Consider the following 72,089-nt stretch of genomic DNA (forward strand, 5'->3'; position numbering starts at 1 on the left):
TCCCTTTGATCCACAGCTCACCTTGTTTTCTTGGATAGTGTGCTCTCCATCCTGCTTTCAGTGCAGGGGCGTGTTGATTGATGCGGGCTCGTTGCTGCCTAGTTACTTCACTGGCAAGAGTCCGACAGGTAAGTATAATGAGTCTTTTGAACAGTTCTCTAAGTTCTGGCTGGCGTCCGGGGATGGCGGCATGCTGCTGAGATGAGTAGCGCTGAAGGTGAGTGAGAGCGCGATGCGCGATGCACCCCTTTCGTATTTGCATTGAACTGAGTTATTTTTCTGCTTCTTTTAGGTGCTGCAACGTTTTCAGCGTGGATGCCGGTTATGAAGAACAAATGTGGTGGGTAAGCACGATATGCGGCACCTCTAGATGTTTCCTCTTGCAGATGGATGAGAAGTTCCAGAGACAGAGTTCCCCCTGAGCGGCTGGGATTCAGGTAAGCGTTTGAAGCTCGTACAGTATTTAAAAATAAGCGAAGATTTGCAGAATGCTTACTAATGCCTTTTTTCTGTTCTGTTCTTTTCCCTTTTCCTTAGGAAGCAGCGTGCCGGGATGGGAATGACACCGCCAAAGATGCCCGCAGAACAGAAGGAGCGATGAATGATGGGCAGAAGCGCCGCAAGGTAAGGCTGTTCCTAACGGTGTTCTTGCAGGAGCTGAGCGCAGAAGAAAGATGCAGGCCTACTGGAGACCGATCCGAACACGGTGAGTGTCACACTGCAGGTGCAGAAAACGCAAAGCATGCTTCTCAGCCTGGGTGTGGCTTAAATAGTCTCTGGGTATCCCAGGTGTCTCTGGGCTGAACCACACCCAAAAGACTAGACCGCACATGCAGTTGTGGGAACCGAAATATGTGGGGGCATCCATCTTGTCCCCATCAATGCACTACAAGTCCAATCCCCAATGTTATCCTATGGGAGTGAGTGAGTCTGGTGCCACAAGTGCCAAGTCTGACTCCAAGTTGATCTTTGGAGGGAAGGAGAGGCCCTTGAGGGCCATGTAGGTTTTTGTGGCCTGGCTCCAGCCTGACATCTTGGAGGGCTGGGGACATGAGGGGCAGGAATCATGACAATTGGATCCATTTTGATTAATCCACAATGTAGTCCAATGACCGCCTCTGATATTATGTAATCTATATGCGAACAGGAATGGCCATTTGACCACGTGTAGGTGGCAATATCTTTGTCTGGCAGATAAAAGGGCAGACATTCCAGATCGTACATATTTATACATTGTTTCCTGCACTCTTCTGATTTAAATGAAGATGTTTTACATTCAAATATTCGGCAATCATTATATGCCCTTTATGGTGTTTTTCCTACCACAATAGGATTGTCTCACCAATCACTTTATGTATGCTTTTTATGTGTGCACCAGAGGGAGAATCGTATATATTAAGAATCAATATTCTGATTTTGTAGCTCTTAGGAATGTGTAAGATCGCACAGAGGACGTAAGGGCAGCGTGCCTACCCTGAAAAAGGTTTCAGGTGATATATAGATCTCACTCCAATCACTAGACCCTCACTGGGGCACCCTCACTGCAAGGTTATCGCTGTGTTGTGTATAATGGGATAACCATCTATGTTAAATGGGCTTGCCAACCAAATTTTCTGTAAAATAGACAGGTCTGTGTTCAGGATAGGGACAAGCCCAGTAGGATGTATGAAAAAGACCTGGAACCCCTTGTGTTCCAGATGATCCATTGCATTGGAAGATCAATAGAGGTTAGTCAATTTGCCTCATTATATACCCTTTCTAGCACCTACTATACAACTTCTTGGTCATGTTCACCCTTTGTCCCAATAGGTGGTTAGCAAACACGTATAGTGGCATGTTCAGAGGCCTGGGAAGCAAGGTCCTGTACCTCTAATGTATTTGATTGGGTATGGCCAAGACTTGTAGCTGTTTTTTAACCTTCCTACAAATGGTCTGGGAAAAACCAGTTTGTTCCAATATGAAGAGGTTTGATCTTAAAAGAGCTACCATTAGTGGAGAGGTGATTTGAATAGGAGCCCAGTTTGAGGAGCTATACATTCGTGGCAGTTTGTTTTGTAAAATATAACCAGAAGAAATTACATTAAGTTGCTCCGCCCCCCTAAACAAGTCTATAAATGAGTATGATTTTTAAAGTAACTATATGAGGTAGGGTAATTCTCCTCCAAAATTACCCATTTCGCCAGTTCCTGCATGTTGTGAATGACCATATAGTCTTTACATGCCTGGCTAGTTGTGGTCCTAAATCCTGCCAGAGTTGCTGTTCTTGAGGAACTGTCAAGAGGGTTTTTGGAAATGCATCTGTAGTCGGTGCATCTATATTCACGGGGCAGTGTGGAACTTCAGGTTTCTGAAAAGGAAATTGTGTTTCCGCAACATGAGAGTTTAGGAGGCCCAGATCTTGCGTTTGCCAATCAGATGGATGCGTCAGGTCTACTGGCCTTGAAAGATTTACCCATTGGTCTAAAGTGCTGGAAAGTTGGACCTTTCTTTTAGAACAATCAGAAGGAGTGTTTGTGTCCAATGTGTTAGGACATAAGCTGGTCTTGCAGGGGCATTTAGACTTTGTTATATTACCGACAAGGTCACATTTCCTGTGTTTTTTGTTTTTATTATATTTCAATTTCTTTTTTCCATTTTTTAAGTTTGTTGTTGACTTTGAATCGGCAGTTTAGCGCTCTTAAATCTAACTTGAGTCGCCATAGCTGTGGGAGAGATGGAAATCTCCTTGTAGTCCCATTCTTAATAGGTTGCAGAGCAATGGTGTCTTCGATGAGGAGTATTATTTGTTAGGCAATGTGATATTTCACTTGTGTCTGCCCGTAATAGATTGTACAGGCAGCGATTTTGAAAACTTTCTTTTAAGGATTGTACAGCCGATGATAAAGAGCTTTCGATTCTCTGTGTCGATGAATTTGTCTATACTAGATTGACAATTTTCGCAAGACTTACTTTGAAATCCGCCTGTTCTTAGCAAGGGACGCAGTTAGTACAAATAGTGCATCATTCTTGGCAACAATTGAATTTGCGATATCGGTGGATAACTTCACCTCAGACAAACTTAAGGGTCTTGATTGAACCACAGATATAGTGTCACTTTCTTTGTCGGAATCCGAGTAGTTGGAAGTGTCTGATGATGAGACTAGGGCCGCTAAATCCAGAGTATTAGGAAGATTTGTACCAATTCCGTTTACATTTTCATTATTGTGTGGAACGCAATCTGCCCCTCCTAGTGATGCTCTCTGTAGGCCAATAAACATATTTAACAGTAAGTTGTTGTTGTCAATTGTGGGTGAGGGGATTTGTTCCCCAATCCACACTTTGATTGGTCTGCAGGCAATTCAATACATGCGTCGGATGATGGTGGTGTAACCAAAAAATAAAACGGTGATTGGTGGCTGCATGTCAATGTTCTTAACCAGCTTATCTGTTTTACTGCAGGAAGGCTTATCAGTGATTGCATAAGTCAATGTTGGATTGTGAGATCTGTTACCCGTATGGGCAATGGTGCTCCGTAGCCCATATTTTCTAGATGGACGTTTCATCCTAGAACAGTGAAGAGAGTAGGTATGTTTCCTAATGCTGTTGGCTTAATGGCTAGTCTCTTAGCCTTGATGTCAATAGTACCATTAGTTTGTAAAAATAGGATCATAGCTCAAAGGACAGGGCATGGTCTCTGCCCTGCAGTCACCCTGTTCAGCAAATATGAGGGATCGCTACACATCCTGTAGAGGAGGTTCCAAGCTCGATTCCACTCCAACTGCCCATTATGAAGTACCAGGAACGTTCACGCCGAAATATGTGATGTATGATGAGCAAATAAACCAGCAGAGAGCCGCAGTGGGGCTCTGTCCAGTACCTATCAGAAGAACAGCAAGTATTGAAGTACAGACACCTAAGAAAACCTGGACAGTGAGCTACCCATTGAGAAAACCATACCGACAAATGAGACAGAATGGAGATTGTCAAAATGCAATACCTGAGGAAGCCAAGAAGATACTAAAAGAAGACGAATGGTGATGTCGTGAGAACCCGGATTGACTCACATATAGAAGATACAACGACCTGAGAATGATGAAAAGAGACGAAACACCATGGATAAGTGACATCCCGAGTCTAAAGTGAAATAATTGATGTCAAATGTCAGAAACGTATGCCATGAGCGTGATGGAGATATTCAGCCAGTTTAAATGTGTACATATGCACAGTAACCACACGAAGCATAGAAAATTGTGAGGCTTTCTTATGCTTAGTAGTAAAATAGATTGCGGCAAGCGCCACCTATACAAATCTAGCTCAAAAGGAGCACTTTATATAAGAATACTTCCACTGTGCACAAGAGCAGAATCGACAAAAGGTTACTAAAGGTCTCAAGAGGAGAGCCTTGCAGCAAACAAATCGAGAATTAAAATGGAGAGAAACTCAGACGAAGACAACCATGCCAAGAAGCCAAGGTCGTATCGGCTGAAATAGATCAACAGTGAATACAATTAATGAGAAGAAGAACAGGGTATCCTGTTCAGAAAGGTCAAGATACGCCACAGATGGCAGACGAATGGCAGAATTAAATGAAATTGCATGGAGAATAAGACGATTTCAAGGTGTCGAAATCACGTGACCGAGCAAGCAGAAGGGATGTCAGTCCATTCTATTCTTTAATTATTCTCTTGTGCTTTCTTCAGAGCTTGCAAAAGGGGTCTTGTGTATGAACTATAATCAAATACGCAAGCTCCAACATAGTTGCATAATCCCAAAAACTGCTGCATTTGTTTTATCGTGTGTAGTTTTACTGTTTTCATAATCGCCTCAGCTCTTTCAGGTGTGACTCTCTTCCCTTCATGTGAGATTAACTGACCTATCTATAAAACCACTTCTTGACAATATTGCAACTTCTCCTTATCCACTTTATATCCCTTGTCTGCTAGAATAATCATGAACTGAACGTGCACTCATCTTCTGTAGTATTACAAATTAAAATGTCATCTATGTATTGCAGCACAACACTTTTCAAATCCATATTGCCTAAGTCCATCTGCAGGACCTTATTAAAGATCGATGGAGATTCACAGTACCCTTGGGGCAAATGAGTGCTCTTCAGTTTAGTTTGGCAAAACGTAAATGACGTAAGGTCTTGGGAATCCTTATGCAACCGGATTGAGAAAAACACATTTTTCAAGTCAATCACAGTGAAATATCGTGCCTCTGTGGGGGTACTACATAGTATTGTCACCGGATTACGATCTAAGGAAACTCTGCCTCTACAATCTGCTTAATTGGTCTCATCTCCTGAATTAGTCTCCACAACCCTCCTTTAGATCTTTTCACAGGGCACACTGCTGTATTACACAGTGACTCTGACTGTGTATAGGCGCTATACAAATTGTGTATATGTGCTATACAAATAAACTATCAATCAATCAATCGTTCACTAAGATACCCTGGTCCATTAGTGCTAAAATAGTCTTAAAAATACCCTCATTCGCCTCCCCAGACATGTGGCATTTTCTTGCTCGAGGTAAAATTGCTCCTGGCTTCAGCTTAATCCTAACCTCCCCTGCCCCCCTTCAATAGGCCTACATCATAGGGGCATGTAGTCCATAAAGAGTTTGGCACTTTTTGCAAATCTTCATCAAAAAATTCTGTGGGATTTCAATTTTCTCTATTCTGATCCAATATGTAATACTCATCTCGAATGTTACTTCATCATCTGCTGGATCATCTCTAAACATGTCCTCATCAGTGAAATCAGTCAATCTATACCCTTCTTCAATGGCAATCACTGTTCTCCATGGCCTGCTCTCATCAGCAGTTCCTTCGAGCATGGCCATTCCCCTCGTACTATGGCTACATTTAATTCTAGGGGAATAGTCTGTCCCCCCTCTTCGTCCATAGGTATCTGTGGTCTGAACAAAAACTCTCATAATCTTTCCCACTAGGCCGGGTAGCCACATCAACAAAATGTGTATCCCATAAAGAAAGACTTCTGACTCTAATGGCATTCCTCACAGAGCCATTTGCTCTGTAAACGCCAATATAAATTAACCCACATTCATATCATGTATCCCTGGGGTAGAACAAACTATGCCTTCATCAGTAAAAGAAATCGTCATATTAAGCTTCGTCATTAAATCTCGGCCTAGAATATAAACTGGTGTCTGCCTTGAATACAGTAATGGAACATACATGTCACACTCTCCTATGGAGACTGGTAATTCATCAGTAAAAGGAACTCTACTTGTAGCTCCAGAGAAAACGTGCGCATTCACGGCATTTCCCAACATTGGATATTTTACCTCTCATATACATGAATGAGTAGCCCAAGTATCTACTAAAAAAGAAAAGATTTGCCTCCCATTGTCACATCAACCCTTGGTTCCTTTTGAGGGTCTGGTGTCACCGATAGTACTAAACACATCAAGTTGCCCTGTGAGCTGTCCTGTTGTCAGTACATACCTATCCATGTACCTGTAAAAGGACTTCCTCCCACCACAGTAAAACCCCCTACTCTAGGTTTCAATTAATGTCCCGTGTTCGCATTCTGCTTTATCTGCATGGGTGCGTGCTGTGACTGTCCTTGAGGTGGATTCAATGGTGCTTGCTGTGTTTGCAATGTCTGTTGCATTTGCAGCGCTTGTGCTTGATACACTGTCTGATCTTGGGCAAACCTGTATCTATTTTGTGACCTGTATGCAGGAGGATAGCTGTCCCCCCTCTTGAGAATGGCCCATTCTGTACATACCCTTGGCTTCCACATGTGCGCGCAAAGTGCCCAGTTATTCCGCATGTCCAACATATAGGAGGAGTTCTTCTGACTAGCCCCCCTTGCACATTCTCATTATCATTCTGCATATTTTGAAAACCACTCTTTCTCTGTAGCCCATTCCTCCGCTTTGTGGCATGAACCCATTCCCTCATTGGTCCATCTGGCGTTGATTATTCACCTGCGTTACACCCACTGCTTGCTGCATTCCCAGTCCCTCTCTGCTTGTCAATACCGCTCCTTCTATGGCATATTTTGACAATCTCCTCTAAATTACCTTGGCTTCCTCAAGTTTTCTAGCATCTTCCTTGTTCTTGTTTTTTTCTTGTAACAGCCGGCAGTGATGAGCTATAGTCAACTGTATCTCTGCCCATGGCTTTGCTTCCATTCCCACTCATGTTTTGAGTTGTCTCTGCACCTGTTCTGGTAATACCTGACATATAATGTGGTAAAATACTGATTTTTTTGCCAAGGGTCCAGTTTTCCTGAATGCTTTGAATGTAAGCAAGCGAATCCTCGTCATCTTTCATCTTACGTGCCATAATTGCCACATCTGACATATCAGGATACTGTACCCTGAGTGCCCTCCAGACATCTGCTCTACAATTATTAAATGGCGCTCCATCGTGCGCTGTGTTCTGTGCCGTGACACTTGAGTAGCCTGCTCTCGTCCAAATGTCATCAGCCCTTTGCCCAAAAATGGCTTCTGGGAGACCCTTAATGTCCCCTATTGCCAGAGTATTTCCTTCTGTCATCTTTTCTAGCTCATAAATCAATTTCCCCACACCTGCCATTAAACTGGGGAGTTTGCATCTTAAATCATCCTTTTCTATTTATGGCCAGGGAATATACTGCAGTCTGGCCCCTCCTTTCTCCAATAAGGGGAAATGTGTGAACCCAAATCCGCAATCAGATCCCATTGTCTGTCTATTCGTAGTGGGGACAATGGTTGCTGATCACCTCTGCCTGGCAATGACCTCAGTCTGCACACATATGGTGGTGACTCTCCCTTCTGCGTATACAATCATCCTTTAGGCCACCCTGGATATGCTATAGGCTCTGGCACCCTATCCTTAGGCTGCTCTAGTTCAGACCATGTCACTTCCTTGTCTGTCTGCAGACATCCCTCAGGACCACATGCACTTTCTCCCTCCTCCCCATGAAGGTTTCTCTCTCTTCATCTGACATATCTAGTCCCCAGCTAGTATGGCTTTCGTCTCCATCACCCTTGTTTAAAGTTAGCCTGTCTAAGGACAAGGCTCTATGCTCGAGACTGAACAGGTCTCCTTCTTCTCTTCGTGATTGGATGGCCAGGGATTGTTCTTCTTTCCCTCAGCTTCCCAATTTGCAGCTTTCTCTTAAGTCTTGATAGGCCTTATTGATCCTATCCCTGATGCTCCCTATGTTGAAATTCTCTGCTAGGTTAGCCTAGATGGTCCTGATGTTGCTTCCTGCCACGAGAGGAACTCCTCTATATTACCCCACGGCATTACTGGACTTGGGTTCCATTAACTCTTTCTGAATGCGATCAATGTCCCTTCTTTTTCGCTCAGTTTCTTTGTGTAATTCTCTTTGCTTTTTTGCTTCCCATCTAACCCTTTCCTTTTCTTGTCTTTTCTCTTTCCTTCTTTCATTCGCTCTATTCTTCCCTTATTCTTGTATCCCTTAATATATGTGCTTCCTTCTCTTCTCTCTTCTTTTCTTGTTCTTCAATTTTTCTCTGCCTGTTGTCATATTTCCTTTGCTCCTCTGCCCTTTCTTCCTTTCTCTGCTGTTCTTCCTGATACATGTATTCTCGTTTTTGTCTATTCTTTCTCTTATGCTCATATTCTTTCAATCTTTTCTTTCATTCCTTGTCTTTTCTATCCTGTTCATCTTGATCTTCCCTTTGCCTAACTTCTTCAATACTTTTCACATCAAGCTTGAGTAATTGAGTAATATCTGTCCACCCATCCATTTGTTCTGCACGAGCGTTACCTCGTCTGATTTATCCTTTTCTCCTTTCCATCTCTTAACCTCTCATTCTATGTCTGTGGATATATCCGGTCCTTCACTTTTCTCCTCCTTGTCCTGTAAGACCTTTAAGATCTCCTCCTTTCTTTTAGTCTCTTCTGGACTATCGTCACTGCTATAAGCAGGTGGTTCATATAACAGATTTCTATATCCCATTGCCGCTTTTAGTTCCTTTAACGGATACTATCCTACATCTTTTGTACTATCGCTGTTTACTTCGGGCGAGGTAAGGGGAGCAAAAGGCACAACACCTTCCTTCCAACACTAATTAAGCATTCAATCCTCAGGAGGTGGATTTTCCCGTTCCTCCTGGTACTTTTTCCAGAGCTCTAAAATAGCTAACCTCTTCTCCAATTTCTTCCCTGTGTACGCAGCATGGAAGTATGTGGTGATGTGTTGCAACATCGCCTTTGACAGTGATCTCCTTTGTGGCCATAGCATGATCATTTTATCTGCTGTGCCCTTTACCCACTCTGCAATATACTGTCTGAGCTTAGGTGCATGTTTTGGCAGCTTCATGCACAGATGCATTAGTCCCCCATTTTGAAAAGTCTCAATTCACTGTCAATAATTACCATTAGTTACACAGATACGTTTCAGAAAAACAACAAATATGAGTGCACTCCAATCATTGCCGCTCAAAGCCTCTACTTATCAGTTATCTCAATTTATATATTCAGTCGGTGCCGACAATGACCTAGGGTAGATAACTACTTTTTATCTCTTCTTTAACCTCACAATTTATTCTCGTTGCTCTTTGACACCTTTTTTCAATTACAAATACACAAACAGACAGAGTAGTCGACTTTACAAAGTTTCACCATGGTACTCCTTTTCTCCTAGCCCCTAAAATACCCTGATTGGAGTTTGAGTCATTCCCATCATAAACCCGTTTATGCACCGCCTATTTACCCACTTGGGTTTCGGAATTACTTCTTCTAGACCTGCCTTGAGATAGGAAACCCGGCTCTATAAAACGCTGCTCGTTTAAACTGTATAGGAGGTAGACCCCAGCCCCCTCAAACGAAATATATAGGAGTTAAACACCACCCCCCCTCAAACTGAATGCCGATAACTTGTCGGGTTGATCAATAGTTCCAGTAGTGCGAAAATCAGAAATGTAGTGCCTTGTAGGCCAAACAAGCACATTATAGGGTGACATACATTTTTGGGGTCAGAATGCCTTACATAGTGAAGGGTATCTTAGGTAGCACACAATATGGATACTAAAAATCTAGGCTGAAAAGCGAACAAGAAAGAAGTTCAGATTAAAAACAGATTGGTCAGTCATTTTGTAAATCCAGCATTTTGATTGGGACAAGGTCAGGCAGATCCTAAGATGGTTGCCGGAACACAAAATGGTTGCGTTTTACAAAGTCATGATGATATAATTAAATAATTCCCTTATAGCAGTTCATGGAAAGTTCAGTAGAGGAGAACTGTCACGGCTGGGACAATTGGCAGTGTTTTGGGAGGAGGTAAAAGGGCCCTGGGGAGTCCCATCACCTTGTCCAGGCGTGTTCTCCTTCCGTTTTGCAGGACAAAGGCCTTTTCGGGAAGGAGAACCGCCCAGGGACTACATTACCCAGCAGGCCGAGCACATCACGGGCCTGCTGGGAGGAAAAGGATCACACGCGCGGTAATGCGCATGCGCGAGCCGCGCGCAGGGAGCAGCGCTCGCAATCCTGGCCATCGGCGTGAGAGGACGTGTTTCCCTCGAGCTCCTGCAGGCACGCCTACGTGGAGCACCGCCCGCCAGCTCTACCCCCGGCCCCGCGTACATGAAAGAGCTAAGTACAAGTCTTTTACTTAGACAGCTGATTTCTCCCGTGGGGAGTGAACGTGTTGCACGCTGAGGAATTATACTGTTGACGTTTTCGGAAGCACGACATTATTCCATGCAAAGCATGATACTAACCCAGAGTTGAAGTTAGCTTGGCGGTGAAGCAACCGCACCGTTAACAAATCTTTAACCCTTTAGGGAACGTTCCGTTGGAACGGCAATTTCGCACGCACGTGCACTGACTTTGTTTTGCTATTTTCAGCTCATTTGTTTGATCGGATCGGTGAGACATATCACGCCTATCAACCCGAAAAGGCCGAAGGACCTAGAACTCCACAGAACATTGAGCTAAGTGCTTAGCACCTCGTGTGCATGTTATTTGTTTGTTGCTACTTTTGTACAGGGCGTGGTGGGGAACACGTAATCTGCATATTTGTGGGGAGGTAACCACAATATGATGTGGGTTGATAGGGTCTGCCTTCATGAAGGAATGAGGGCATAGTTCATGTTTGAGAAGGAAGTGTGATAATCAGTCAACACTAGAGAACACTGTTCTAGGTGCAAGCTGGTCTGAGGCTCCAGTACAAAGGCCTCCAAGGAGAATTTCTGTGAGAGTGATGTGAGTGAGAAAGTGTGTGTGCGAAGTCAACGCCTACAACCATCCGCAAGAGGAGCCTTGGAGCCGAGGAGCATGTTTCCCTGAAACCCCCTTTCCCATCCATTGTCATTCCCTAAACCTCTCTCCGGTTATCCTGAACTTCCTCTACCCATCCATTCTACGAACCCTAACCCTCTTTCCCCAGAGGGTTGCGGTGGCCTGCGGTTTTCATTTCCCAGGTGCCAAGACCCAATGGGGAGGGAGGAGTTTGTGCTGCCTCTGCGCCTGTCAAGAGGAGTGAGGATCTGACAGAATTGCGAGCCCACGTATTCTTTCGGCGCCTAGGCAGCACAATCATGGCAGATGTAGTAGCCCTTCTCCAGGACCTCAAGGCTGAATTGGCAGCAACCAGGCAGGACTATCAGAACTTAGCAGGTCAAGTCCATACCCTGACTATCCAGACTCAGGCCAAAGCAACGCCCTTGCCCAGACAACCCCCACCAGTGCCAGTACAAGTGCAGGTAGCCACGGAACCATCCCTGCCCCTTGCTGCACCCGAAAGATACCATGGGGACCCACAGAAATTTAGCCAGTTCATCATGCAGTGTCAGTTGCATTTTTTGACCAAGCCAGGAATTTTTAGAACCGCACAAGCCCGTACAGCATTCGTAATATCCTATCTCACGGGGGATGCAGCTTCTTGGGCAACACCACTGGTTCGCAAAGACGATGCCTTATTGTACAACTGGGATACCTTTGTAGATGAATTCGGTAAAATATTCAACCGTAGGGCTGCAACGTTGATTAAAGATCGAGAATTGCTGACACTGAGGCAAGGAAGCAGAGACCTGGTTTCGTATGTCACGGCTTTCAATCGATTGGCTGTGGAAACTGATTGGCCCCAGGAAAAGAGAATGGCCCTGTTCTATCAAGGTCTAAGGGAGGACCTGAAGGATTTAATCGCACAAGTAGACCCCCAACCAGAAGACTGTTCCATCATGATTGATCTGGCATTACGACTAGATCAGAGACAAAGTGAACGTCGCCAAGACCGTCGTAGATGGGACAGTAAGCCTTTGGTTCGGCTAGACCAACAGAAAAACTCCAAGTTATCCGAGAAGAGAACCGAGGAACCGATGCAGATTGGAACCATACGAGGCCCCTTAACCAAGGAGGAGAAAGAGAGAAGAAGGAGAGAAAAATTATGTCTTTACTGCGGAAAGTCGGGCCACTTCGTCCGAGAATGCACCAATAAACCATCCACCAAAGGAACCCAGTTAGGAAACGCCCCAGCTCGTCCGTGAGGGGGGTGAGGGCGAGCGAATCTGAAGATACCCCAAAGATGCTAGCAAATGTTCATCACACTCCGTCAGCTCACATTATGCTGGCTGGCCATCTGGAAGTACAAGGAAGGCGCATACCAGTGTCACTGATGGTCGACTCAGGGGCCACTGGTAATTTTGTAGACGATCAAGTAGCTAAGAAACTAGGACTTTCATTGGTAACTAAAGAACAGCCAGAACTAGTGAAATCAGTGGATGGATCACCGTTGGTTTCAGGCCCAATCACTCAGCATACACAGCCCATGCAATTGAAGTGTGGGAAGGGACATCAAGAAAGTATTGAGTTTGATGTGATTTCTGCACCACAATTTGGATTCATTTTGGGCCTAACTTGGCTAAGACTCCACAATCCAGCCGTGGATTGGGTCGCAGGAACTCTGCAGTTCTCGTCAATGCATTGCCAGGCTAATTGCAGTGTGGGGAAGTATCGTCCCCACTACGTAGGAGGCAGCACAGAAGTGGTTTTACCTGAGGAGTATGTGGAGTATTTGGATGTCTTCAGGAAGGTGGCCGCCGAGACTTTACCACAACACAGGCCATTTGACTGTCGCATAGACCTAGAAGCGTGCGCTGTGCTACCTTGTAGCAGAATATACGCACTCACAGAAGCCGAGAATGAACATCTGAAGGAATACATCGAAACCAATTTAGCAAACGGCTTCATACGACATTCTACGTCCCCGGTATCCTCCCCTTTGTTTTTCATACCAAAAAAGATGGGAGACCTGAGGACGTGCATCGATTATAGAGCGATAAATCGCATTACCATCAAAAACCGTTACCCGTTGCCCTTAATCCCAGTGTTGTTGGACCAAGTACGAGGATCCACCGTATACACGAAGTTAGATCTGCGAGGCGCGTATCATCTGGTGCGCGTCAGAGAGGGCGACGAATGGAAAACGGCCTTTCGGACCAAGTTTGGTCTGTACGAATATCAGGTCATGCCCTTCGGGCTGTGTAACGCCCCAGCAGCATTCCAGCACTTTTTAGACGAGGTGTTACGTGGTTACTTAGATGTCTTTGCCATTGTGTACATCGATGATATCTTAATCTATTCTCGCAACGCTGCTGAACATCAGGGCTATGTGAAGGCTGTTTTACAGAGGCTACGGGAACATACATTATATGCCAAGCTTGAGAAGTGCCAATTTCACCAAACCACAGTTGAATTTCTAGGATTTATCCTGTCACCTCAAGGCATCACAATGGATCAAAAGAAAGTGCAGGCCATTGCCAACTGGCCCTCTCCGAGTTCAGTGAAGGACATTCAAACGGTGTTAGGATTTGCTAATTTCTACCGCCGGTTTATTGACGGTTTTGCCAAGAAGGTCCAACCCATTACACAACTACTACAAAAAGGAGTTCCGTTTCAATGGAACGAAAAGGCTGAAGCAAGTTTTCGCACTTTGAAAGAAGCGTTCGTGACAGCACCGGTGTTGCAGCATCCGGACCCTGCTAAGCCTTACGTCATAGAGACCGATCCATCTAGTAATGCGGTGGGTGCTATTTTGTCGCAGCGTGACAACAATGGGCAATTACACCCAGTCGCTTACTATTCGCGAACATTGTTACCGGCAGAACAAAATTATGTCATTGCGGACAAGGAATTGTTGGCTATTAAGGTGGCCTTCGATGAGTGGCGTCATCACCTCATGGGAGCCCATCATCCCATTACCATCTATACCGACCATCGCAATTTACAATTCTTGAAATCCGCCAGGGCGCTTAGTCCAAGACAACTCAAGTGGGCCATGCAGTTCTCAGAATACGACTTCGTCGTCACATATCGACCTGGAGTAGAAAATCGAAAAGCAGATATACTCTCTAGGTATCCGGAGGCAAATTCGGCTCTATCAAAGACCATAGAAGAACCCAAACCAATTGTGGACCCGGCACGAATAATTGGAAGTGTGGTGGTAGACGCCATATTTGAAAAAATCCGAAAAGCCATGTCTGCGCAAAATCTGGTGCACTGGGCTAGCAGGAATCAAGAGCAAACTATCAAGGAAGGGCTACCATTTCACAAATCAGCGCTATACTTACCTACTATACCTCTTCGACAACAAGCCATCAGGTGGTGCCACGACTCCCCTTTCGTGGGTCATCCTGGAACACTGAAAACCAAGGAGCTAATCATGCGTCATTTTTGGTGGCCTAGTGTACAAAAAGATGTGAAGCAATATATCTCAAACTGTGAAACCTGTTTAAGGAACAAAACTGAGCACAGAAAACCTGCAGGTCTGTTGCAACCCCTTCCAACTCCTCCGGCACCATGGCACACGGTATCATTGGACTTAATTGTCGAACTACCACCAAGTCAGGGGTTTTCAGCTATACTGGTAGTTGTGGACTACTTAACTAAAATGGCTCATTTTGTACCGTGCAAAGGCACACCAACAGCCAGCATGCTAGCAAACTTGTTTTTACAAAACGTGGTACGGCTTCATGGAATTCCGTATGGGATAGTTTCAGATCGAGGACCTCAATTTACTTCACGATTCTGGCAGGCTTTTTGCAAAACAGCAGGGATTGAGATTCGGTTGTCCACCAGTTACCATCCTGCAACAGATGGTCAAACCGAGAGACTTAATCAGACCTTGGAACAATATTTGCGTTGTCTGACTCAAGGAAAAGAACACGAATGGGCAGAAGTGATTTGGCTGGCCGAACTGGCTTACAACAATGCCATACATGCATCAACTAAGGTCACCCCATTTTATTGTGCTTATGGCTATCACCCACGATTCCAGCCTGTGGCACATGAACCAGTGCCCGAAGTCCCGGCAGTCAGGGAGAGACAGAAACATTTGGAGAGCATCTGGCGAGCTGCGCAATACAGTCTAAACCTCGCTAAAGCAGCTTACAAACACCATGCTGACAAGAAGAGGAGACCAAGTCCTCCATACCAGGTGGGGGATCAAGTGTGGCTTTCGACACGAAATCTTCAGCTACAGGGCTCCCGCAAATTTAGCCCTCGATACATTGGCCCATTTCCAATTAAAGCTCTGGTTGGTCCTGTAGCAGCAAAGTTACTCTTACCCCCATCCATGAAAATACACCCGGTGTTTCACATCTCATTACTCAAACCAGCCCCAGTTTCCATAACATCCAAGAAACCCCCACCGGTCTTAAAAGATGGCATCCTTGAATATAAAGTCCACAAAATCCTAGACTCACGTCGTAAACAGGGATCACTCTGGTATTTGGTGGACTGGAAGGGGTATGGCCCTGAAGACCGCTCATGGGAGCCAGCATGTAATATCCATGCTCCTCGGCTCCTCCGCCAATTCCATGTGTTACATCCCACTAAACCAGGACCTGCTGGAGGGAGGGGGAGTACTGTCAGGGCTGGGACAATTGGCAGTGTTTTGGGAGGAGGTAAAAGGGCCCTGGGGAGTCCCATCACCTTGTCCAGGCGTGTTCTCCTTCCGTTTTGCAGGACAAAGGCCTTTTCGGGAAGGAGAACCGCCCAGGGACTACATTACCCAGCAGGCCGAGCACATCACGGGCCTGCTGGGAGGAAAAGGATCACACGCGCGCTAAAGCGCATGCACGAGCCGCGCCCAGGGAGCAGCGCTCGCAATCCTGGCCATCGGCGTGAGAGGACGTGTTTCCCTCGAGCTCCTGCAGGCACGCCTACGCGGGGCACCGCCCGCCAGCTCTACCCCCGGCCCCGCGTACATGAAAGAGCTAAGTACAAGTCTTTTACTTAGACAGCTGATTTCTCCCGTGGGGAGTGAACGTGTTGCACGCTGAGGAATTATACTGTTGACGTTTTCGGAAGCACGACATTATTGCATGCAAAGCATGATACTAACCCAGAGTTGGAGTTAGCTTGGCGGTGAAGCAACCGCACCGTTAACAGATCTTTAACCCTTTAGGGAACGTTCCGTTGGAACGGCAATTTCGCACGCACGTGCACTGACTTTGTTTTGCTATTTTCAGCTCATTTGTTTGATCGGATTGGTGAGACATATCACGCCTATCAACCCGAAAAGGCCGAAGGACCTAGAACTCCACAGAACATTGAGCTAAGTGCTTAGCACCTCGTGTGCATGTTATTTGTTTGTTGCTACTTTTGTACAGGGTGTGGTGGGGAACACGTAATCTGCATATTTGTGGGGAGGTAACCACAATATGATGTGGGTTGATAGGGTCTGCCTTCATGAAGAATTGAGGGCATAGTTCATGTTTGAGAAGGAAGTGTGATAATCTGTCAACACTAGAGAACACTGTTCTAGGTGCAAGCTGGTCTGAGGCTCCAGTACAAAGGCCTCCAAGGAGAATTTCTGTGAGAGTGATGTGAGTGAGAAAGTGTGTGTGCGAAGTCAACGCCTACAACCATCCGCAAGAGGAGCCTTGGAGCCGAGGAGCATGTTTCCCTGAAACCCTCTTTCCCATCCATTGTCATTCCCTAAACCTCTCTCCGGTTATCCTGAACTTCCTCTACCCATCCATTCTACGAACCCTAACCCTCTTTCCCCAGAGGGTTGCGGTGGCCTGCGGTTTTCATTTCCCAGGTGCCAAGACCCAATGGGGAGGGAGGAGTTTGTGCTGCCTCTGCGCCTGTCAAGAGGAGTGAGGATCTGACAAGAACATACTGCCTGGACTTATTGGCAGCAATGTTGATAGTGACGTGCCTGGTGTCCTGTGAATAAGTGCCTAACTTATTCAGATAGACGAACCCACTGCCTCATTTTACCACCTAAAATCCTGGTCTATATGTCACTCTAGCCAAATTCACTCATTTGCGTAAATTAACCATGTTATCTCACTCCCCATAAGGCAACTGATCTTCTCACTAAGAACAACGCATTTTACGCTGGTGGTCTCCACCACTATACTAGTCCTAGCACTAGCTAACCTAGCTGCACCCAGCACTGCACAATTTGAAATCATGGCTCCTGCATGTAGACCCACAGCCGCCATCCTAAGTGCCAAGCTGCCCAACATCTACTTAAATAATCCTGCCCTATGGCTAAACCACTTCACCCAAAAACCCACTCCTAACCAACCTTGCTCCGCCTATCTAAGAAATAAAAGACTAGGAACTAGATTCTCAGGCAGGATAGGCCACCCTTCACATACCAGCATCCTTTTCAACCGTCGGCCATCCAGCCTACCCAACCCTCTCCCAACTTCTTGTATTCTCGCTCTTCCCCAGATTATCTCCCCCCCTATAAGAAATGCCACACTGATTAAGGCTGCACTGGTCAACGCCAAGCAGCTCACGCCTTGGACATAGCCGATCTTATCAAAACCCAGGAGCTCGACCTCCTTGCTATCACTGAAACTTGGCTGCACCCTGCCTCTGGCCCAGCATTATCCTTGGTTATCCCCCCTAATTACACCATCTCAAGATGCGACCGCACCTTCAGAGGTGGCGGGATTGCATTCATCTACAAAAACTCTCTGGGACTCAGAACCTCCCAAAGCACAAATTTGGAATCAGCTGAGCTCCTCTTTGCCAAACCACCTATATCTGCCAACCAAACAGCCACCTTACATCTCATATACAGACCACCTGGCCCTCCCTCTACATTTGTGGACGACATCACGTCCATAGTACTCGACAACGCCAAAACGAACTCCCAAACAATCATCCTCGGAGACCTCAATCTAGGACACCTGGACCCTAATGACCTTGTAGCCACTGACCTTGCCAATACCCTCACCGACCTAGGCTTCTCACACCACATGCATGAACCTACCCACATCAAAGGAAGATCCCTTGATTGGCTAAGTGACACCAATTGCAACATTAACCTGATCTCCAATGCGCCATGCGCATGGTCAGATCATCACATCATTACCTTCACTATTGAAGCAGCCCTCGCGCCCAAGCCGCCTATTGCCTCTGCAACACTTACTAGGAACAAAAAGAACATCACTGCTGAAAAACTTCTCCCCCTTATCCTCCCTACTCTCAACAACGTCACTAACATCTGCTCAGACCCTACCACTTTGGCTGAGACATAACCAGACTGTACTTTCAGCCATAAACACCATTGCCCCCCTTAAACTAAGAAGTCCTAAACAGCACGCGCACCTGAACTCGTGGTTCACACCGCAGTTAAGAGGGCTACGCAAAGAGAAACGCATGGCGGAGTCGAGATGGAAAAGCCACCCATCTGACAGCCTCTTCCTTGCTACCCTCAATTATAAAGAAGCCATTTTACAGGCTAAAAAAGACTCCTACAACAATCGCATTCTAACAGCACAGTCCAACACTAAGGAACTTTTCAAAATCCTCAAGGAACTTGAGACCCCTGCTGCACCCCCAGACACTTGCACTAAAGACAGCAACTGGTGCTCTAACATACAGGCAGCACTCATGGGCAGGATTGCTACTCTCCAAGCTAAAAACAAACAGAACTCATTACAGCCTGACCAACTCCAGACTGCTCCTACCCCCAACTCTATCCACGCAAACCTACTTTGTGAACCATTTGTATTCTCCCCTCTCACTATTCAGCAGGTCGAAGGGATAATACTAAATCTCAAACCTTCCAACTGCCAAGGCGATCCATGCCCAGCTCCTATCATCAAGGAAGCTGCACATGAACTAGCCCCCTTCATCACTAAACGCCTCCTTCAAAACAGGCATAGTCCCTGACAACCTTAAGGACGCATGGGTAATCCCTCTACTCAAAAAGCCTTCTCTCGACCCTACCATACCCACCAATTTCAGACCCATCACCACAGTCCCTTTCCTCCTCAAGATCCTTGATCGTGCAGCTTACCTACAGATCCAGGACTACCTTGAGCTAAATAACCTTCTTGGATTAAGACAATCCGGCTTCCGCCCTAAACATGGGACGGAAACAGCCCTAATCGATTTGAAAACCCAGATGGAGATAAAAAAGACAACGGAAAGCTTGCGTTGCTCCTTCTCCTAGACCTATCTGTGGCTTTTGACCTGGTCAATCACAAAATACTTTGCCAGCATCTTAAATCAGCAGCTCATTTTTCGGATTCCGCCAACGCGTGGATCCACTCCTTCTTAAGCAATAGATCCATGCGGGTCTTCTCGCCGTTAGCATCGGCCGACCCCTCACCAATTCACTGCGGTGTCCCCCAGGGTTCCTGCGTATCACCCACCCTCTACAATGTGTTCACCAAACCCCTCTTCGATGTGCTTGACTTTCTGGGTGTCACCTACACCAATTACGCGGATGACACCCAGATACTCATCCCCATCACTGGTGATCACAGTATTGACTCAAAATCCTTGAACGATGTTTATCTGGTCATCCAAGCCTGGATGGCACAACGCGAACTATGCCTCAACGACAAAAAGACTGAGTTACTACTATTAGGTTCGGCACAACGTCTCAGCAAATTAGACAAAGCCTTCAAGTCATTCAACATTGACGGTAATGATATCAAGGTCTCGGGAGACACTAAAACTCTGGGTGTCTACCTTGATTCCACCCTCTCATTGAATAGGCAAACTAGCGCAGTTAGGTCGGCTGTAGCATTCACCTGCAAACTTATCACCGCCTGCAGACCCTTTCTCAACCCTCACAACTGTATCACTCTGGCACGAACACTCATCATGTCAAAAATAGACTACTGCAGTGCCCTTTACCTAGGGACCAGCCAGACTAACCTTAACAAACTACAAACAGTCCAGAATAATGCCATCTGGGCCGCCCTCAACATTCCCAGGCGATCTCACATCTCCAACATCCGATCTGACTTACGCTGGCTCCCAGTAAAACACAGAATTGCTCTGAAAACGCTAGCCCTGACCCACAAATGTTTGGACAACAAAGCACCTCCTTACCTAGCCACCCGATTCTCACTTCACACCTCTATTAGACCCACCAGAACTCCACACATTCACAGCCTCACCATGCCCAGATTCAAACGCCAAAAAGCAGGCGGGGTGAGTTTCCCTGTTCTAGCCTCTAAGCTCTGGAACTCCCTGCCCACTCCCATTAGAACAGAGCCTTCTTTCCAAACCTTCAAGAACAAAACCAAATCCTGGCTGTTCCTGCAGACTGCTTGAACTCTGCACCTTAGACAGGGCTCTGTCTAGGAACACATTGTAACCATGTATATATCTTCTGTACCATTGTATATATATTGTAAATACCTTCTGCATTGTATTTTTGTATAGTATGTATGTACTTGCCTTCAAGATGGTGCGCCCGGTTGCCCGAGGGCCTGGTTGCGCTTTACAAATGAAATAAATTACAAATTAAGGTAGCAATTAGAGCAGGAAACTGTTGAGTTTAGGGACAGTCCACACAGCTGATGCCCATATTTAGAATTCTTTGACAGGAAGGCATGGGTTTGCCTGCCAAAGGAACCTCGATAAGGCTGCCAAGATTGTTCTTTCTCTAGACATCAAAGGATTCATATTAAAGGTCAAGAGCATCTCACACATATTTAAATAGTTTCAATGCATAGTTATGACATAGGAACCTGATTAGTGGCAGTCAAGGTAACCAACCCTGTACTAGAGAGGGGCTTGTCTTTAGTTATTAGATCAAATTAAAATGTGTTGTGTATTACATTATTAAGTTACATCAGCCTTGAAACTGTATATAAGGAACTAATGCTGAGAGAGAGCTTGCAGTGCTGCTGGTTTTCTGGTGTTTGCTATATTGATTTCTGTGTCCTGAGAAGTATTAAAAGATTACTTTGAAATCCAGCCTGAGTGTCTTGGTGCCGCCCTGCTTGGTTTCCAGCCTGCCTTCACTGATTAAGCGGTGCCAGAAGCCCAGAGGGGGCATTGGGCCCTGCTCTTCAAAAACGTCCTTGTTTATACTAGACAAACCCTGTTTCTTTTCTCTGTTACCACAATCCCATCCCCTTATTTTTCCAGTCCCCTTAATCTACTCACCATTCATTCTTCAGCTCTAGGCCTTTGGAATTGTGTCCCCTCCTCCAATCGACCACCATCTCCTTCAGTCCCCTCAGCGCCTGTGGAAACCAGGAGGGATTTCGTCAAAGAGGGACATGTCCCACAGTCTCGATTTCCTTGCAAGAGTTCTATATCAGCTCCCTCCAGAGTAACCTTTGCAGTCTTCTGGCTAAATGGTGGAGGGTATTCAATTATCCAAATATCTTGAGACCTACTAATCGATGCATCTTATTGAACCATCATCTGCTACCACGTGAACCCGTAGGCACTTTTAAGTGGGTAGCACTCTATGGGATGGATGGGGATGCAGATTTTACTCTTACACCAATAATAAGACCGACTCATAACTGTTTTTAATTGCAATTGTCTAAAACAGGGAGTTCAACGGGCATCAACGCCTTTCATAAAAAAGCATTCTGTTATAGCAAAAACACATCATACATGACGTCATACTAAGTGGCAAAATAAGAAAACCTATTAAGGGTTGTGATTGACATAAGGGGATCATCTAAATATACTTTCTATATAGGGACATGTTGTGATTTGGTCTCTAAGGTCAGGTGGACAGCTATCCCTTCCCCTAGTGCAAGTCATCTTCGCTGTCATGAAATTCACGACATTTCATTGGCTTTCAAACTGTAGGGCTCTTTACTCATGGCCCTCTACAATTGGTAGGCACACGTGTACCCTTCCGGAATATTCCACTCTCTAGCAGTACGCAAGCTGGTACCCCAGGTGCTGGAGGGTTGGACTTGCCCATGCCTCCCCATCCAATTAGCCCAACATCCATCATCACTCCTGCTATCTGCCATTCAATTAGTCTTTGAACTTGGCCTTGCAAAGTATCACTGCACCTGAGAATAGAAGGGAGTGTGAGCATGGTCTTATCTTCACGTCTCTGTGTAGCTTGCCCAAAGTCTATTTTCATCTTGACTATGTGAAAGGAGAGTGTTTTGCGCTCCTTCTTCGTATTTAACACTATTAAATGAATAAAACCTGGCACTTCTAGTGTTTTTTCTATTACACCTCAACAGGAACTTGCCTCACTTCTCGCGTTCATTGTATCTTCTCGGATAGATATTCTTGGCTACACCAACCCTTGACACCCGGCCAGACAACATTTCTCAAATCTTCCCTCGTCATCAGCTGTTTTCTTCTACTGCGCCACACTTTCAGCCCTTCTGTTCATATGGTCCTAGTTTGCTAAAATGCATTGTGGAACATCCAGATTACACATATATATAATGGCGGCACCGGCTGCAGTCTATTCACTACGTATAGCCAGCCTTATGATTACATAGTCTGCTTGCGTTTCAGCATCTGTACAATTATAAAACGACTTTGCATTTTCTTCAGTGCTTTCCGCACGTGCAATCTTCATTCCGCACATGAAATGTTGCTCAATTCTTCACTTCGCCATCAGATTCTATAAGGTCTATATACTCTCTTCATTGGCATCTCTTCTTGGTGTGTCATTTCTGCTTCATGTGACGTCACCAGTCACTGTCATTTCTCTGTGGGTAAATCATATAGGGCTTTCTTAATGGATACCTTGTTTTGAGGACTCTTCGTGGTATAAGTACTATTATTGGTATTGTGCATGTGCATGTTGCATTTTCCGGTTTCCAACTAAGAGGCAATATGGGGGCGGGACTTCCAGTAGAGGCACTTGGCTCCTCCTCTACACACCTATCTTCCCTTCAAAACCCCAGTCCATTGCCTCTGCCACTAGTCAATTTCCTGCACCATAACACTGGACAGACACCAGGACAATGCCACAGCAATAGTGCACAAAGTTCCTTGTGGATTGAGCCATTACGAAGGAGGAACACCTCGAAGGACCCGAGCATCTGAATATCTTTGAACGCCAGCGCAACAAACTCTGCAAGGTCATCCTATAAAAAACATGTGTTCATTGCACCAATGCAGTATGTTCAGATCCAGAAACACTGGCAGGACCGAAAGAGGCATGTCCAGAAGCTGGTCAACAGACATTGTAGGCAGTGCCTGGTCACAGGTGGTGTCTCCATACCACTTCCCCAGATCTGCAGCCATGAGAGGAGCAGGAGCAGACCGTAAGCATCCTGTATTGTCCTCTGTCACCAGATGTTTGAGGCCAGCTTCCAGCATGTCTAGCCGCTGACTGCACTGACAAACCTGCTGACTGACCAGGAGCAGTCCCTTACCCTCATGCATGAATATGCATACGGAACAGTATTAGCATTAGGGGAAACTTTGCACTGGTACAAAAATGTAATGAAATAATAGATATTTTGCACTAGTGCAACACAATTAAAAAATTGCACTTGCACTGCCGTAAAGCTACTGTAACGCCCAATCATCATACAACGAGACATTGCACACACATTCCTTATATTACGCGTACAAGTGTAATGGAGGCATGATACAGTATGACGGCACAAAAAAGGATGAAAGAACTACAACAAAAACACGGACACGTTAACCAGTAAATTTAAGATTCACAACACCAAATGCTCAATCATAGCAACAGGGATCCATATAGGGGAGATCGCCTGACGAATATAGCAGAATCTTAATTCACGTTAAATAGATTCTTTATGAGTGCATTTATGGTTTTTGTTAAGTAAAATTGTCCAGCCTCTGAGGAAGCTTACTGGAAGAGGCAATAATTGATGCCGCCCTCTCCAAGTAAAACACATGTTAGGCAAAGGCAAATGTTACATAATATAGACATTTGTGTGATGACAATTCACCGAAGACTGTGTGAGAATTGACATGTTTATTGGAAGTAATTACCCGGATATGTTTGTGCTGTTTAAATTTCATAATTTCCAGACTGTTGCACATTAAATCAGAGTTCATATAAAGATGGAACAGTTATATGGAGGTTTCGAGAACCTTTTTATTATGTATTTCAAATGGGGGGCGTAAGAGGATAGGTGATTTAGTTTACAATCATCATGTGTTGATAGATTGTGCTTGCCTTTTACTAGTTCCATATGTGTATTTCAGCTGTACTGCACAACATTAATATACATTTACATATGTTGAAAAGTGAACAGCTCAAAAGTCCCTTATCTGGTTATTTGCAACATTCCCCCACTGACCTCAATTTAGTCTCCCAGCGTAGCTGTTTTTATTATGGACTGTGACTGATTGTTGGGCTGAGTGACGACCAGCTTCTCTAATTTCATGTGGGGTGCATTGGGCAGCACCCACGGCTACCAGTGGAATGAATATGACTCAATGTGTTTTGAAGCTTTATTTTCACAATGTAGCACTAGTCACCTTCAGTGAAATCCAGACAATGGGTCTCATTACGAGGTTAGCGATAACCCGCCGATGCTGCCAGCGGGTTGCCGCCAAATCCGTAACACTGATTCCGGCACCTGACATACCAGTGCCACCTGGATATCACAAGTGCTGGCGGAACGGTAAATCTCCAATCCCAAGGAGTCTAACAGTGTCAGTGTTTCAGTGAGACAGATTCCGGTAGGGGCCTGTATGTTGGGTAATGCATCCCAAATCCCCAGGCCACAACTAGCAAGTTTTGGGAGAGAGAGAAAGAGAAAGAGAGAGCGAGCTGGTGCATGAAGACCAATATACAGCACAGCACTACAAATAATGCTTAAGCACGGGACGCGATCGAGGAGATTGAACTCCGATATTTAAGGGAATTAACCCAGGAACAATCTAATATGCATGATATTCATTTAATACCCAAGTAGAGTCAGCTGGAATGACTTAATTATTGAGATTACGGGTGAGTCCGGTTTTGAAAAAGGCAGACAGCCGAAACACAGGTTAACCTAATGACATCCTATCTATTGCACCTACATATATGCAAAGCAATATATGCATATATTAATAAATACGCAAGAACAATGTGAAATCACTTTTTGTGAATCTAACTTGGTGTCATTTGTCCTGGCGCAACTTGAAGAATACCAAGGTCTTTAACTTTTTTACTTTTTATGAAGGAGGGGTAACACTTTCCTTTATTCAAAAAGTGTGACGGACATTAACTAATAATTTCAAGTGCCTAAGTCACTTAGTGACATGCTCAATACCTCAAAGCTCCTATTATGCAGACAGCGCAGCGGTCGTGCGCCAGGGAACGAGATGTCCATTTCAGATAGGCGGAGTCTGGGCGCATGAGGAAGGGTCTAATATATATGCTCACTAATGACATTCACTGTGGCGCCAGTGTCTATCAGAAACTCTGTCTGCTGCTCATTTAAGTGCATGAGAAGTACAGAGCTGAGATCCGTGGCTAGTTTGTTGCCCAGAGCATATAGGTATCCATTCCACCTCTGCTTTCCTTCTGAGGAGCTCAGTTCAGTTTCAGAGCGTAACTGTTCAACCAGATATCATGCAGGGCATCTTGGTCATGTCTCAGGACGAGACGGGGTATCTCCTCTGATCCCTTGCTTGTTTGTCCTGTCAAGGGTTTTGACCCATGTTGAATCAATAGACTGGGTAGATGTGGAGATGAGCTGTCGCAGCCCACATTTAAGCCAGAACCAGGAGAACCACGCAGTTTTGCGCACACCAAAATGGTCACCTAATCTGCCACCCACCAGTGCAAAGAAAGATGGTTCTGTTCGAAATCTGTTTTTATTTATGTCAAAAAGTTGCTAAAATCATGGGCATAAGACCACTCTACTGAAATGCATTAATTCAAGACAGATCCCAAAAAATGGGTGCAGTACCAGCTTTGTCCACAAACCGGCGCTACCGGTCTAAACTCTGACAGGAGAACTGCTACTTCAGAAGCTAATCAGCCTCCTGAGACAGCTGGAAACTTTAAAGGCCCGCTGGTTAATTAAAACTCTTAACCACCTGCTGTTCCCAGAGACAATCTAATTGCATTAACAGGCCAAGACTTATAGTGCCTCCGTAATTGCACTCGACGCACGCGACTAAATTGCCGCGATTTGACATTTTGCTTCATTTCAGCCACGGGTAAAAATATTTGTCCTTGCTTTCCTTTGCTGAAATTCGTTTGCAACCTGACAATCATTCATAGAGAATTGCTAAAGTGATCCTGAATTAATTTAAAGTATCTCTCACCCTGAACCTCCTATAGGGAATTAAAAGCAATGTGAGTATATTTTTCACTTCATTGCCATCACATTCAAAGCATTTTGGGCTTGTGTTTAAAACTCCTACCTGTTTTCCTCTAAGCTTGCTATGGGGGAACTGAATTATATTTGATTGCATTCCTGAGAACTGTGTGCTTTCCTTCCATCTCTTTACATTGCATAAAGGGGGGGGGTGAATTGCTACCAGGGGGAAAAGTGATTACATTGTTTTGGTTGAAATCATATCAAGTTTATTTTCTGTACTGCATTTCATTCATCATTGCATTGTCTTTGAAGCCATATGAGCATTCTCAGCTACTTTATCCTCTCTATATCAACTTTTAAGCCATTAAAAAGAGTGTACCACTATAATATTATCCATTGTTGATCAACATCATATTCTCAAGTGTGATATCAAATATTAATTTATTATAAAAGTGTGATATATATATATTGTATAATTTTCAAATAAACCTTTTAATTTGCAAAACAAACCTACTTCTTGGCTCAGTGGGGTCAGGGGGATTCTAAGAGAGGGGTGTAAACAAACATAAAAATATATCAATAAGGGTTTCCCTCAGCATCCCAAACTAGGCATTGACTTAGCTGTAGTGTTGAATTGAATCCGCTTACAAAGTGGGGGTTCGGAGCCGGGATATTCTGGATTAGATCTATTACAGTGTGCCGGCTGACAGGATACATATCCGTTTAGATCACCACGCTGTGTTACGCTGTAAAGCACTCCTCAAAGGAACGCTCTAAGGAAACGATCTGTTGCAAAATAAAATACAAACTTCTGTAAGTCAGGAAGGAACTCAAATTCCAGAATGACGACACTGGTAGACATCAAAATAGCCAGAGAGCACTTCTTACATAAGCTATTTGTGAGAGGTGAATGGACTGAGCAGGGCCAGGATGCGTGGTTGCAGGCAATCACACAACAGGTCACTGCAACTGGGTTAGATATCTGAAGAGATCAGGGTCCCTTACATGTGGCCCTGAGTGAACTATACATGGCTCCTAAAGCTAAGGATGAACACGACAAAATGATTAGGATATCGGCATATTTGTATCTATATATGGGAGCCATGGAGGACAAATGTGCTGAAGGCCAAGATCTGGCAAATAGGCAACAGATTGCGTTAGAGAAGGCCCAATCTGACCTGGTCTCTTCTGAGCAGAGGATGCACAGAAGCCAGGAGTCAGAAAATGAGAGCAGACAGTATCTCATTAAAATCAAAGAGGGCATGTGTATCCTGCAACAGGAAAAGTCTGACCAGGATACCAGATTTCTGGCCTTGCAGAAGGAGTACCAAGAAGGTTTGGACTCCCTACTGCACCCTGCAAAACCACCTAGATAGGAAAAAGGCAGAGAGCAATAAACTGATCCTGAAAGACCTGGATACCCAGGCAGAGTTTGATCAGGAGCGCCAGAAAGCTGGTGCCTTTCAAAGGCAAAGGGATGACCTGGTGGCACAGATGCAGACTCTTAGTCAGGAAAGGGACACCTTAGGCCAGGAAGTCTGCCATTTAAAAAGAAAAACTGAAGAAAATCACTTGGCCCTCCAGGGGCTGGGTGACCTCCAAAAAGAGCATCAGAACTTGTTAGAACACACCAGGAGGGTGGAAGAGGCTCTGGCAAGAAAGGAGCAGGCCAGTAGGGATGGGACTCAGGAGGTAACCCTCCTGCAGCAAAGACTGGCCCAGTACTCCAGGACCAATCAGGAGGCACAGAGAGAGAATGAGGCTCTCTGCCAGCACAATGATAGGCTCCAGCAACAGGTAGCCATGCATTAGAGACTGATAGAGTCTAGTAAGGCCTTAAGTGAGGAACTGAAGCGCAGGCTCTTGCATTGCAACAGGGAGCAGGGGCTGATAGAGATGAGGTTCGCTGGGAAAGGGAAACACCTGAGCATAACCTCAGGAGCCCTAGTACCAGAGGCCTTCATCTCTCCCAGTCCCTGGACTCTGCCACCCCCATGTCCCCTGGCGCACATGAGCACAGGGCCACAGGGATGGCAGATTACTATCCAGCCAAAAGTATGGGGCTCATAGGCCAGTACCACCCAGGAATGGATGGGCGGGCATCCGGGTATGGGCACCTAAGTACAGTGCAATTTAGTGGGGAACCCCAGGAGAGTAGGCCCACTAAGGGCATCCTGAAAACCTTTGCCCAGTTAGGTCAGTGGGGGGGTACCCATCAAATCCTGGCAGCAAGGAGGGATCTGAAGACTCCTCTGAGCGTCACAGGACACCGGAGACCAGGACCCCACATTCTGCCAGCTATTCCCAGGCTTGCAGAATCCGGGAAAACCTGGAAGATCAGACGGGCACCTCTGGGAGCAGTGCTTCTGAATCAGAGGAAGAATGGACCAGGGTTACCCGAACCAAAAAGGCCAATAAGGTGAAAAGGGCCTTGCTTAAGGACCCCTTAAAACAGATTAAGGCAATCAGGAGTGTCATCACGCCTTATCATAAGAATGGCAAGTATTCTGTTTGGGAACACTTGGAGCTCTATGAGCAAATGATGGAGACTTTCCATTTGAACGACAGCAGTAGCTGCATCCAGTACGTCAAATGGACATTCTCCCCTGAATACTCCAGTTTCTTTGCGGGGCTGGAGGACCAAAACCATTCAAGATGGTCCACATATAGGGCGGCCATCTTGAAACATTTTTCTGTACATAGAAATCCCCAAGAGGCTCGCAAGGCAGCCTATAATTTGCAATGTGGGCAGGATCAGGCACCACAAGAATTCGAAGCGTGCATTTTTCCATGCTCTTCCCAAGTACATAATGACCCAGCTCGTGAGAGATTTCCACGAGAAAAGATCTTTAGACTGGGTCATTGAGCAAGCCGCCCGGATCTATGAGGTGCAGAAGCCATTAGAAAATAAAAGTAATGCGCAGAAAAAGCCCAAAACCAACAGCACCCCTCTTGCTGCCAAGGTGGCGGAGGTAAAGGTTGCCCCCGTTTTAGATTTGTAGATGGGGGGGCCTAAAAACCTGCCTGCGCAGAATAACTCTAACACCAGAAGGCCCTCGGGCCAGTCACAGACAGGGAGTCAAGGAGGTAGTCCCACAAATGGGGTCCCTCGCTCCCCTGACTATGTAAGTCCCCGCTACTAGGGAAACAGACCAATCCTGGGTTATGTGTGGACTCCTCCAGCCCAAGGGGGGGGTCCAGCCAAGCACCTGACCCAGGGAACTTCCCTCCTAACTTCCCCAAGGAGGGCAGAAATTCCCCAAACACTGGGCAGAACTTTTTTCCCAGGTATCCACCCAATTTCCAACCCCAAAACCATCCATACTTCTTTCCCCAATTCCCTGAGCCCAGACCACCTAATCCGGGTTAGAGGAGGCCAAGGGTGGAGGGGTACCCAAATCTTCCCAACCCAGGGTATTACCAGAGAAGGGATAGCTACCCTTCCCGGGATCAGCCCAGGGGAGAAAACCGGACCCCGTATCAACCTGAGCGGGTTTCCCAGTTTGAGCGTTAGGTTCAGAACATGGCACAGGATTTGGGCCGCATGCTGAGGGCCCAACAGAACCCTCAGATGGGCATGCCGGCACAGAATGCCCCAAACTCTGGACCTAGTGCTCCAGAACAATGACGGGGCAGCACCCCGATAACCCACCGGTTCCCAGGGAAGAGGCACAAGGGGAAGGGGGGTGTAAAGCCTTGGAGGAAGCTTCCTTCCCCACTTGTAAACAGCCCCTGGAAACCCAGGAACCTGAAACAAAATCTCCTACCCCTGGAAGTCTGCCACCCCAGGAGCAGAGAGGAGGTAGGAGAAACAAAGGACCCAAACAGACCCACTTTGTGGAGGAGGTACACGTTTTCCAATTTGAGGGAGAGGGATCCTCAGAGGATCCTGCGAAAAGGATCTTCTCCTTCAGAGATGGGGGAACTCCTCCCAAGGAAAAATGGGTCCCAAGAGATTCCAATCCTGACTGGGTAGATGTGGGGATTGAGCTTTGCCGCCCATCATCCTATACCAGAACCAACAAAACCAAACTTCCCTGGTTCAAACCCATCCTGGTGACTGCCTCCCAAAAGGCAGGGGCGGCCCAGAACCGGAACCAGGGGAACCTAAAACCGAATCAATAGACTGGGTAGATATGGGGATTGAGCTGCCGCCGCCCATCATTCTATCCCAGAACCAACAATAGCAAAATCCCATGGGTCAAACCCATCCTGATGACTGCCTCCAAAAAGGGGGGGGCGGCCCAGAACCCGAAACCATTTCCAGTTGGCAAATTTTTCTTTCAGATTCCCCAGACTCTCCACAGAATTCTGCCCAAATCTCTTCGCTAGCAATGTCCAAAACCAGAAAATTAGCCCACCAGCTGTCCAGAAATGGACATTATCTGTGTCCCCTTGAGGAGAAGGAGGGAAGATATTATGCCCCGGTACAAGTACAGGGACAGGGAACAATCTTGGCGCTGGTGGACACTGGATCTCAAGCTACCCTCCTGTCCAGAAGGGCCTTTGATGAACTGAATTCAGGTAGGGGGGAGAAGTACCAAATTCCCCTCACCTCTCTTCCTGGACAACTTCAGAACTTTGACGGGAAGGAAATTCCCGTCGAGGGGACTGCAGAGTTGGACATTAAAATTGGGCGACAAAAGGTGAAACACCCAGTCATAGTAGTAACTCCAGAGGGCACCCCTTGTTTACTAGGGAATGACCTCCTGAGAAGGTTGTCACCCCTAATAGATTGCGTAAACAAGGTCCTCTGGACCCAGACTAGCCGACCAATAAAATTAAAGCAGAGTGTCAACCATGTTAATTTAAACGGCACGTGCCACATGGTTGAACAAAAACCTGACCAAGTAAAATTTCACTTCCAGAACAACCAAATTCCATACGTGACAGTAATAGCAGTAGGGCAACAGACTGGTGATGGGGGGTCTTCTCTATTTCTGAAAATCAACCTTCCTTCCAGTTTAAGGTGGTATTCTACACTGGAAGGAAACACTCTGAAATTCTTTACCTATCCACAATCAGACACTCCCACTCCTATAGTCCAGAAAGAAGTGAAATCAGCTGGCTGATATTCAGCAAATTGGAGAGCAGTTGTTCATCCCTGTAAAGTTAAATGATGGGAAGGACTCTGTTCTTGCTCGAGTGTGTGTGAATGACGGTAAGAGCTTCATCAGCGAAGCCATGTTCCGCCAACTCCCAAAAGATCAAGCCATTCCCACATTCAAACTGATAGACAAATGGGAAATGGATCTGGAAACACCCAATTCGAAACATCTCCTGCCAAGCAGGTGTATGCTCAAAATCCCCATTGGCAACAAGAGCATAGTCCATAATTGGGTCTTGCGAGACGTCACTGCCGCCTTTTACTTAGGCAGTGCCTTTAGTTTGAACCTAATAAACTTCAAAGCTTGGTCCCGATTAGCGGATAATCCCATGGGCTTTGATGATCAAGAAAAAGAATTTAGGTCAGCTCAATTGCTACCTTATGCGGTCGAAATTCAGATTAAATAGGAAGTCACCATCCCAGAAAGGACCCGACAATTCTACCTGGAAGTGAAAATTAAAAGAGGACAAAAATTGAAAAACCCTGATGCTTATATTCATCTAAATGCTTTCCTTCAACAGCAAGGGTTGGGGTAAACCCACCACCATTAGTCAACATAGAACATGACACCATTCCAATAGAGGTGGATAACAGCGACTTAAAGAGTATTACTCTAGCCGCAGGCACCATTATTGGAATGGCGGTTGATGACCGACATTTCTCCATTGATTTAGGAAATTAACTGTTAGGACCAATCCCCAAGGACTGTGTTGACAGTGACAGTGATGACAATACAACACCAGACAGGATCTTTACCCGGCATGGGGGGATCTTCCTGGTGTACACTTCTTGCCCTTATGGTAAGGAAGACGTGACTTGTGACTTTAGAAGGGATGAGGTGATTTTCCAGGTCCATAAGGGCTGCCTTTCCCACCTGAAGCCTCCAGTCCAAATCAGCACTCTGACCAGGGACTTCTCCACCCAGCTGGAGGAGGCCGCTGAGATAGCAAAACCAGAAGTCTTTCCAGGCTTCAGGCAGATGGTGGAAGAGAGAGTCAACCTAGCTGATGCCTGTGTGACTCTGGAACAGAAGCAAAAGTTGAAACAAGTTTTCTTGGATTTCCAAGATCTCTTTGCGGTAGACTCATATGACTGTGGTCGCACCGACATCCACACAACAACAATTCCCACGGACCCTGGCATGACTCCAGTGTTTGTGAAGCAATATCGCTTGCCTCTCGCATCCATGGAGTCCCTGACTGAAATAATTAAGAACCTTGAGTACCGGGGAATAATCCGTCCAGTCCACAACACTTTCAATAATCCGGTGCTGGGAATATTGAAGCCAAACGGCCAGTGGAGACTCTGCGCTGACCTTAGGGAGCTCAACCAACGGGTCCATACTTCTCGATGGCCTCTGCCTTACATTGACCAAGGGCTGGCCCAGATTCAGGGGTCACAGGTATTCACTGCAATAGACCTGACCAATGGATACTGGACCGTGCCTGTCAGTAGGGAGGACCAATACAAACTGGCTTTTACCTTTGGGGGCCAGCAGTACACATGGACCCGGACTCCCTTCGGATACCTCAACTCCGGCAATGAATTCAACATTTTCCTACATAAGGCCATGCCCGACCTGGGTGCGAGGGGTAACCTGGCTTATGTAGATGATGTCCTCATCAAAAGTTCATCGGTGGAAGAATACATAGCGGAGATCCGTTATGTTCTGACACAGTTGAGGGCCGCCGGAGCAAAACTTTCCTTTCAGAAAACACAGTGCTGTAGAACCCGTGTTAATTTCTTGGGGCATGAGATAACTCCTCAGGGTCTCTGTCCCCAAGAAAAGAAAGTGGAAGCACTCCAGAAACTGAAGGATCCCACAACTCTGCGGGAACTAAGGAGCCTCCTTGGACTGACTAATTACAGCAGAAAGTTCATTGAGGGCTACACAGAGATCACTAGACCTCTGATTCATCTCCTGAAGGGGGGGGGGGGTCAAGTGGGAATGGGGTCCAGAACAAGCCGAGGCAGTAAGACAACTCAAAAGAAGCCTCTCACAAGCGCCTTGCCTAGCTTACCCTGTCGGAAACAAGGAGTTCTACCTGGAGACAGGGTTTTCTAATACGTGCTTGACGGCAGTATTATACCAAAAGCATGACAAGGTCAATAAAGTAATCTCCTATGCGAGCAAAACTTTATCTTCTGTGGAGGAAAAATGCAACGATTGTGAAAAGGCACTCCTGGCAACGGTCTGGGCATTGAAGAATTACCACCCATTCATCCAGGGGGAACACATCATAGTGGAGACTCCACACCAGCCTCTGCAATATCTCCAAAGTGACGGAATCCGGGCCGGAAATGTGAGTAATTCCCGAATTACTTCCTGGATTCTGTCAATGCAAGGCTTTCCTGTGGAGGTCAGATATGGCCAAAACAAGAAGAGCCCCTCGCGCAAGGTCTGGCTGACTTGCATGATTGTGCCAGAGAAAGCTGTCTCGAGGACAAAAGTCTAAAAATCAAGGACAACATGGAGGCATACCTTAATTCCCCACACAAAGTCTTTGAAGAAGACAAGTGTGAGGGAATGCCCACTGTCTATGGGGATGGATGCTCTTACCATGTTGACAACAACGGGGAAAAAGAACTTGTGGCCGGTGTAGGGAACACATGGGTGAATGAGTCCCCAGAACCCTCAGCTGGATACAAAATTGGTCCCCAAAGTAGTCAGGTGGCAGAATTGATGGCTGTGCATCAAGCCATCCTCACTGCTGTCCGACATCAACTCCACAAATTGGTCATAATCACAGATTCGGATTATGTACGGAACGGGTTCGTGGAGCACCTGGTTAACTGGAAAACCAGAGGCATGCTATGTGCTAATAACAAATCTTTGAAACATGGGAAGTTAATTCAAAACATTGATGATCTGGTCACCTCGAATGGGATGTCCATCTACTGGAAGAAGATCAAGGGTCATTCCAAAGTAGAGGGACCAGACAAAACTGGAAATGACTTAGCTGATCAGCTGGCCAAAACCGGGGCCATCCAAGGGGATCTAATAGAGATTGAGTCCACGTTGGGGGAAATCCAGGTCACTGCTATCACTAGGTCCCAGACAAATGCTCACAATGATCTTTCAACTGCACAATGGAGTAAGGAGACCCCTGATGTAGATTTGATTACAGCTCAGGAAGGGGATCCAATAATTGGTATTTTTTACCAACACATTGAGGACCCTGAGAACTTTCCCCTGACGGATACCGATTACATTGGGAAAGAGGACCTAAGAGTGTTGATGAAATGTCCAAAAAGGTTCCGAATCCAAGACGGTTTGTTGGTTAGGAAATCCCAAGTTGGCCATGATCAGTGGGTGGTTCCTACCTCATTTCGAAGCCAGATGTTAAGTCACGCCCATGATGCAGCCACCGCCGGTCATAGGGAGTTTCATACAACACTTGAAATCTTAAGAGAGATTGCGTACTGGCCACCTACGGGCCAGGACCTCAACCAATACTTGAAGGGGTGTCTTGTGTGTGCACAATTTCAACCAGCATCCCTCACACACCGGGCGCCTCTCCAAAAGAGGGGAATGACACTGCCATGGTCAGATTTACAAATCGACTTTGTAGGCCCCATGATTCGCTCCGCTAGGGGGAATAAGTACATGTTGACGGTGACATGCTTGTTTACCAAGTGGGTGGAATGTCTCCTGGCCCCAAACTACAAGGCAGAAACAGCATCTGCCCTGATGATTAAATACATCTTTTCCCGTTTTGGTCTACCTCAAAGGATTGAGTCAGACAGAGGTAGCCATTTCACCAGTGAGGTAATGACAAAGATGTGGGAGATACTGGGGGTCAAAAGGAAGTTACATATTGCTTACTGGCCAGCTTCTTCTGGGGCAGTAGAACGCTACAACCGGACCATTGTGAGCATCTTAAAAAAGTTTGTGGCAGATTCTGGGCCAAGTTGGGATATCCGATTACCTCTGGTCCTAATGGCCATCAGATCTACCCCGTCATCTGTAACTAAAATGTCACCATTTGAGCTGATGACTGGGCGCAAGATGGTGCTTCCCCAGCATTTGCTCAACAGGACCCAAGAGCAGATGTTTATAAATGCCTCCACAACTCGAGTATGTGGAGAATTTAAGGAAACACCTCCAACATGCTTTTGCCTATGCTCAGCGGAATCTAGAAAGATCAGCTGATACCATGAAGACCCACTACGACCTGAAAACTTCCAGGAAAGTATATAATGTGGGAGACCGGGTCTATCTATACAATTTCCAAAGGAACCAGGCCAAACAGCGAAAAATTCTGCCTACATGGAAGGGACCGTTTGAAATTATAGACAAAATCTCCCCAGTAACTTACAAGATAAGCATCCCCAAAGGTAGTCTGGCGGAAGGGGAAGACAAGTGGGTCCATATAAATCAGCTAAAGTGTTGCCATCCCAGGCACACTCTGCAGCAACTGGAGGAGTCCTCTGCAATACCAGAGGGGACCGCTCCAGATTAATTCAGTTCCAACCCTAAAATATCCCACATATAGTGTATAAAATATTATGATGCTTGTATGCAACTGTCTTTGAATTATATCTTGTTTTTCAAAATAAGAATGCTATATCTCTTGATTTATAAAATGTATATGCCGCCCCACTATATCAATAGTTTGGGAGAAATGTCTACGAATAGGTATTGCCGCTTTTACTTTATCATCCTAGGAGAGATGAAACCATGGAGACTGACCAAGGAGGACGAACGGGGACCAGGAGCAAAGATCCAAGGGGCCCGGAGTACCGCACAATATTCCCATCAGGACCGGCGAGGAGAACCGATCGATCCAACCGGATGGAGGAAAAGATGCTGAACTGTGCCATCTGCGGAATTGGAAGAAGATGATGCGGACATACCAGCGCATGGATCAAAAACATCCTCTGCACCCGACTCCCCCTCGACTCGAAATCAAAGCGCAGTCGGGCGGGGGGGCTTGTCAAGGGTTTTGACCCATGTTGAAACAATAGACTGGGTAGATGTGGGGATGAGCTGTCGCCGCCCACATTCACGCCAGAACCAGGATAACCGCGCAGTTTTGCACACAACAAAATGGTCACCTAATCTGCCACCCACCAGTGCAAAGAAAGATGGTTCTGTTCGAAATCCGTTTTTATTGATGTCAAAAAGTTGCTAAAATCATGGGCACAAGACCACTCTACTGAAATGCATTAATTCAAGACAGATCCCAAAAATGGGTGCAGTACCAGCTTTGTCCACAAACAGGCGCTAGCGGTCTAAACTCTGACAGGAGAACTGCTACTTCAGAAGCTAATCAGCCTCCTGAGACAGCTGGAAACTTCAAAGGCCCGCTGGTTAATTAAAACTCTTAACCACCTGCTGTTCCCAGAGACAATCTGATTGCATTAACAGGCCAAGAGGGTGGGAAACCTTCTCACCTCAGAGACCCACACAACAGCCCAGGAAATCACAGGTTCATGCTAACCAAATGCAGAGTGGCCCCCTGGCCTGCTGACCTCAGCCGACACAATAGACTCTTGCAATTGAATGGGGTATGTTGATTTTCAGTGTGGACTGTAAACAGGGCCCTGCCTGGGAGAGGAGAGAGATGTGGTACTCCCAAGTTTCTGGGGGTGGACTCAGACACTTTTGTGGAATCATATTGCAGCAAATATATGTTTAAGTTAAATACTTCTAAAATATTGTATTAAGCTCACAAAAATGTGCAATTTGGAGAACCTTAATCTAAGAAATGTACCCACAATTCAAGACTTGATTCAACTTTGTACCATGTTCTGAGGCAAAACCCTGCTATTTATTGATATTCCAGACACTGGGTTTATGCTAGAAACCTAGTAAATTACTGGAATGTGTGTAGAAGGAGGGTGTACATTTGTGGAATTTTTGATACAGATTTAACATTGGTAAACCAACTAAAAACGAAAATAAGTTGGCATTTTTGAATGCAAGCCCCCAGGAAGATCAGAGTTGAACAAGCATGGACCATAAGTAATCTGTAATATGTACATGTAATGTCAAACAACTGTATATCTGGGAAGTATGTGTAGTTATGAAAAATGATTTTCTAAGCAAAAGTAAAGGGGCGTTCCTCAATAGATCATAAATGGCTGACATCACTCTGACACTCCATTTCCTTCCCCCAATCAAGGAAGAGAGGAGGAACTGACCAATGATAAATTGAGAGGGTTGGGCATGCAGAATTAGCCGACCCACCCACTTTCTAAACACATAAAAAGAGCCACTGGAAGCCAGATAGAACTTTTCTTTTTCACTTTCTGCTGAGCATTTTGACAGACAACTCCACATCCTGATTTCAGACTTCACATCCAGAAACTCCAAGAACTATAGAACCCAACAGCTGAACTCCTATCAGCAGGCCTTCAAAACCTAGCAACCTAGCAACCAACCCAAACTATTCAGACAGCCGGGCTGAGCTGTCTGATTCTGGCTAAAACCCTGTGCCAGAAACACCCAGAAACACCCAGAGCTATACCCGGAACCAGAGACCAGACTGCCGTGCCGTGCCAAGAACTTTTGTAAGAACCAGAGATCCAGACCGCTGTGCAGCACCACTAGCAGAGCTGACCCAGATCGCTCTGAGCAGAACCAGGCAGAGATCGTCCGTGGCGAGAGAATCGCCAGGAGTCCAGTCCAATCCTGACCCGATCCGTGGCAAAGTCGCATTCCTGTCCAAAATATAGTGTGAGTACCGCCAGAACTGTGCAAAACCAATCTCTTAGTTTAAAATAATCTAATCCAAACTATTTTGACCTATTTAGAACTGCCTCATAGGAATTGTGTGTGTCTTTCTGTCAATTCACAGCTGCAAGCTGTCATCTGTCATTTTGAGTTTTACTTCAAAATTTCAAATCCGAAAAACTACCTTTACTAAATTGTCGGTATCTCCGGAACCGTTTGTGCTAGGAGCGAGTTTTAACTGTCATCTTAAAGCTAAGATTCTAAGCGTTCCAACTAACCTAAAACCGACTTGCTATTATAGTGCCTCCGTAATTGCGCTCGACGCACGCGACTAAATTGACACGATTTGACATTTTGCTTCATTTCAGCCACGGGTAAAAATATTTGTCCTTGCTTTCCTTTGCTGAAATTCGTTTGCAACCTGACAATCATTCATAGAGCATTGCTAAAGTGATCCTGAATTAATTTAAAGTATCTCTCACTCACCCTGAACCTCCTATAGGGAATTAAAAGCAATTTGAGTATATTTTTCACTTCATTGCCATCACATTCAAAGCATTTTGGGCCTGTGTTTAAAACTCCTACCTGTTTTCCTCTAAGCTTGCTAGGGGGGAACTGAATTATATTTGATTGCATTCCTGAGAACTGTGTGCTTTCCTTCCAACTCTTTACATTGCATAAAGGGGGGGGGGGTGAATTGCTATCAGGGGGAAAAGTGATTACATTGTTTTGGTTGAAATCATATCAAGTTTATTTTCTGTACTGCATTTCATTCATCATTGCATTGTCTTTGAAGCCATATGAGCATTCTCAGCTACTTTATCCTCTCTATATCAACTTCTAAGCCATTAAAAAGAGTGTACCACTATAACATTATCCATTGTTGATCAACATCATTTTCTCAAGTGTGATATCAAATATTAATTTATTATAAACGCGTGATATATATATATATATATATTGTTCAATTTTCGAATAAACCTTTTAATTTGCAAAACAAACCTACTTCTTGGCTCAGTGGGGTCAGGGGGATTCTAAGAGAGAAGTGTTATATAAGGGTTGTCATCCAGAGTAAACAAACTGGACATAAAAATATATCAATAAGGGTTTCCCTCAGCATCCCAGACTAGGCATTGACTTAGCTGTAGTGTTGAATTGAATCCGCTCACAGTCCTCACTCCGATCCCTCAATTGCCTGTCTTCTACTGAATCTTGTTCTTGTCGTTCTCCTTCTCTGTGTTTTCCATGTACTTGGGCTGCGATCTGGGATGCCTCTGAGGCTGTGATTGGTACCTTCTCCCTGGGCCTGGTCATGTTGCTGCCTTCACTGTCTCCTTTCCCCGAACTCCTAGACATCCGGCACACCGATTTGAAGTCTTTTGCCCCCCCCACATGCTGAGCATCTCTGTCCTACTGACGGGCATGTGCCGTCATGGGGAAATTCGTATCCACATCTGTAACAAAATGGCTCTCCTCAAGACCTTTTTGCCCCATCATTTTCCCCCTCTCTGGGTGTACGTGCAAACTCTTTGAGTTGCCCATGGCTTCCACCTGTGATTCCACCACTAGTTCTGCTCTCGCCAGCATCTCCTCCACTGCCCTGGATTTCTGCAGCAGCTTCCTCCTGAAGTTTTGTGACTCTCAACCTGCAATTATCTGAGATCGCAATGCCTCAGTATCAGTATAATTATTAATGTTGCAGTGTATTAGTTTGATTCGTACCCTCATCACAAATGCATCCATAGATTCATCCCTTTTCTGCTTACTGGTGTGAAACACATCTTTCTTTCGCAATCCACATTTGTGCGTGGCCTGAAATAGGTAGCAAGAGCAGCCTTTAATCCTTGAATAGTATCTATTTAATCAGCTGGCAGTTCATCGATGATGTCCCTTTGGCTGGGCCTGCCGCCAACTTCATTAGGCCCAATAGCAGCCACATAAAGGTTGAAATCCCTGATCCATCTGGCCTGCCTGGGCCCCATGTTGCTGGTGTCGGTAACATCAAACACTCCAGGAAACTGTCCTACCAGGCATTCTTGGACTCTCTGCTGTACCTGAACCTGTGGTGTGACATGGACAGTGGCCAAAATGTCCTGATCAGACGCTACTAAGTAAACAGTTAGTTTTCACTAGCCCAAACTCAAAGAAGATCAATTCAGAAAGACCGATCTGTGACCGGAGAAAGCAGTCTTTCTAAATCGAACTGTCATGCCCCTGCCACACGTAAGTGTGCGCAGCGGCTGACTGGCCCGGGAGAACAGGTAAGTGTTGGTGTGTGTGTCTGCGTATGTTTGTGTGTTGCTTGTTTGTGTGTGTGTTTTTGGGAATGGGATGTTAGGGGTGGGGAGGGAGGTGGTGGGTGAGGAAGGGGCTTAGGGAGTGGAACCGCCCGATTTAGAAGTTATCTGGGCAGAGAGGGTGGGGGCAAGGCAAGGGGATATTTTTGCTTTTAGCAGGGCCACATAAAATCAGCGACAAATAATCAGTCTTTTTGTTAGGCAGCCTGCAAAAAGCAAAAATATGACATATAACCTATCAGACATGGTGAGTGGGAGGACTGATGCTTGGTGAGTTGTCACAGGCCAATGAAACCAAAGTGTTGTCAATCAGATGCTTTTCATGAATTAACCAGTAATATTTGATTTTCAATGCAGCTGGTCCAGCTGGTATGTGGGACACAGTGTCTCTTGGTCAGCAATAGCTCTCCAGGGCAACCCCTTCAGTACACGCTGATCTTCTTTTCCAGGAGGCCTGAGCAACCTCGAAAATGGCTTCCGTTTTATAGTCACAAGCACTGCCTGCCCCCACCAGCGCAAGATCAACCACCATTGCGTGATATTCGCTGCTGCAGCACCAGGACTTGCAGGCCGCCTCCTACTATGATTTACAGTCTGTGTGCCTGCCGCGCAGGCCTCACTCTGTCACCACTGCGCACGGGTGTGTAAAGCCAGGAACAGTGACTCAATGCGGGGCCAGTGCTGGTCACTGGGCCGGCTATCGGCGGATCCGAGATCCGGCACCAGATGTGTAGCCGGATATCGGGATCCGGCCAGAGTCAGCGCCCAACCCCATGAACCGTGCTGGAAAAAAGAAAAAGAAAAAAAAAAAGCGTCCGCGATGGCAGCTTTTGCCGTTTACCGCAGCTCTGGCACTGATGTGTAATGCACAATGCTCACTACATGTACAACTGAAAGGAATCAGCTGTACATGTAGCGAGCATTGTGCTTTACACACCAGTGCCAGAGCCGCGTAAAAGTCAATGCCGCCCTCGCGGGCGTTTTTTTTTTCTTTTTCTTTTTTTTGCACAACAAAATGAGCCAGGGCTCATCAAGGGGGTCTGGCCTAACTGCAGGGGTCCTGAGGGCCCGTTAGGCCACGCCACCCTGACGAGCCCCAGCTCAATGGGCTACTGGCATCCCTGCCAGGCAACCTTTTGTAGTGATACAACACCCTCTCCCAAGGTGAGAGAGGGTGTTGATCTCTGCATTTATATTCTATAGGCTTGCCTGGCAGGGGACAGGGCCTCGCCTATTCAGCCTTAATGGTGGCGCTGCCCCTTGCCAGCTGCGTGGGGGCAGCGTCACCATTAAGGCTGAAGGGGTGAGGCCTCTGGAAGCTGAGGCCGTTTTCCTGAAGACTGAAACTCCACAAGTTTCAGTCTCCAGGAAAACAGCCACAGCTTCCAGCGGCCTCGCGTTTTCTCCATAATAGTGGCGCCGGCCCACAGGCATCTCCTGCTTAAAGGGATGCCTCGCAGGTGCGGTGCCACCATTACGGCTAAAAGGCATTTTTTTCTGGAGCCTGAAGCTTTCGCACACGAGCAAGAGCTTCATGCTTCAGAAAAAAATCCTTTTTGTGTAGTGGCCGGGGCTGGCAGGGGAGATTAGTGGGCCCCATAGGGCCCCACCTCAAATGAAATTTCGGAGCCTGCCGGGGCTGAGCCCCGGCAGGCCCCGTCCCACTTAAAGCCCTGGCCGGCGGTAAAAGGCAATGTTACCGTTGTGGGCACTTATTTTTCTTTCTTTTTTTAAAAGTATTTATTTGATTGGATGGCCACTACCAACCCCGCCCCCTCTAGACTTCGCCCCCTGTGCCCCCCCAACTCCTCCCCCACCCCGGCACTTGTGGGATCCCCCACCACATTTTTTCCATTTCCACCACTGTGCAGGGCACCAGAAACAGCTGCGGCGCAGGCTGCCCGCCCGTCGCCAATGTGGAATCCAACTTCACCGGGGCTGCCCGTGATTACAAGGCCCGCACGGCGTGTCATTGAAATTAGATGTTGACTACATTGATGTTAAAGCACACCCTTAATAACACGCCGCCATACAACTGAACTTCTCTAGTCCCTTTATGGGCGGTCCCTTCCTACCCGCTTCTCTCGCCAAGTCCTGTTTCCGCCCACAAACTACATTTCCAAAACTCCCATATGCTACAAAATCGTTTTTGCATGGTTGTACACATCTTTTAATCAGCCATGGGATTTTACGGTCCTTGGAAGGTGGAATGGGGGTAACATATGAAAAGTCCCTTTCCACCAGTCCCGTCTGCCCCTCCCGAGAAATACAAATGCTTTCCCGCCAGAATTGAATTTTATGCCGACCATGGAGCATTGGATTCCTTCATGGAAACAATTTAAATTGCACATAAGAGAACACGTTGGCAGCACCTCCAGGCTTTTACCACTTCAAAGAAAATGACCATCTTAATATTGAATTTAGCTGTATTCATATTGTTTTGTTCTATTACCGTATCCTACTTTTTTATTGCGTTCCATTGCTTCACAGCAAGAATTGTGCTAAATGCTAAAATACACCCTTGTACAGGCGCGCACTTACTTGAGAGTCTGATCGCCCTCAATGCAAGGAAGCTGCGCTTTAACTTTACGCGTAGGCCTAGGTAGCATGAGAGCTTTTTTTTATAAATGCCCCTTAGTGCTGGGCAACCTTTCTCACAAACACAGTTCAGGCACAATAAGTAAGCTGAACACCTCAAATTGCAATGCGCTGCCCCAAATGGCAAAGTGAGCCTGGAAGGAGGCGGGAGTTTCTGATTGGCTTCGTGTGGTGAATAACGTCATCACGAACAAAGGGAACCCATCTGTTTCATTTTGAAAAACATTTTAACAAACCATTTATTCTACAGCTAATCCAACTGCTGCCAGCTAAAATTATATTTTTAAATATATAGTGCTTAATGGATAGTTTGCCTTTCCACACAAAACAATGTTTCTCCCGCATTGTTGCGATGCCATTAACTCGGATATCAGAAATGTCAAGTGGGCTCTGAGTGAAAAGGTCTCAGAGTGCTTCAGCTGTGTAATGTACTGAACACAGGGCTCGACTGGCTTACTTTGAGATGGCATTGAATATGGTTCATTCAAGTCTCAAGCTATGTAATGCCAGAAGGGAAAACAAGAAAGGACATATTTAAGCTATGCATTTCCAAAAAGTCTGACTTTGAGTCTGATATCTCTTCCTAGAGAACAACTTTTTGTGTCAATGAAATAGAGTATAGTTCCTTTTTAGGCCTGGCTAAACAGAGCTTTGCACCATCTGCCAGAGCTTGTAAACATATATAGAGAAGCCATCCAAACTGATTGTGATGCAGAATGAGACTCCATCCTGTTGAAAGCCCCATTACAGGAGCGGCTATTGTGTAGGAGTGATTGAGCTGTGTGAGTTGGGGAGAGATGTAAGACTGATAATTTTAAAAGCAAGTTTTGTTTCCCCTCGGCTTAGTACATTAATCTTTGTTTCACTTGTGTGCACCGTTATATTGTTATTTTGATGTTGTTTGTTCTTTATCTAAAGCCTTCCCTACATGACACGACAAAGAAAATCCATATTTAGTAAACCAGACGTTCTAGCATATGCAGTGCTTATTTTGATTACTAATGCTGTTTGATAGAGTCTGCACCATCTGTAGGTCCTCCCTCAAAAACGAATCTCCCTAGGCCTACTGCCCCCAGAACACTATATGCCTCTGAAAGGCATCATGGACTCTCTAATTGGCTTCAGCAGGGTCACATGACACACTACCTCCCTTGTTATCAAGTCACCTGTAAAAACAAGGCGGAAGCGGTAAGAAGTTAATTTCTTCAAGTTTAATGTAACGAGCCCGCCAGAACAAACACTTGCTCTGCCCTGCTCTTCCAACCGTCGCTGCCGTCACGCGAACCCCTCTACTCTGATTAATAACAAAGAGGCAGAGATTCGCGTGACGGCACGCGCACACCAGCTATACTAATCTCTACATCTCCCTTAGGCATACAGGCCGGGTGTCTGCAGCTGAGAGCCAAAAGTAGCATATGACAACTCCCTGTTTGGTCCAGAAAGGTCCGGATGTGGTCTAGGGTCAGAGCCCCTGTTCATGCCTGGATCTTTCTGTGTGTACTCTTTGCCTGACATCTGCTTCCACACATAGGGATCCTTCGACCCAGTGAGTATCCATTCACCACAGAGCGGCTGTTACCTCCCAGGATAAACAAGCATCCCTGTTTTGGGACAATTAACTGTCCTTTGGTTACCTATAGCCCCATTCTAGCACAATTCAGAACGTACACCTGTTCCTTCTCAGCCAACCTTTCACTCTTCGCTTTCAGCTCACCCACCCATCCTCCCCGTCTTGGGTTGCACTCTACCTTTACTGGCTTCACTTGCCTTTTTCTTCCACCCTCCATCAAGTACCTTGACTTTGCCCCCTGCCTCCTGGTACTCACTCTTCCCGTCTTCTCTGGTAGCCTTCAGCCACAACTTGCTCCAACTTCGACCTCTTTAAGTAGGCAGATGGACTGTTAGACAGTTTTTCCTCATAACGTGAGTTCGATTTCGACCAGTATAAACCACAAGTCCATCCGAAATAAATAGCGTAACATACCCTATGATTAGAGTCAATTCTAAGTCAAGCTGTGACAAGTCTGTGGCATCCATCTGCACACCAATCGTAACTGTGCCCACAGAGGGCTGACCTATCACGCCATCTTGAAAAACCAATGTTAAATTGAACCAGACACAAAGGATGGACTAGCCGCAAAGACTCAAAAACGCTGCAACCATCTTGGAGAGGAAGCAAAGTCCCAAGCAAAGTCCCAAAACGCTATTAGAACTGGCTAACAACGCACCTCTAGTGGAGTAGGTATCTAACTCTCGCCCCCAAGATTAGAAGACCTCATCATATATGTGTGTCACAATCACCAAATAGAGAGGAATAAGAAAAAGAAAAAAGTAAAATCAGGAAATAATCCAAAAAAAAAGTAATTCAGTGGGTCAACATCCAGAAGGCTCCACAGGATATTACATGAGTTCATTGTTTTGACACAAAATATTCCCGTGGTCTGATGATCTTATATAATTTCACAAAGAACATAAAAAACATTCTTGTGGCCTGTAACTGTTACAAGATACATTCACATTTTAAATCAACATGTCAATTTAACTGAAACAATATTGCTGAATCTCATTTTAACACTGATGTAATTTGCAATATTCAGATGATGCAGCGGTAATGTCTAAACAGCAGAACAAAACACATTCTTGTAATTGTGACATTTACAATAGAAACTTAAGTATGGATGCTCTTGATGATTTCTGAGCAAAATCCAGTGTATAGTCAACCACATGACACAATCATCAACCACCACTCCGACGAAAGTCGAATTTAATGCATTCCCAGATATATCATGTATTACTAAATATTCATAGTGCAGGTAAAGTCCATACCAGACAGTTTTTCAGAGAATCAAGTGGTATAATACTACACAAAACAATTAAAGGCACATTCCTCATTGAGGACCTTAGGTTGTACGGTGTCCAAGAGGTGTACCCAGTACATTTCTCTATGAAGAAGGAGGGACTGGTAGTTGCCTCTCCTCCCTGGACGTTTGACTACTTCCAATATCTGGAACTTTAGTTGAGCTGGACGTTTGACTACTTCCAATATCTGGAACTTTAGTTGAGCTATAGTGTGATGGTGTTCATAAAAGTGTTTTGCCACTCGAAACCTAGGGTTGTTACACCTAATGTTCAACTTGTGTTCCATCCAATGTTCTTTTACAGGTTTTGTGGTTTGTCCAAAAAGTTGCCCACAAGGGCATTTAATGGCATAGATAACTCCTGGGGTGAGGCATGTCGCATAGTCCCTCAATTTGATTTTTTTACCTGTCTGTGGATGTACAATTGTGTCACCTTCTAAGATGTTTTTGCAGTGACTACAACCAAGGCAGGGGAAAGTACCCTTCTTCTTAGTTTTCAAAAAAAGAACTGTCTATCTTTGGGGGTTTTTTCGGCTCTCACACAAATTCCTCCCTCTTTTGAAGGCCATCATGGGGGCTTTAGGGAACAGTTTGTAAAAAGGTGGGGCATTATGTAGCATACTCCAGTGATTTTTAATGATTTTAATTATCTGGAAGCTTTGCCTCAAGAATTTGGAAATGAACAAGAGAACTTATTTTGTATTTTTCTGCGTTACTAATAACTGTTCTTTCGATATCTCACTAGATCTCAACTTGTGAACTGATGTGGAACATTCCATATCTAGACCAGCAGGGTCAAATATGATTCTCTTCAACCTGAGTATTTGACTATAAGGCATGGCTCTGGGATGAAAGCTTGTGTAATGGAGAATATTATTTGCATCTGTTGGTTTATGATATACAGTGATAGATATATCACCCTCATATATCTAGAAAATGCAGTGAAGGAGAACCAACATCAAGAGAAAATTAAATTCTAGAGTGTACTGTATTCAAATAATCAAAGAAAAGCATAAAACCTTCTTTCTATCCACACCAAATGCCAAAAATATCATCAATGAACCTTTTCCATACCAGGATGTACGTAGACCATCTGGGGTGATCGAGTATGTTGATCTTCTCAAACTTATACATAAATGTATATGCGTACACAGGAGCCATGGCTGACCCCATGTATGTACCCAATGCTTGGATATAATATATACCCTGAAATCTAAAATAGTTATTAAACAAGATCAGGTTCAGTCATTCAAGAATAAACTGTGCCTTCCTTTTCAGTTCAGTTGAATTTAACAACAGCCATTCTACAGCCTCTAAACCCTCATTGTGAGGGATTGATGTATATAAACTTCATACGTCTAGAGAAAACAGAATGCAGTCAGGGCTAAGTGCGGAGATGTCTCCCAAAGCATTGAGGACGTCTTTTGCATCCCTCAGATAGGTGGGAATCCCTTGTACTAGAGGTTGTAACAACTTATCCATGTAGATAGCCAAATGTTTGAATACGCATTCCGTCCCCGCTACAATGGGTCTCAATGGAGGATTTGTACGGTTTTTATGGATCTTTGGCAATACATAGAAAACGGGAGTGATAGGAAAGTGATTAATAAGGAATTGTTTTGTCTTGTAACTGATCCAATCATTACAAAGCATTCTCAACCGTCTTCGTTATAAGAGTTTTGATCTCCTCAATGGGGTCACCATTGAGCCTGATATAGGTGGACTCATCATGTAGTAGTTCCAAGCAACAGTTAGTATGCTGGGCTGTGTCCATAACAATGATGGCACCCCCTTTGTCCGCTGGTTTAATTGTCAGCTCTTCATCACGTGCTAATGACTCTATATGGTCCAATTGGCAGTTTTTAATGTTCAAGGGGATGGATCTCTGGTAATTGATCTTACCCAAATTTGTTAGCACAGTTTTCTCAAACATATTTAGTATAGAATTTTGAACATGTGGGTCAAAATTACTTTTGGCGCGCATTTCCAGCCTATCATCAATAGGTGAAGATAAGTCAATAGGTGGCTGGCTTTCAGAAAATATTTTTAATCTGATTTTCTGCAATTGTCTATGCAGGCAGATTTCTTCTTCAAAGAGGGAAGTGTTGCAAGTAGGTATGAAGGATAAACCCTGATTAAAAATGTCGAGTTGACCACTCATAAGGATTTTACTAGAGATATTAATTACTAAGTTCTCACATTCTACTTTGTCTTTTGTTTTTACGTTTTTTTTTTCCTCTCCTAGTTGTCCTCTTAGGCCTAAAGAAACTCCAGGTGGCAAGGTTACACACTGATTCAAAAAACCATTAGCATCCCACCGCTGCCACCAGTGTAAAGACTAGAGGAGGGTATCTGTACTCCAGCCCTGTATGTGGCAGAGTAGAAGCACAGAGCACCACAGTCAAGGATCTCTATAGGGTAGCTATGGATGAGCAACAAGGCTTAAGCTTTCAGCAGTTGACGCATGCTGCTTCTTAAGTACAGTGTAATCCCCAAGCCCCCCAAAAAGGAATGTCCACACACTATGTTATGTGCTAACACAGTTCTTTATATAAAAATAAGGTTCAATATATATATATGCACAATTAATAACATACTTTGTACTTTGGCAAATCTAATATGGCAAATATATACAATGCTGCACTTAGCTAATGACGCCTTTAAAATGCATGAACTGCTGACAGTTCTAGTGGCATACAAATCAAACAGTAATGCGAATCAGCATAGAACATAGGAAAGAAGAACATTTTGTTTAAACAAGGGCAGAATGTTTTCTCCCTCTATGAAGGCACAATTCTGAGTGAGGATCCCCCCCACCTTGGTAACCTGTAATAAAGTGCATTAACAAGACCAGTCCATTAATGTTAACATAGTCTTGTTTCCTGGTCAAAATTGTTCAACTACCCCAATGTGTCTGACTTAGCAGAATTTCTTCGACGGTTCATCGACGTATCCCTAAAGGGTGGGCTCCCTTTAAAGCAGAAGCCACAGGACGTCAGGAGTCCTCAAAGAATGTCAACCCTGGCATTGAGATTCCTCTATGAAAAGAGTTTGGTGCCGCAAAGAAGACTCAGTGAAAAACGTAGGCCCGGCAGTGGGCGTCGGGTGTCAGCATTGGCGATCGGAACTCGACCACGGCTGGATTTCAGATTTTCACTTGTCAGCGTCTTTGTGGTTTTTGGGTGGCGGGAAACCCACCAGCAGATTCTTCTCGGTCGTCGACAACCTCGACTTTCTCTGGCGGGACAAAGCCATCAACGGTGATGTCAAGGGAGCCCATCTTTCCAAAGGTCCACCTTAGGCAAAGGTGGAGAGTTGCAGCTCCAGTCATTGGGCAGCATGGCGTCGAGCTGACCCCACTTCTGGGCAACATGACTCGACTGACTTCCACTGATTACGGAAATCCTCTGAACCCCGGTGGACGTTAATGGAATTCGATGGCCTCAATCTCCGGGTGCTTTACTTCGAGATTCCTCGGCGGACCCTGTCTCCGGTCGAAAGCCTTTTGGGATGGCTTTCAGGGTGCCTTGGTGAAGATCAGCTTCTGCACGATGTTCCCTCGTAGCTCGGGGAGTAGACTCCTAGCCAGGTCCTCGCTCGGATCAGTCCTCGACAGACTCAACAGTTTTCAGATTTAGTTGAAGGAAAGCAGCAGTAATTGTTCATCTTCCAGCTGGGTTTCAAGGATAAGCAGCTTCAAGTTTCAACTTCAGCTTCTGAACATATTGGGAAGTGAGAGGTCCCCAGATATACACATCTGTCCCTCATTCACACTGCTGAGCCACGCTCAGTCAGCCAATCATTCTGAAGGGCATTCATGCAGACAAGCAGCCAATCAGGCTGACAGTTCATTCAGGCCATTCACTTCCACCCAGACACCCATAACAAAGAATGTGGATTGGGGCAAGCACCCATCCTTACAGCACACCCCACTGCATTCATGTCAGTTTCAGGCAGGGCTGTCTCATTCGTTGTGTCCCACACACACAGATACCAGACACCCATAACATGAAGTGCATATTGGTCACACACTCCATTCACACTGGTCCCACCCCAAGGGTGTACCCACAACATACAGTCAGTGGGAACGCTCCAGCCAGTCTGGCCATGGACTACCCTATAATACCATTTATTGCTCTTCTTCCCAATAGCCAGTCGGGGGGGTGACAGAGTCAGGGCTTCCCAGGACTTTGGGAAAACAAGGTAACAAGTACTAGAAACCAAGAGGCCACATGGGACATCTTGCCTTCTAACAGGAATCCACTGATTCCTATGGCCTGTCCTAGGTATCCCAAAATGGAGGATACTCAGAGCACCTGTAAAATTAAGCATGGAGCTGCCACCAGCCCATACCCTGCACTGTGGACCACACACAGGTGCCCCAAAACATACACTAGGGGTACATGGGTGCCATAATGGTATCTTGAGGGTCTATGTTCACCACAACCAAAAAGAGCAAGAGCGGCACTGCTAGGAGTCCCACATGGACTCCTGTGCAGAAGACAATACAGAGCACACATGATAAGGGAGTACAGGACAAGGACATGGAGGCACTGCCCTCCAATGCGTTTCCAGAATCACAGCCACCTCATATTGCCTCTCCTCCTGCACATCATCTCCTTTATCCACCCACTGTCCTGAATCTTCCTTATACTGTTTCTCTTCCTTATGTCCTGCATCGCCCTCATCACGTTCAGCCTTCTTGTCTTCCCCCTCCTGCTGGCCTTCCATCTCTGCCTCCTCTTGTTCCTCCTCTTTCTGACCCTAGTCCTCACCTGAAGATATGTTCCCTAAGAATTTTGTTTTCGTTATTCATTAACAATTGTGGGGTATAGCACGGGAACGTAGCTTTCCCTTGTTCTGCATTTTAAGGGACCTTAAAGGATAGGGATTAAAAATTAACAATCGCAAATGCTCTCACACTGGGTGTTCACAAAATTTGTTTTATCTTTTTCTTTCTTGGAGTACAAGGAAGAAAGTTACACACATGGGATTTAAAAAAATGAAACAATCGGAGAGGGCTTTTACAAAGAGCCACCTTTTCTTCTTTTGGGAATGGAAGGAGGAAAGGGCAGGGAGAGGAATTTTAAAATAAACAACCACAAAAGGTTTCTCCAAAACAGGCAGTGTACACAATAAAATGGCACTAAGAGGAAATGAAATGTCATACATGATACATGTTCTCAGTGTCTCCATCAGCATCTCTCCTACTCTCTCCTAGAGTGAACCTGCAATGCCCCTTCCTCTGACAGCCAAACACAATACACAGGGATCCAAGGACTGGAATTGGCCTTTTATCAGGCTAGCAAACGTCCCCAGATATTCGTGGGCACTATCTGGCCCAGAGGTGTGTGGTGCAGTGTGATTTGCTACGTCAATGAACATATGGTTGCAGGCCTGGAATGTATTAGGAATGGGACTCCGCCAACTAACAGAGACCCGGCACAAAAAGATGAAGCAGGCAACTCAATTGATAAAACCCTAAATCAAGTGACTGCCAATGAGGGCTCCTTTGACTTTACGTGTACACAACTTGCACATTTGGTATACATTTCATGAATATCACACGCACATTTGGTAAAATGTATAGGTTTTAACGGTAGGTGAAACTAGTCTAAGCTTACCCAATAAACAGTACATTGCAGTGGAAGGGCGTTACTTGATACTGTACATTTGCTATTGCGTTGAAATGGTTTTTCTTTACAGATGACTAGAACTGTAACATTATATACATTATGAGAAGTGGGCAGCACTAGTACAGCAAGTTTAGAATAAGCAGCATTGTCCAGCAATCATTATTCCAGGTTCTAGCTACATCCATGATCAGCTACTGGCCAACAGCACCAAAGGTGTCTCTGGAAAGTTCCATGTTATGGGGGTGGGGGGTTGAGTGGGGTAACGGGAGGTTTGGCCACATTAGATTTCATCAAGGAAGAATTGATCAAATTATGTTTGCCGATTTTTAACGCAAATGTTTGTGGGGGGTGGGTTATGGAATCATAACGGTCAGGCGTTATTCGGGAGGGCTGTAGGGGTTTCCCACGCATACATTTGCAGTAAAATGTTCTAAAAAAAAAAAGGGAAAAAAAAGACTCTCCTTGGATGAGGTACATTTGAAGAAATCACAAAAAAAACGTTATAGGGCAGGGGCAACTTTTGTTTGGGGCAGTCTGGGCAGTCTAGTCTGTAGTAGGAGGGGCTGCATTCACAATTAAGAAGAGACTATACTATGGACCTGGACATGATCCTGCCTATGGCGTACCACAAAATCGTACCTCTTCTGGGTAGTTCACTAATGTGGACCCACAAGATGTTCTACCTTAGTCAAAATCCATAGGAGCTTGACTGGGAAGTCGGGGCTTATGTTCTCTAAACCACTGAAAACAGTGTGCAAATTGACAGAGGTCTCGACCCCGTGGTATGATAAGGAATGTAGGCAGGCTAAGGGTAGGTTTGTTAGTAAAGTTGGGACCAGAAGCTCTACAAATATCTTTGGGCAGCGGGTGGCTAGAACTGAGCACCGTGATCTATTAAAGGACAAAAAGAAGGCATGGTGCAAAGAAACCTGAGGTGCCATTTTGACTACAATAAATAAAGTGGACTGCAATGGTTTCTGAAGTTTAATGTGGGTGGCGCACAAAAGAGGGTCCAACCTGCAGCAGGGCTGTATCTCTGACATACTTAGGTTTAGTATTTTACTGGACTACGCAGAAAAGAAAGGTTGCAGAATAATCATGTCCCTGAACGGGGACCAGGGTTTGAGGGGAGAGGTTATTGAAACCCCCCTGCTGGTATTGATCTGTGAAGAAGTAGGCAGAGCCTTGCTTAGTCCAAAAAATGGGGAATGCCCCACATCCAGAACGACCCCTATCAACCTATATGCTAGCGAGCCGGCCATTTGGATTCCATATCTAACCAAATTATTTAACGCAGTCCCTAAGCATAATTTTGTTCCTGCATCATGGGTCGGTGCAGAGATAGTCGCTATCCATAAGAAGGTAGCTAGAGACAATCCCAGTAATTACTGGCCGATCTCGCTATTGGATGCTTGGGGAAATTGTACGCAAGGGCAATATTACTCCATCTTGAATCTTGGACAAATGATAATCAAATTATTAATCACCGACAAGCAGGATTTTGTGGGGGCCTGAGCACAGTTGATCCAAGCTTACGGCTGCTCTTGGTATGTGACAAATATGCTGTACTCAGGAAAATGTGTGTCTGCATGATTTATGTAGACCTGCATACCGCATTTGACATAAGGTGCCACTGGTGGGTGGTCCTCAGGGGGCTTGATAGTCCGGCTACCCTCTTAACTGCCATTCAAAATGCGTACTCTAGTAACTCAGCAGTGGCGTGGTCGGGAATGACTCTCTTTGTTCTGGCTATTTGTTTACAAGTATCTGTTTGGGTCTAGTCCACGCCATTATGCCTCTGGGTCCATTGAAGCGCATTACAAGTCTATAAAGTAAAGTAAAGTTGGCAGTACTATGAGAACTGCCCAAATTGAAACGGGGGTTCACCAGGGGTGCGTACTGGCCACCAAGTTATTTTGCATTTTCATCACTGGAGCAATAGAAGAAATATTGGCCTTAGAGACAGGTGGCCCTACGCTAGCTGGCCAAAAGATTCCGGCTCTCTTTGCTGATGGCGTGGTCCTATGTCAATAACACCTACCAGTGTGCACAAACAATGGGGGATATTTGTAGATTTCTGTAAGAGAAAGAGTTTGGCACTTAATGTAACCAAAGCGAAATCTATGATATTTAGCACTAATATCAGGAGGAAACCTCGAGGAATCACACTGGCTTTAGACGAAGGGGCAATCGAACAGGTCAATTTTTACGATTACCTGGGGGTAAGGAAAACAGCGTCTGTAGCTGGAATATGCAGCTGGACAAAACAAGGGTCGCACTAGATAGGTACAGTGGTGACCTTGCTAGGTTCACTATTGAACATGGCAATGGTGCAGTTTGTGTCACGCTTGAGGCCTATAAAACCCAGGCAATACAGGCTGCAATTTAGGGGGCAGAGTTGTGGGGGCAAGAGAGAACTACCTTCCTGGTGATTATGGAAAACAAGTGCCTCAAGAACATCCTGGGCCTACCACCTTCCACACCTAACTTACCATTGTTTCTAGAAAGCGGCATGCAGGGCATTGAGCCCATTTGTCAACTCTGCCCGGTGTACTATCGGATCCGGTTGTGGTAAAATGAATGCCTGTGTAATGATGGATGTAATCACACAGGCAGGGGGTTCCTCCCTACTGTGAGCTGCCCATGTCCAGAAATTGTTCGCTAATCTCGGTCACAGAGAGTATTGGACTAACCCAAGTGTAATTTCCACTCACTCAAAGCCTGTGATAAAGACTGCAGCTCTGCAAAAGACCCAGCGTCATAAAACCGCTAAGATTGTTGGTTCAACGGTCTTGTCACGTTATTATAGTATCACAGTGAAAGAGGGTTATGAGGATTATCTTATGAAAAATGCTTATTCATTAAGCTGACATAAATGGAAGTGGAGTGATGTATCATGGGTTTGCCCGTCGTGTAATAGCATGAATGAGGACATTCCCAGTCACGCTACTGTTGAGGAAACGATACTTGAAGTAATTATTTCTGGCTCAAGGTTGCCAGACGACAAGTGATGGTATGGCAACTTTCCTCAACTGGAGCGAAACGCTCGCAGTTCACGCCACTGGTAAATATCTTGCGTGGGCATGGAGAGTAAGATTGAAGAAGGCACTGATGAATTCTTAACATTGCTAGAATAATATTTTATTGTGTATATTTTAAGGGTTGTATCTTATTTTATGAAGCCATGTTTTCCCTTTTATTATGTGATTGTACTTAATGAATCGTTTAATTGTATGTATGCTTTTATGACTTTTTGTTGAAATAAAACGTGATGAAATGATTCTCTTATGGGACAGTGCACATTTAAAGCATACCACCTTGTGCCTTTTTGGTGCTAGCCTAATGCTGCATACTAGGGAGTTCCATGTTGCCTCCACAACTAAAACCATTAACACACCATCACATAGAGTCCACTATCATGGAGTGCAGCTGTATATCCTTGCCCCTGTCATGAGGATCCTCAAGAAGCCTGCCTCTAAGTGAAACAACAGGTATGTCTACGACCTAACCTTTCTGAAACGCAAGTGCAGAGTTGCTGAGCATAAGCTGCGAGCATCAGGCACATCCTCAGACAGACTGGATTGCTGCCTGCTCCAAAGGCATTACAGACTCTCCATCTGCTCAAAGAAGTGAGCCCATATCCAATCCTTGAACTCTTGGAATAACAACACTGGCAAACTATTTAAAATCTGCAAGAAACTCGCCAATCCTACTGCAGTTTCCACATCTCACCTGCCTTCCCTATACTTCACTATGTACTTCACTGGCCTCCCACTTCCTAATCAAAACTTAGGACATCCTGTCCTCACTCTCCACTGCTACCCTCCCACCTCCCTCCCCTGCTCTTCGACCTCCTTCCCCCCCCTCTCCCCTTCCCTTCTTCTCTCCTCTTTTTTGTCACCCATAGCACCGGATGAAGTCTCTAGACAAGTCCTCTCTATGAAAGTCTCCTCCAAACAGGTGCTCCCCTGCTCCTCCAGAAGTATTAAGGACAACATTGCCTCCCTTGTGTCAGCCTTGGCTGGTTTCTGTAATCACTCCTTTGCCACTGGCTCCTTTCCTCTCCCCTTCAAGCATTTCCTTGTGCATCCTCTACTCAAAAAGCCTTCTTCGGACCTCTCCTGGCTGACAACCTACTTCCCTATTTCCATTACACCCTTCCTGGTCAAACACCTTGAGAAGCTGATCCAACACCATTAATATGTTGGTTGTGGGTGTCTCCAAGACCACCAGTTTGGCTTTAGAGCAGCCAGAGGCATGGACACTGCTCTTCTGAACACTTGTGATGACTTGCTCTCAAATCTCGATTCCAACTCTCCTTGCTATGATATTATATGATATGATATGGCATTTATAACGCACCTATACACAAGTGTTTCAAGGCGTTTCATTCTTAACCTGCTGGATCTTTCATCTGGTCAATCACTCCACCCTGACAAATTGGCTGTGTGACACTCTTCATATTTCGGGCCTGACACTGGACTGGTTGACCTTTTTCTTCTCCGAGCGACCTTCCCAGGCTCAACTGGGCACTTTTCTCTCCCTTATAACCTTCTCCACCTGGAGCATTCCACAAGGCTCTATCCTCTCATTGTGGCAACATCTGCCTTTCCCTTGTCTTCTAGCTCCAACTCTGCAGATCAGACGTTTCTCTAAGCAGAGAGTGGGGGGTAGATCTCTCTCCTATACATGAGCCTCCCTCTGGAATGGTCTCCGTGCCCCTGTCAGGCATGAGTCGGACCTCCTTAAGTTCTGGAAGCTCCTCATGACCCTCCTCTTCTCTTCTTCCTTCCCTTTCTTCCTCCAGTTCTAACACCCTTTTCTGCCAGAGTGACTGGCTACCTGGTTCCCTACGAGTTCAACAAGGCACCAGCCCCCATGCCAAGTCCCCCTCCTCACATTTGGACCCTATCCCCTGCACCCCTTACAATCCCTGGCATTTGACCTCCTGTCCTCCCCTTAGCACTTTCCTAGCTCCTGTGGCCTTCCCTCCCCCCACACCACCCCATTCACTTGCACCCTCTCCTCTTTTCCCTGCACCTACCTTGCACTTCACATGTCACAAAGACAAGCATGCCTCCCTTTCTCCCTCGCACTTCTTGCTACTGCATTTGCATGATCTGAATATCACAAGGCCTAGTGGGACTGCTATTTTTATCTTCTGCCTGGCCCCCCTATTTTTGTCTTGTGGTGCCTTGAAACCACCATTTGTTGTATAGGCGCCTTACAAATAACAAATGAACAGATACATAAAATAAATAAACCCTCAATTAGCCCACACCTCTAGTACACCAGAAGGAATCTGAACAGATTGGAAACAAGCAAATTATGTAGAGGAGATGCCAGGTACCCCTACTCCAACCACCCTGCCCATATTACCTGTCTGTTGGAAACCAGAATATGAGACATTCACAGAGCAGTTGAACAGACAATGAGCATAGTATGAACTCTGTGCAGTACCAGTGAAAGTACCAATACCTAAGAAGGTCTGGGAAGCAAGGTACCCATTGAGACAACAGTACCTACATACAAGTAAATATGATGGCCACTTGAATGAGCTTCCTGAAGAAGCAGAGCAAATGAAGGGCAAAGATGAATGGTGACGTCACACAGCATCGAGCTGACGTCTGTAGAAGAGATGCAGAGACCAGAGAATGCAAATATTCTATAAGGCATCAAGAAAGTATTAAGGATAAGTGGCTTCTTGGGATCAAGGTGAAGAATCTTATGCCATAGAAACAGATGAAGATATTAAGCTAGTTTACACGTGTTCAGATGCAAATGAAACACAAGCAGACAAAGTAATCTTAAGGCTGGCTTTATAATAAATAGATTGCGGCAAGTACCAATATTACGCAGCCACACTAGTGGCTGTGTAGTTATGGTTAAGTTGCTAATCCCATAGGAAGAGCACTTTTCGGGCGGCTTATAGCTTTGCTCCCCCTGGACGAATCCTCACCAAACTTTGCAAACAAGTATATGGCCCACTCTTAATGTTTTTGCAAAGATTGGTGAGGTTTGGTCCAGGGGGGGCAAAGTTATGAGGGGGGTCCCAACATTTGTTTTTTTCCATAGACTGAATGGGAAACAACTTTGCTCACGCCTACAGCCCAAACCGCTGGTCGGATTTTCACTACATTTGTGGCAGGAGCAGCGGCTCGGTCCCGAAAGCGTGCTTTTGTAAATTTGGTGAAAATCCGTCCAGTAGTCTTTTTTTTAAATGACCAAAAAGTAGGTTACAAAAAATTAGTGATATCTATGTTTGCTCCGCGGACACATTTCCCTGTTCGCTCCGCGGACAGGACACCAATTGGCTAATCGGCTTGCATCATGTCCGCAGACATGCGATGTGTTTGCTGATTGGCTGGAATGAAGCGTATTGTTTTGATGTGTCCGCAATCTTGGATGAACTGGAGAGAACTACACCTTTGGCAAGTGTGTTGGTGTACAGGAGTTCTTGGGGAGTGTGGGGGAGTAAGAGATGGGTGAAATGTTGTATTTGTTTCGGTGGCAAGCACCCCTGGTGTGTTCGCCATGTTCGTGGACACCGAAAAAAAAGAATGCGCTTCTGGCTATTTTACTTTAGTATGATATTGGTTTTCGGTTGTTAGTACAGTGATGATTATAATTACTGTCCTGTATAAGTAACCCATATAGCTCAGTTAAAATGTTTCATTCTCTATAAGTAGCCCATATAGCAGAGTTAAAATGTTTGATTCTAACATGCACCCAAACTCTAGGCCCTGGCCACAACCACCACAACATCTTACACCCATAGATCACACCCATAGAATCAAATATTTGCAAATATACAGTTTGTGTTGTGTTTGATTTGTATAGTTTGTATGTGATGCTTTGGCTACGTCATGTCATTGAGATTGTAGAGTTTGGTAACAAACACTGCAGTATAACATATCCATGGAAGTAAACATTTTGTATTGTGCTGCATGGTTAGATGTATGCTTCTATGGTTGTGTTATGGAGCAGTAATTCTGTGTTGGATTTATTATAATATACTTACTGTTTGAATTTTTGTGATTGGATATTTTTTTTTTCATGATGTGGGTATTAGGAGCAGATATTCTTTTTCAATGTCTGTGATAAAAGAAAAGATCATGTTAGTGTAGGTAGTTTATAAAGACTTATTACATTGCATAATAGACATTTCTGCTTTATTTCGACCCTCGTATTTAGTAGTTTACAAACCAGTGTACTGTGCAATTTGCTCAGTTTCTGTGTTTGTTGCTTTAATCATTGGGTCTGTGGGAAAAGAAATATCCATGTTGGATTAAAAAAAACCTTTTCTTGTAATGGTATTGTAAAACAATGTTGTTTGTTTTTTTGTGTTTACTTGTTGTTTCTGGCTAATGTTCTATCTATTGGTTGGTGCAGATTGTTAGATATGTGATGTTGAATTGTAACTGATTATACTTTTTTATTCATATTATTAACTTTGCTAATATAACTGTTTGGTTGTTGCAGATTTTTGGGGTAGTTAGATATCTGTTAGTGTATTCTAACTGTTTATTTCTTCTTATAATTTAGTGGTGTTGATTTATTTGTTTGGATGTTGTAAAATCTTGGGGCAGTTAGATACCTGTTGGCGTATTCTAACTGTTTATTTTTTGTTATATTTTAGTGGTATTGATTTATCTGTTTGTTTGTTGCAAAATCATGGGGCAGTTAGATACCTGTTGGCGTATTGTAACTGTGTATAGTTTTCTAATTGAATATTTTATGAATGTTTATGCAAAGATTGGTTATTAAATTTTGGTTTTAAGAATATTAAATAAGTGTTTATAAGATTTGCTGCTAATCTTTGCTTTAGAGTAATGGTATTATCATTGCATTCAAACCATCCAGAATTATTTTTTATATATGCAGTGTAGTGACCTGCATTGGTTGTGGCTCCTGCATGGTAGATTATACCTACTGTTGTGAAGGATTTCTTACCAAGTGATACTTGACCATGTGTGAATCCAGTCAGCTTGCAGTTGTTTTTGATACCATATGCATTATAACGTAGAAGCATTAGTATTAAGTATTTACTATGTGTTTGTATTTGTAAGGTGGAGTGATTATTTGAATTTCAGGTAGTACATAATCTGCCATGGTTTGCATTTTGTACAAGTTGCTGAAATGGAACGGATTCACAGTTAGGTATGGGTACATACACAAAGCGTTCATTAGGGATTTGGTCCTGTGCCACATTGTTGCGGAGAGTGCATGTATGTTTCCACATGTATGAAATCTGGAACATTTCATTCATAGGTATATTTTTGTTTTCCAGTACTTTTAGTAAGTACATTAGAAATTCTTGTGGATCTTCTTGTGAGTTTATAGTGAATTTCACCATTCCGGCACAGCAGTCCAATTATTTTCTTATTCCATGAACATTGTAAGTGTTGTCAGGATTGTTGGTCTGTTGTATTTCTATGAAGGACTAACATTTGCAAACACAATTGGTCAGTATTGTGTAAGTAAATGTTGTTAATAATTGGTGGCAATAATTGCATAGCAATTTACACCAGTTACATTTCAAATTTGAATGGACCAGATAGTTATGTGTCCAAATCATTTCTTCAGAGTGTGTGTTGCTTCTTTGAAGAAGAATCTGAGTTACTTTGAGTAGTACATTCTTCTTTGGTTGTAGTAATTGATGAAATATTAGGTTCTTTTACTCTCTTTGGAGGATTTGCAGTGAGGTCCTTTTGCATTTCTGTTTGAAGTAGTTTTCTTTTACAACGTTTTGCTTTTTGTGGAACAGGATAGGTTTTTAGATGGTGTTGTATGGTGAATGTAGGTTTTTGTATTCTAAAATGCAAGGAATATCAGCGTTTACTTTACTTGCATCAAAGTTGATTAGAAATAGACCGTCAAGTGTACGTAAGCGTGATAGTGCTACGTAGCTCATGCCTTCTTTAAAGAATGTGTTCCCAATATCTATCAATGCTTTATCTAGGGTAGGACCTTGTGATTTGAGAATGCTGACTGCGTATGCTAGAGTTAGAGAAAATTGTTCTCTGCGTACATACATGTCTTTGAAAAGAAGGAATCGAGCTGTTGAGCGTCCTATTTTTTTTACTTCTGATAGTTTGTCAAAGAGAATATTGACAAACTGAATGTTGTTGTCACGTGGGTATTTTTGAAAGCCAAAAACTGTACCAAGTGCTCCATTGACTAGTCCTTGCTCCACGTCAAGGTTACGTTTAAGCATTACTCTACAGTTTAAAGATAATTTTAATATTTTCTCCAAACCAGCCTTGTTGGAGATTTCTGAGGGATTTAATCTTGATGTGGCTTGTTGACACATGGGTAGTGTCATACCATGTACGTCCAATTTGTCTGTGGAGCACATTTCAATTATTGGTTGCATTTCTTTTTTCAACATTGTTTCATTGAACTTGGAGCAGCTTGCAAGAGGTGGCATCAAGGACATACAAGTGACATTTTTGTGTGCTAATTGTTCCATGACATCAGTAGCACATGAGTTATGGCCATAAAGTGCATGGATGTGCCGGGTTTTTAATATTGCTTGTGCTTCTTGAGATAGTACACCAACTCTAATACTTTTTAAAATGATGGCGTAGGTGAGGTCTGTAGACTGGCGCATGTTTTCTGTTAGTTCTCTGTATTGAAAATGTTGCCATAGGTTAACATTTCCTATGCTGCCAACTGTTTTAAGGCAGAGTTTGTGTCCTAAGGTTTTAAAAATAGGTTCACCTTTCAATGGTGTCAATTGAAGGAGATCTCTGAAAACAATAATGTGTATTCCTCCAAACAGCTCTTCGTAATTTGTTTTGAGTTCTTCTTGTAATCTGAGGTGAATCAAAGCCAACATTAGATTGGAGACCATGCTCACCTCATCTATTAGCAGCATTTTCATTTGTTTTAACGTTCTGCGTAATTCCATTGCAGCTTCTGTAGAAAGTTTGTGTCATGATGCCCGCTCCCGGGGAGCCGGTTCAAGCCCTGCGTCCCCGAAAGCGGACATCCAGTCCCCAAGGAAAGACCCAGCAACCCCATATAGGGGCCCTTTGGACAGTGTCCTGGCGCCTATGGCGCCAGGCTCATAAAAGACATCAGTCCTGGCGCCATAGGTGCCAGGCTCATTATGGGAGTGCTTGGGTGCACTTACCTGATGCAGCCATGCTGCAAGATCCCGGCCTCCTTGAGGCCTGAAAGGAACTACTTTACCTGTGGGACTAATTTACCATCCGGGAGTGGTCGGGGAAGGATACATACCTGATTGGAGGAAGGATACATACCTGGAACTTCTTCCAAGGCTATTTAAACCCCACCCGAACAGCCACACGTGCTTCGCGTTGTTCTGCATCTAGCAGCTGGACGCTCACCGTGTCTGCTCCTGCATCCTGACTTCTGCCACGCCTGTCAGCATCCTGGATCACCTTCAAAGGAAGAGAAGAAGAGAACAGAAGAAGGAAAAGTCCTTACCTGCTAAATCCGCATCCCGCCGACAATCCTGAAAAGGAAGACTTTTATTTAAAAGCTCATTGCGTCGATCGCTGCAGCGCCGCATTCCACTTACCTTTACAGGGCGCCTCCATGTTCAGCAGCGATCATCCGGATTCGCAGTCACGCCCCAGCGCCTGGGGAGTAAAAGGCAAGAACAAAAGGAGAAAAAGGCAAGAACAAAAGGTGAGAGAGAGAAGGGAATAAGGAAAGCTAAATCTCCATGTTAAGACTTACCTGTTGATTCATTCCCTCTTCATTTTGGGTCCGCGCCGCATCCTGGCATTTCCGGACCCCGGCCCCTAAGGGGGAAAAAGGACATCAGTGTTAATGAGCGAATAAAAAGACATTACCAAAAAACGCTCATTAAAGACTTACCTGATTTCTACAAGGATTTCACCTCTCATCTCGGGTCGGTGCCTGTTCCCTGGCATTCCGTACCCCGGCCCCTATGGGGAAAAAGACACTAGCATTAGTACATTAATGCATGGACACAAGGGGAACCTCTTATCAAATACATTTACCAGGAAGCCAAGCAAGTTTGGTTCTCACCAATCCGAAAATCCAGTGAAGTAACTGGATACCAACGCGCCCCTGCATCAGAAGCAGGATGGAGAGCTCGTCCTTCCAGACCCTAAGGTGAGACACTACGGGGAATCACAGAAGGGTTTCGAGGAGGGTGAGAGGGGAAAGTGGGAGGCTGATTGCATTACCCCGCAGACAGTTAATCCCCTATTTTTGCCTACAGAAGCATACTTCTGCGAGCCAGACAAGCCATATTTGGGGGCCCGGTCCAGTCCGTCTTCCGAACCCTGCGCATCACCTTAGAAGAGGTCACAGCAGCGCGAACCAGGCCAGTGCCTCCATGGGAGTCAGGTGAGCGTTACAGTTTGTAAAATTCTAATTTGTTTTGGTGTTCTACTTGAAGGAGTAGAAATCGGTGTAAAGTGACACCGCCTATGTTGTACGCAGCTAAACCTGTGGGGGCAGTTACAACAGCTGATAGTTTGTTGTTTGTCAATTGTTGAAGTAACCTGCTGATGATTTAATTTAAAAATGTTTTTCCTGAACCAGCTTCACCACTGACATATAGTAGTATAGGTTTTTAAGTTTGGCAGGTACATTCTTTATTTTCATGTTGTACACCATCTGCCATTTCTTGTGTTACTTCTTAAAAATGGTATGCTGCTCTTTGTTTAGTTTTGATTGTAGTACAGTTAAGTCTTCTGTATCTTCTTCATAGTGACACATGGTGTTTTCTACTTCTGTCATAGCTAATTCTACCTCATTTGCTAATAGTGGCTGTCCCAGTGGTTCTTGGCTTCCTGTTTCAGAAGGTTGACTATTGTCGGGAGTGTCTTTATCCAGTTGAGCCTGGAGTTCCTCTTCGTGTCGCTGTTCATTGTGCAACATTGTTTGGTAATGTGTAAAGTTTACATCGGTTATAGTGCTTTCATTTGCTTTGAAAGCGTCTTCATAAGAGTCGTAGATACCTAGTATCTCTTCTTCTTTTCCCCATGGTTTAAAAAGTTGTAGCAGGGACATGTAATATAGTTCTTTATATTGAGGAGTTTTTAATGACAATGTTATATGATCAATTCAATTTCTTTTGGTAAGTTTCACTAAGCTGCCTTCCCAATTTGTCACTATGTGTCTACCTTTGTTTTCATCAGGTTTTATATTATTTTTGTATGTGATATTTTGTGCTATGTGGTATAGACACATGGTGCCTCATTACAACCTTGGCGGAGGACCATGGTGCTATTAGCACCATGGTCCATGCCGCTAAGGTTGCAATTCCGCCATGGTGGATGGCGCAATTACCGCCCCATTCCAAGGTGATTGGGGCGGTAATTCCCCATTCACCAATGGCCCCTTCCCCATTCCCATTTTTGCCCCATAGGGCATAATGGGAATGGGGAAAGGCGATAATTACGGCACCGTAAATTACGGTGCCGTAATTATCGCCAAGGTCCCTTTGCGGCATGGCTTTTAACGCCTGCAAAAAGCAGGCATGAAAGAGCCATCCCGCAAAGGGAACCTTGCAATCAGGCGTTAAGGGTTGGCGCCGTTTACGGCACCATAAACCCCTTAACGCCTGAGTCGGAATGAGGCCCATGGTTTCCAAAGTAGTACTTCTGTTTGGGTAGTACGTGTCTAGTAAATTATTTTTCAAAATGTCTTGGCTGTTGGGATCATTTTTGGCTATTGTTTCTATGTCATCCTATGATTTGAGAACTCTTTTTCTAGATTTAGCAGGACCAAGAATGAGCCATACTATATTTTCAGATTTTCCATACAAAGCAGTACCAGTTAAACGATCTGCAGCTTCATAGCAGCCACATTCTGTAAGTGAGAGTATTTTTATGCCTAAGCTGTAAAATGTATGAGACAGTGTTTTGTCTGATGGTAGGTCATTCCAGAGGTCTTGCAGCTCTGTTTTTTCTGCTTTGGTTAAGTAGGCTGTAACACATCGTGCAACTGCATTGGGATTGTCTGCAATGTACTGCACATCTATGTTTGCATTCAAAAAGAGGGCAATGATTGCAATCATTGATATATTTTGCTTCTTCTGTTCTTTTTATGTAATATGTGTTCTTAGGTGATTTACGTTTAACACTATGTCTAACTGAAGACATGAAGTTGTTCACTTCACCTGTTTCTGTAACTGGTCTAGGGAAACCAAAGCGGCATTTGGTGTAGTATTTCCCTTTGTGTTTGTATTTGCGACGACAATATTTCCCACATTTGTGTCTTTGAAATTGTACAATTTGTGCATGAAGATCACTATTTGTTGCTTCTGATGGAATTTCGCAAGCGAATATTTTTTGATAAACTGTAAAACAGTGGCATCACTGTCTTGACCAAATTTAGGAGCATCTTTAATGCATAAAAGCATGTGGATATGTGGTGCTCCTCTGGCTTGGTATTCTTTTTGCCAAAAGAATTGTTGCACTTCTCCAAGGGGAAGAACAGTTTTATTACAAATAAAATGTAGCATAGCAATGAAGGGATGATGGAAATATCTTGAAACATTAACAGGATCTAAAGAGCAAAGTTCTCCAGGTGTCAGTATATCTATGTTTATTTTGTTTTTGTTTGCTATGCGTAGGAAATCATGTAAATCTTCCCATGCACATTCTGCACAACTTAATGTAACAAACCAAGTGGGCGGGCCAAGGTTTCTTATCATACAACATACATCTCTTTGATGTCTGATCCAGTACTCTTTAGTACCACGCATGTTTGCTAGCAGATTTGTTATGCTTGATTGTAGAACCTCATCTTTTTCTTGTACTTTTTGTAGTAATTGCGTAGCTGACATATTTTGAAATTGGGTACCTGATTTTAATGTAAGTGCAACTCTGTGGCATATAGTTGCTAGTTCACGTTCAAAGAGTAGGTGGAATTTGTATTCCACATTTTGTCTAAATCTGGGATCTTCAGAATACATTTGTAATGAGCGGTATTCTGATGCTGTTATCTGAATGGGTCTATCATCGTACCTTCCGCCTTTTCCAGTAGGAAAGAGTAGAGGAAAAGCATGTGCTTCTATACTTTTTTCCCATATGCTAATTGGTGATCCTTTGGATTGTCGCATTTTGTACGTTTCTAGTGCATCATCTATGGTGTCACTAGAGTGTAATGGATGAATTGTATAATGATCACAATTTTGGATACTGTAGCAGGATCTAGAAGTTCACATTGACCACTTTCTGGAGACTCTTGAACTATTTTAGTGGTTTCCTTCAAGTTTTCTTCAATATTCATTTCTTTGTAGTATTCATTATTGTTGTTTAGATATTGAAAGGCTTGTCTAACTTTATGTAAGTCTATGAGTTGTTGCCAAATTCTTTGCCTTTTGTAGGTACACCATTTACTAAGACAATTAAAGATTGCTCTATTGGACGTTATAGTCCCAGAGTGTTTACATTTTCTTTCAGATCTAATGGTAAATAAAAAACTTTGCCACCAATGCCTTTCACTAATTCAGAGGGAGGTAATTTTGCTGTTTTTGGTTGAAGGCGTATTATTGCTTGAAATGAGTTGCACTGTTTGAATTATAATGCTCTCATATAAATTGAGTTGTTGCAGGGGTTTTGGTAGTGGGTATAATATTATTTGTGATAGCACATGAAGGAGTTTGGTTGTCGTCAAGTTTTGTAGTGCAGTAAGTGCGAAGTATAAAGGAGTCATTTATCTCATATTTCTTTTCTGGTATAAGGTACAGAGCTAATTCAAACCATTTAGACTCTTCATTGTCTTCTATTGTGTATGTTATGTCTGCAGTGTTAATGTTACTTTTATAAAAAAAGTTCTGTGGCAACACACACACACATGGTTTGGTATTTCAGCGTAGGTAAATTTTAGTATTTTTTTTGTATGTGGGTAGTTGAAGTTTGCCATCTGTACAATTGTTGCTAGTTTGTTGTAAAGGTATTGCATTTTGTAAGTGCCTTTCACTTCCAAAATATTTTCTCTGGATATGCTCTATTTCTTCAAGTAGATCTTTAGCTGTACCATGTAGAAGGTTGTTATTTAAATTGGCTAGTGCTAAAGCAGGACTTTTAGCATAGTACAGTTTATAGACTAGATTTCTTATAGTTGAATGATGTGTTGATATCATTTTGATATGATGGAAGGTGCCTTTGCAAATAGGTCCTGAAATGCAGGCTAATGAATGGCCTTGTAGTGCTGTGTTATTGCGCACTGGACAGGTATCCCTATTTTGTAGTCATTTCATTTTGATTTTGTCTTTGCCTTTCACATACTGATTGAGGAACTGGCGTAAACATTTGAAAGATTTTTTGGCAATGTTACACATTGATGTGCACGGCCATTTGTATACTGGTTGTTCTGGTTCAATTGAATGGAGAGGTGATACTGAATTTTCTGGGGACATTTTTGTAAGCAGTATTTCTTGTTCCATAATGGTATTATTAAGTTTTTCTTAGCCTCTTCCACTGCTATGTATGCAATCATGTTTGTTTGCTTTTGTTTGTATGCTTCTTCATTGAAATATGGTTCTGTGCTGGTGGTGTGACTCCATTCACCTCCACAGATATTTAAGAAGTTATTTTTATGTTTATGTTTATGTTTATTGAATTTATATAGTGCTTTAAGCCAAAGCACTTTACAATATGACAACAGGTACAAAAGTGAGAGAAGCATATTTACAAACATGAACAGGTCATAAGAACAATAAGTAGAACTATTTGCAAAGGGGGGAGGGTGGGTCGAGGGTAGAGGAGGGGAGTAGGTGAAGGGAGTTACGGTGTAGAATTTGTGGTAGGGGAGAGGGAGGGAGGGAGAGGGGAACAGAAGGGGGAGTGTTCTTGTGTCCTCATTGCCCTTAAGTAGTATTTGTTACCATTTTAAGGTCAGAGGGGAAGGGGAGAGGTTAGGGGATGGAGGGGGAAAGGGGAGGGAAGGGGGAGTGAGCTGGTGTCCTAATTGCCCTTAAGTAGTATTTATTACCAATTTAAGGTCAGAGGGGAAGGAGAGAGGATGGGGGAAGGAGGGGGGCAATGGTAGGAGGGGAGGGGTAGGGAAGGGAAGTCAGGGGGGGAGTGTAGAAGATGGGCTTTCAGGGAGTGGCAGAAGGATGAGTAGGTAGGGGTGGAGCTGATGGAGAGCGGGAGGGAGTTCCAGTGCAGGGGGGCCAAGAGTTGGAAGGAGCAGAAGCGTGAGGAGGCACATGGGGCTGGGGGTACAGTGAGGAGGTAGAGGTTTGCTGAGCGGAGAGAGAGGAGGGAGGAAAGGTAGGGGGGTGCCAGGTCATGGAGAGATTTGAAGACAAGACAGAGGAATTGAAATTTCAGTTGTGAGAGGAAGGGAAGCCAGTTAAGTTGAGAGAGAGAGTAAGAAATAGAGTCTTGAGGGCCGAGGAGACATAGAGTATGGATTGAGGAGTGGTAGATGTATTTTAGGGGAGTTAGGTGAGAGACAGGATGTCCAAAGAGGAGAGAGGAGCAGTAGAAGAGGGGGGAGAAAATAAGGGAGGAGATTAGAGGTTTGCAAGCATGGAATGTGAGAGAGGAGCAGATCTTGTGGATGTTATAGAGGTGGTGGCGACAAGCTCGAGAGGTTAGAGAGATATGGTTGGAGAAGGAGAGAGAGGAGTTGAGGTGGAGGCCGAGATTGCGGGCTTGGCATGATATGGGGAGGTTGGAAGGTGGAAAGTGGATGAAGGAAGGGGGAGAAGGGGTAAGAGGTTTAGGAAGGAAGAAAAGCACCTCAGTCTTGTCAGTATTGAGGGAAAGAAAGTGGGATGGCATCCAATCTTTTATGGCCGTGAGGCAGGAAGAAAGAGTGAGGTGGAGGTCAGATGTGAAAGAAGAGAAAGAAAGAAAGAAAGAAAGAAAGAAAGAAAGAAAGAAAGAAAGAAAGAAAGAAAGAAAGAAAGAAAGAAAGAAAGAAAGAAAGAAAGAAGGAAAGAAAGAAAGAAAGAGTTGGGTGTCATCAGCGTAGAAGTGGTGGGAAATACCGAAAGAAGAAATGACTGCGGAGAGAAGGGAGGTATAGAGAGAGAAAAGAAAGCGTCCCAGCACGGTACCCTGCTGGACGCCATAGTTCAGGGGGAGGCTGGAGGAGGGGCGGCCGTCCCAGGAGACAGTGAAGGATCAATTGGAGAGGTAAGAGATGAGCCAGAAGAGAACAGAGTCTTTGAAGCCGAAGGAGGGCAGAGTGCTAAGAAGTGGTGTGAAGTAGGGTATCAAATGTTGCCGAAAGAACAATGAGGATCAGACTAGAAGATTGCTTAGCATAGCGAGCAGTAAGAAGAGAGTTGAGGGCATAGGTGAGGGCAGTCTCAGTGGAGTGTTTAGGGCAGAAACCAGATTGAGAGGTGGGAAGGAGGGAGTGGGATGAGACAAAAGCAGAAAGTTGAGAGTAGGCAAGGTGCTCGAGGAGCTTAGAAATAAAGGGGAGAAGGGAGATTGGCCGTAAGTTGGAGGCAAGAAGAGGGTTGGCAGAAGGTTTCTTCACGATAGGGATTATGGTAGCATGTTTGAAAACTGAAGGAAAGGTTGCAGAGGAGAGACAGATGTTGAAGAAGTTGGTTAGGTGGGGAATAAGGAGTGGGTACATTTTGGGCATTTTTGTTGACATTCCATTTATTTAGAAGTTTTTTTTGTAATTTAGTAGTTAGTTTTGTTAGTGGTTTCATTCTGTTTAATACTAAAATAAATAACTTCCTTTTGAGAAGGATTGCACTGTCTAACAAAGCTTCTAAAATTAATTTTCTACGGTAGGTTTTAAGGGTTGTCCATGATTTCTGTCCTGTTTTTATAAGATTTTGAAGGACTCTGTGGCGGAACATTTTTTCTAATATACCTTTTTTGGTAAGGTTACTTGCCACTACATCAAGATATATAGGAGCAGTGTTATCAGTAGTGGTAGCTGAATTGTTGTAAATCACTATTTCTTTTGTTTTACATTTTGAAAGAGGAGGGAATGTTTTTGTATTGGAAGCTTGTTTTGTTTCAATTAATGACTCTATTAGATCTTTTGTTTTAACTTTTTGTACACATTCTGCTAGAGATGGATGCTTATTTTGGACACTTTTATTTTCATTTGATCTACTTCTGCGTTGCTTTCTACAGTCTTGGTTCTTGGTTGTACTTGTGTGTTACTACACTTGGGTTCAGATGACAGTACAAAGTAAGCTAGTGGTGAGCAGAAGTACTAATACTAAATCTAATGGTATAGAATTAAAACAGTTCTTTGTTCTGAAATACTAACATTATAGGGGCTGAGTTATGTTATTTGTGTATCGAAAAACAGGGATTTGTGTGCTATTCTGCCTGTTTACCCCTGTTTAACAAATGGGGATGTGTGGGCAGAATGGTGTACAAATCTCTGTTTTGTGGCGCACAAATTCAATGAATCAACTGCACAGTGAGTTTGAGTAACAGTAAGAATATTATGGTAGTATTGTACTTACTTTTTTTGTTTGGTATGAGCAGGTTTCTTCTGAGTTGTTTGTACTTCAGATGTTGCTGTTTTTCAGGGGAGTGGTCTTCACTGCAATTGTAAAAGAAAGAAGTTAGTACTTTTGTGTGTTTATAGCATTGACGTTAATTTAGACGTTTATTTGTATGTTTTTGTAGTAGTATTCTTGTTTGATAAGAGAACATAGTGTGTGAATGCAGTTTCGTTTGACTATGTGAAGGCTTTATATTTTACTTCCAATATGTTACTTCAATATGCTTTGCAAATGAGTAGAATACTGACAGGCCGATTCATGGAATAAATGTGCGCCGAAAATCCCGGCGCAGAGGGGCCAATACGTGCGCTGCGCCGAAAATAAGCGAAAAGCGCAGGGAAACCAGAGCACGTCGATTCATGGAAGTCCGTGCGCAAGAAAAGCAGAGGACGTGCGCTGAAAAAGCGCGCGGCGCAGGCCGGCGCACAGGTCAACCAACGTCGTGCGCCACGGCCACTGCGCTAACACTCCGAGCGCAGCGCACAGCTCTAAAGTAGGCGGAACACAGGGCGGGACACTCGGAATGGGGAATAAAATGGGGCACAACACTCGGAATGGGGAAGAATGTGGGCGGCACGGGGAAAGTATAGGAGGCAAGTGCGCGGAACGCCCACACGCTCGCATACAACACGTATTCATGGAATAGAATAGGGCAAAAAAGCGCACGCTCAAAGCAGCGCACAGGCACAAACAGGCACAAACACGACCGCCACAAGAAAGCAGGCGGTAGCGTCTCTGCGCCTGCAAGAAATGTGCGCTAAAAGGTGCGCCAACAAATAGCACCTATATACAGACATGATCAATGTCCAATACTGTGGCCCTCCAGGACAAATGACGTACAAAGGGGTACCCACAAACACAGACACGCGCTGAGAGAAAAAATAAACGTGTGCGTGCATACCGGGGTGCGCGGGAAGTTGCACACGCGATATGGCCGGGTACGTGGATTACAGGGGTGCGCGGGAAGTTCCACACACGATTAGTCAGGGTACGTGGATTGCAGGGGTGCGCGGGAAGTACCACACGCGATATGGCAGGGTACGTGGATTGCAGGGGTGCGCGGGAAGTTCCACACGCGATATGGCCGGGTACGTGGATTGCAGGGGTGCGCGGGAAGTTCCACACGCGATTAGTCAGGGTACGTGGATTTCAGGGGTGCGCGGGAAGTACCACATGCGATATGGCAGGGTACGTGGATTTCAGGGGTGCGCGGGAAGTTCCACACGCGATATGGCCGGGTACGTGGATTTCAGGGGTGCGCGGGAAGTTCCACACACGATATGTCCGGGTACGTGGATTGCAGGGGTGCGCGGGAAGTACCACACGCGATATGGCAGGGTACGTGGATTGCAGGGGTGCGCGGGAAGTTCCACACGCGATATGGCCGGTATGTGGATTTCAGGGGTGCGCGGGAAGTACCACACGCGATATGGCCGGGTACGTGGATTGCAGGGGTGCGCGGGAAGTTCCACACGCGACATGGCCGGGTACGTGGATTGCAGGGGTGCGCGGGAAGTTCCACACGCGATTAGTCAGGGTACGTGGATTTCAGGGGTGCGCGGGAAGTACCACACGCGATATGGCAGGGTACGTGGATTGCAGGGGTGCGCGGGAAGTTCCACACGCGATATGGCCGGGTACGTGGATTTCAGGGGTGCGCGGGAAGTACCACACGCGATATGGCCGGGTACGTGGATTTCAGGGGTGCGCGGGAAGTTCCACACGCGATATGGCCGGGTACGTGGATTGCAGGGGTGCGCGGGAAGTTTCACACGCGATATGGCCGGGTACGTTGATTTCAGGGGTGCGCGGGAAGTTCCACACGCGATATGGCCGGGTACGTGGATTTCAGGGGTGCGCGGGAAGTTCCACACGCGATATGGCCGGGTACGTGGATTGCAGGGGTGCGCGGGAAGTTCCACACGCGATTAGTCAGGGTACGTGGATTTCAGGGGTGCGCGGGAAGTCCCACACGCGATATGGCCGGGTACGTGGATTTCAGGGGTGCGCGGGAAGTTCCACACGCGATATGGC

This window comes from Ambystoma mexicanum, chromosome 2q (assembly GCF_040938575.1).
Source record: "Ambystoma mexicanum isolate Mex_15411 chromosome 2q, UKY_AmexF1_1, whole genome shotgun sequence".
Classification (NCBI taxonomy): domain Eukaryota; kingdom Metazoa; phylum Chordata; class Amphibia; order Caudata; family Ambystomatidae; genus Ambystoma; species Ambystoma mexicanum.